Source organism: Narcine bancroftii, unplaced genomic scaffold (genome assembly GCF_036971445.1).
Source record: "Narcine bancroftii isolate sNarBan1 unplaced genomic scaffold, sNarBan1.hap1 Scaffold_552, whole genome shotgun sequence".
NCBI classification, from domain to species: Eukaryota; Metazoa; Chordata; class Chondrichthyes; order Torpediniformes; family Narcinidae; genus Narcine; species Narcine bancroftii.
The window spans coordinates 1-54,383 of NW_027212089.1; the positions used below are offsets into that span (position 1 = coordinate 1).

Here is a 54,383-nt window from a genome sequence, read left to right on the forward strand (position 1 = left end):
GCTTAAAAGATTAAACAAGTTGAATTTTGTACACAGATTAAAAGTGAAAATGAAAATTTATTCATGCAAAGCTTTCAAGGAAAAGTGGAATAAATTAACATATAATATTGCATTTAGCGAGAAGAGTCTTAAAAGATGCTATGCAGTGCTCTTCCGACAACAAACTTTGTTTGGAAAATTAATTTATTCTGCCAGATACCCTCCGTTTTATTTTATTTTAAGGCAGGAAAACAATCTATTTCTGGGGTTTTCACCTACCGTCGCTCCACAACCTTGGAGTCCTCCCTTGAAAGAATGTCTGATTTTAGAAGAGTGGCTTAAAATGTGTTACAACTCTCTTCAGGACTGTAAACTTGATGTTTTTATAATCATCAAGAATTATGACTAATAATGTCTGATTTACATCCAATTGCAATCTTTAATCGGATCTTTTATTTTTTTTTCCTTTTCTGAAGTTAAGGGTACAGATAATACAGCAACTTGCAAGTTAGGATTATCCACATATCATTCATATAAAAATTTTTCTGGATGGCTTTGATGCTCTTGAATTGACTAATGGAGTATTTGGCTCAGTGGCACAGCTTGAAAAAGAGCCTCCTCAAACCTGCAGCGATGCAGGTTTGATCCTGATATTTGGTGCTGTATAAAAGGACTTGGTACATGCAGGTTTTCTTCCAACACCCCAAAGACCTGCAGCCGGAAGGTAAATTGCCCTTAATGTGAGGAATACAATAGGGATGTGGGTGGAGAGGGGGGAGGGGTGGATGGTTGAAGTCTGTTAGGACTGCAGGAAGATAACAAGGAAATTGTTGGAAGGGATTGGGTTTCCTCTGTGAGCTGGCCAACTAGATGGGTTGAAATGGCCTGATTCTATGTCATTACAAAATTATAAAATGCAAGAGACAGTAAGGAAAGTTCATGTGGAATGATTTTATGGAACCTTACAAGGTAATAATGCAGAGGTGATAGGATGTGTCCTCCATTTAAGGATTGCTCTTGCTACTTCCATTTTACCCCATTTTCTCATGTTGTCCCATCTTCCAACTATAATCTTTCCAATAATTACTAATCTGGAGGGAGTTGAAGAGAATGTGGGGAAAATTTTAAAAAATGGATTTGTGTAAATCGGTCGACGATTGCTGGCATAGTCTAATGGAGCCAAAAGGGCCTGTTTTCATTTTTTTCTCTGACTCCATGTTCTTCTGTGGTAGCACATGCAGAGTACATTAAAAGGATGAGGGAGAGGTTTCTGAAACATATTGAAACTGTGAGAAACAGAAGTACCTTCACAGAAATCGCTCGAGACAAAAATTGAGAACAAAGAACATTTATTATACAACAATGCAAAGTTGGGTGCTTTCCCCTTACCCTGGGAATACACACATACACTGGGGCTCACCCAACTTTTATACAGTTTATTTCAGTACAGAAATACCCTCCCACTTACATTCTTCTGCCTCCTGGATGAGTTTGGCATTAGGCAATCCTGTCTGCCTACGTGCTGTTTCTGTGAACTTGGAGGACCAGGGAGTAAGTATCCTGTCGGTGTCCCATCATGTCATTGTCCTTATTCACACCTTCCCGACCCTCAGGGCTTACTAACTTATACTGCAGAACTTGCTAATTCTGTCTAAAAGGCTAGAAGACCCTTATCTTATTCAGACTAACTTTACTTCCTACATTCTATTATCTATCCTTATCTTATTCATACTGGCTTTATTCATTCCACATATAATCCATACTAGTTTTCTTCATCTTTCATATTAGTTTTACTCATCTCTCACAAAATCATCCCCCAGGCCTATTCACGCCATCTCTCCCTTGTGCTTTATGAACCAGATGTGTTCCAAAGGAGATTAGAATGGTCCAAATGGAAATTAAAGTGAGATTTATTTGTATTATTAGTTAAAAAAAAAACTGGATGTTCTATTCTGGTACTTTGAGAGGGGCATAAGTGTACAGTCACTCAGAAAAAAATAGAAGCCCAATGTTGCTGTCACAGCAGAGTTGAAGATTGACATCCAATGAAAAGGTAGCATATTGGTTAGTCCTGACAGTCAGATGGACCAGAGAATGCAATCTATCCTTGCCATCTATGTCATGACTTTGGTCCAGGAAAAACACAGCTACCTCAACAGATACACAACAATCATACACGAAGCTGAAGGGGCAAGCACATCTACCTGCAACAACACAGAATTCTCCAGCAAAATATATCAACTCGTTAGTCTATTTACAAAGTGTTTTGTCTTTCATTTGCATGCTACTACTTGAGTTGCAAGGTTCCGGTTACTGCAATGCTGCAAAATAAAAGCATATTAAAGTTTCCTGGATACTCAAAGAACAGAAAACAATCTGGATTCCTTTTAACTGAGCACATATACCAATATTTTGCTTGCAAACTTCTTTTCAGTGCTCTGAAAAATTTCTCCTTGGTTTTAATATTTTTAAAACATGCTGGAAAAATGCTGGGTGGCATGGCTTGTGTTGCAGTTAGCTCAACACTATTACAGTTCCTCTACCCAGGTTTGAATCCAGCGGTGTCTTTAAGGAGTTTGTATGCTCTGCATGGGTTTCCTCCGGGTGCTCCAGTTTCCTCCCACCTTTGAAAATGTACTGGGGTAATGGGGCAGCATGGGCTCACGGGACAGAAGGGACTGCTTCCATGCTGTATGTCTAAATTTAAATTTAAAATATTCAGCAAGCCTACCACCATTTGTGGAAAGAGAAACAGAGTTAGTTTTGGGTTGAGGACTCTTTGTCAGAACTGGAAAGGAGACAGAAGAAACTTGTTAAGTTGTAGGGAGGAGGTGGGGGAATGGTTCTGATAAAACTGGGTGACTACAGGGGATAAGCTGTAAATATGGTTATCTGGCAAAACAATCTATGGACTGAAACATTAACTCACCTTCTCTTCTCATAGGCGTGGCTTGACTTGTTGAACATTTCCAACATTATTTGATTTGATTTTAGATTTCTAGCATCTGCCATGTTTTTTTTCTTTATTTTCACCTCCTAGGGTTTACTCAGGTTGAAAGTAGAGACTCTATTAAAAGTGCTCAGATCCCAAACTAATAATTTGCATACATTTTTGACATCAAAATGCTGAATTACTCAATATACCAAATCAATTTTACTTTATTTTCTATTGTTTCTGACTTGAGGTCTCCAATTGGGAAGCTAACAACAGCAAGGACTCAGAAACATCCCATCAGACTTAGAAATGTGCAAAAGCAGACGATATCCTGAATTTCAATCTTGCACATCTTGCTCTGCATCCCAACAAATAGTAAAACACCTACCTATTGTTTCTTTGAGATTTCCAATTGTCATTAAGGCTTTGGACCTTAATGTGCAAATGATATGAAAATATTCTGTTTCATTATGGGACTGGACTGTTTCTTGAAAAATAATATGCACATTTTGAAAGGACATTTTCTATCCTGTTCATGCAATAATACATGAATGTTTAGGCTTCTAAATGATGTATACCACTCACAGTCAATACCAGACTACAAAACCAATGACCATGGCAATTTTACTCCCAGGTTCTTTGGTTCTCATCGTGACAGGTGTTTTTTTTTTCCTACGGGCTACAACCCCCACCCTAAAATGCACACAGTGTACTATTCAGTATAAATAATATTCTGTGGTTTTGTTAGAGCTTCTGTTATGCTGGGCCATGGAATACCTAGTGAAGGAAAGAGATTGACATTGTTTGTGCCAAATTTATTATGCTAGGTTGGTCTTAGCTTTTGATCAGATTAACATCTTGGCCGGTAGAAATTCCACAAAACTTTTACATTTCAACAAATTTATCCAGGCTTACTAATGTTGGATTAAAAATTATAATCAGCTAAATTCATCTGCGTAATAATTTTTCTTTTCTGAAGAATTTCAGTCAGCACTTGAGCTATTTGGTTAGTCTCTTGGGCCAGTTATATTTAAATTATTATTTTTAATAAAGTTTTGAAAAATAATTCTTTGAATATACACCATAATTACCAAGAGATTTCACCTGCTATAAACACCCAATTTTATTATATTTCCTTTAAATAAAACTGAGTGCAGAGTAGATGAGAGGAAGAAGCACACCAACGTTTGAGTGCTCCACGATTGGTTGAAGAACGTGGTCGGGCTAATTCTGTCAGCTTTCAAATATATTTACTGAAAAGTAAATGTTTAATTGTTTCATAAAAAGTTAAATTTCCTCTAAACCTTTTATTTATACCATTATGTTTAACTAATACATTGTTTGAAAACAATAAAGCTCTAAATATTGTTCTTAACTTGTAATTATTTGTAAAATAATTTCAACACTTTTCAATTAAACTGAACAGTGTTTGTACAATTTGCATCTTTATATAAATATATAATAAAATTTTCAACATTTTTAGTGTGCTAGCTATTAAACACTGAACGCAGTAGATTTGGCAACTGGAAGCAGGTTCAACTATATTGCTTTGGAAGTTAAATCTTGGAAATAAATCTCTAAATCTCTAAAACAAAAAAAAATTGGTATTTATTTTACATGCAAAAAAATTACCAAATGCCTGATCTCAATAATAGTGCATAGACACTACAAAATGAAGATAAAGATTGCAAAAGAAAAGTTTTTTACTCATTAAAAAAGAGCAAGCCAGGGCTTATCAGTTCAATATCACACTAAAACCTGGTTAAAAGGTAGCTTGGTAACAAGTCTTCTTGCATGTTGAAGAATATATGACAAGTCTAAGTGAGGTCCTTTGAAATAATAATATTATGCAAACACAAGCACTGTACATTTAAATATTGGAAGATGTATTCTACCTGACATTTTAATTTCTAGAGTAATACCCAAGTTAATAACTAAAAGTAATTTAAATTATGGATTGCAATAACAATAACAATAGTTAATGTGCTCATGAATGCGATGAATAGTCAATTGCATAAAGCTCTGAATCCACATAGGAATAGAAATAGGCTATTCAGCCCATCAAGACTGCCCTGCCATGTAATCACGAGCTGATCCATTTTCCAATTCAGCCTCACTGCTCGGCCTTCTCTCCATAACATCTGATGCACTGGCTAATCAAGAACCTATCAATCTCTGCCTTATCGACCCAGCCTCCACAACCACCTGTGGCAAAATATTCCAAAGATTTACTACCCTCTGGCTGAAAGAAATTCCTCCACATGTCTGTTCTAAGTGGACGCCCTTCAACCCTGAAGTTGTGCCATCTTGTCCAAGACGCTGAAATCATGGGAATCAACCTTTCTATATCTACATTCAAAATGTAGAATAAAAATAAATGGGTAGGCTATTTTTTAAATGGGGAGAAATTTGAAAATACCAGATGCAAAGGTACCTGGGGATTACTCATCTCATTCTCCTAAATTCCAACAAGTACAGACCAAGAGCCGTCATATGCTCCTCACATAACCCTTTCATTTGCGGAATCATCCTTGTGAACTTCCTCTGAAGCCTCCCAATGTCAGCACATCTTTTTAAAAGAGGAGCCCAAAACTCCAAGTGAGGTCTCACCAGTGCTTTACAAAACCTCAACATCATATCCCTGCTCTTATATTTTATTCCTCTTGAAATAAATGCCAGCATTGCACTTGCCTTTTTCACCATTAACTCACCATGCAAGTTTACCTTCAGGCTATTCCTGCACAAGGACTCCCCAGGTACCTTTGCATCTGGTATTTTCAAATTTCTCCCCATTTAAAAAATAGCCTACCCATTTATTTTTATTCTACCCAAGTGCAAGACCGTACACTGTCTGACCTTGTATTTCATTTGTGAATCATCCATGGAAGTGTTGAAAAGAGTAACTTTAATGTGATATTGGCTCCCGTGTTGTAATAACTGAAGATATGAAACATAAATATAAAATGAAAATTGTAGGGGAAAGGTAAGCACAATGCTATAACTGAGCCAGTGACCCAGGTTGGAATTCAAAGTTGTCTGTAACGAGTTTGCACATTCTCTCCATGACTTGCGCGCCTTTTCTCCGCATGATCTAGTTTGTTTCCACACTCCAATACATATGGGGTTGGTAGGTTAATTTGGTGCAATTGTGCCGCACGGGTTTCATATGGCACAAGGGGGTTCTAAAGAACTGTATCATTAAAATGAAAACCTTTGAACGGTTTCATCCTTGTAGATGGCTTAATGTGATGTTATAGGAGTTTGGAAATGAATCATCAGGTTCTAGCTCTGTTCATGGGATGGTATAGAGAGAAAAAAAAACACCTAAAACATGTCAAAAAGCTTGTCAAGTTCATCATAGCATTCATTCTACACAGCTTCTGCTCACAAGTAAATAGTGTGCATGAACAAAATTTCTTACACTTAGCATCAATGCGCTGTCCACTTCCCAATAGACAATCCTTGAGATCCGCCCCCTTTTCAATTACAGCTCTGCTACAAATAACACTGCCCTGTATGCAGCATCTGAAAAATACAACAAATGACCATCATTTTCATTTACGTACAAGTCTGCATTAAATTACAATCAAATATAGTGTGGTTTCCATATAATTAAATCATTGAGAAAAGTGCTGAGCATTAAGTTTATTGCTTCATCACAAACCTCAGTTTGGATTTGGTCTCTATTAGGCAAGGGTTGGGTTCAAACCCACTTAATACGAATGAAACCAGCTTTCAACCCAAGACAATGATAGTCGCACAAATACACACCAATATTTGCCAAAAGCCATCTCTTAACACAGTGGTGAAAGACATCAGTTTCGAGGGTCTGAATTCCCCCTAAAAAAAATGTTTCAATATGCAGCAACATTTTTGTCATTTATGATGTGCCCCATTCCAAATACCTGTATGTAGTTCTCCAGAGCTTTGAATTCATGCCCCTTTCAATGTTGAAAGGAACTAATTGTAACAACCAAAACTATATTTAATCATTTGCTGTTGTCTTTGTGCTTGGATCTCTCTACACTATTGGAACATCACATTTTTTCACTAACTACAACTGTGAGTATTTATTTATCTATCCTTTTATTTTTATTATCTCTTTTGCTGTCTCATGGAGTATGGTAATTTTCTGCCTCATGGAGTAGTATGGTAATTTAATTGTGGTATGGTAATTTAATTTTCTGCCTCATGGAGTAGTATGGTAATTTAATTGTGGTATGGTAATTTAATTTCTGTCTCATGGAGTAGTATGGTAATTTTCTGTCTCATGGAGTAGTATGATAATTTTCTGTCTCATGGAGTAGTATGGTAATTTTCTGTCTCATGGAGTAGTATAGTACTTTTCTGTCTCATGGAGTAGTATGGTAATTTTCTGTCTCATGGAGTAGTATGGTACTTTTCTGTCTCATGGAGTAGTATGGTAATTTTCTGTCTCATGGAGTAGTATGGTACTTTTCTGTCTCATGGAGTAGTATAGTACTTTTCTGTCTCGGAGTAGTATGGTAATTTTCTGTCTCATGGAGTAGTATGGTACTTTTCTGTCTCATGGAGTAGTATGGTAATTTTCTGTCTCATGGAGTACTATGGTAATTTTCTGTCTCATGGAGTAGTATGGTACTTTTCTGTCTCATGGAGTAGTATGGTAATTTAATTATGGTAATTTAATTTTCTGTCTCATGGAGTAGTATGGTATATTTCTGTCTCATGGAGTAGTATGGTAATTTAATTGTGGTATGGAAATTTAATTATGGTAATTTAATTTTCTGTCTCATGGAGTAGTATGGTAATTTAATTATGGTAATTTAATTTTCTGTCTCATGGAGTAGTATGGTAATTTTCTGTCTCATGGAGTAGTATGGTACTTTTCTGTCTCATGGAGTAGTATGGTAATTTAATTATGGTAATTTAATTTTCTGTCTCATGGAGTAGTATGGTATATTTCTGTCTCATGGAGTAGTATGGTAATTTAATTGTGGTATGGAAATTTAATTATGGTAATTTAATTTTCTGTCTCATGGAGTAGTATGGTAATTTAATTATGGTAATTTAATTTTCTGTCTCATGGAGTAGTATGGTACTTTTCTGTCTCATGGAGTAGTATGATATATTTCTGTCTCATGGAGTAGTATGGTAATTTTCTGTCTCATGGAGTAGTATGGTAATTTAATTATGGTAATTTAATTTTCTGTCTCATGGAGTAGTATGGTAATTTTCTGTCTCGTGGAGTAGTATGGTATATTTCTGTCTCATGGAGTAGTATGGTAATTTAATTGTGGTATGGTAATTTAATTATGGTAATTTAATTTTCTGTCTCATGGAGTAGTATGGTATATTTCTGTCTCATGGAGTAGTATGGTATATTTCTGTCTCATGGAGTAGTATGGTAATTTAATTGTGGTATGGTAATTTAATTATGGTAATTTAATTTTCTGTCTCATGGAGTAGTATGGTGATTTTCTGTCTCATGGAGTAGTATGATAATTTAATTGTGGTATGGTAAATTAATTATGGCAATTTAATTTACTTGCTGCAGCAAGTAATAATTTTGGTACATCGTTACATTGTATTTATCTGTAAGACAATAAGCTCCCATATCATATAAAACTTCAACCCACTTTTGAATTCTGAGAGTTTTTTTCCAGATATTTTCCAAAAGATAGATTATCCATAATGTATGGTTGTTGTGTCGAATAAAGACCTTGTACAATCATTTACTTAGAATTCTAAAAACAAGCCAGAAATGTAAATAGAGGTATACAATCCTTTATCCGGACATCTAAAATCCAGAAAGCTCCAACAAACGGCATTTTTTTTTCATGGTGCTGGTACAGTGGAGGGGGAGAGAGAGAGGGGAGGGGGAGAGACAGCAGCGAGTGAGACTCGCTGCAGACTAGTTCAAAATTGGCTGAAGGGGTACCAGGTATCGGAACCAGGATGTGAGGGCATGCTTAAGATGCTGAAAGGTTCTTGACCATGTTGGAGGTTCGGATCTGGAGCTCAGGTTGCAAATGGTTTAACTGGCTGTGTGTGGCTATGGAGGCTGCGGAAGCACTGGTGGGGGGGGGGGGGGAATCTATGGACACTCAATGACTCTGGGGGGGATTCTCTTTCTCTGACTGTAAGAGGGGCTTCAGATAATTTCTGCTGATGGCAAATCTGTCTGCCTTACAAGTGGGCAAAAGCAATTTCGTGTAATATGACACTGTTTTATTACAATGACACTAAATTGAACCTTGAATCTTTCCTGATGGTAGCAGCGAGAACAGAGGGTGTGTTGGGTGGTATGATTGCTGCTGCTCTGCGACAGCAAAGGCAAGGTGAAAATGAATCAAGGCAGCATTTGACTGAATATGGCATCAAAGAGCCCTGTTCTCATGGATGCTGCAAGACCTACTGAGTTCCTCCAGCATTTCTGTGTTTCTGGGGGCATAAAGGGTTTGATCACTATTCACCCCAATATTCCTTCCTTCCACCATTGGTGCACAGTGGCTACTCATACAGCACCTCCCAAACCTGCAATCTCTACCTCAAAGGACAAGTACAATAGGTATGTGGGAACACCAGAAATTTCAGCTCCCTTCCAAAATGCACATGATCTCAATTTGGAAATTTATTTACTGCCCTTCTTTATTGTAATGTTTATATTCTGGAACTCCTTACCCAAATGCACTGTCCCGTATGTTTACTAGAAAAACAGTAGCAGGTTAAGAAAGCAACTCACCACCAACTTCTCAAGCACAATTAAAGATGGGAAATAAATGCTGGCCTTAGCAGTGGCACTCAAATCTCAATAAACAGCTGAATATAATGAATATGGAAACAAGAATCATTTAGTTCCAGAAATCAAGCCAGGACTCCAAAACTAGATGTACTTCCTTAAAACATAGGAGCAGAATTGGACCCATTGGGTTTGCTCTGCCATTCAAATCATGGCTGATGTTTTCTTCTCCCTTTTCTACCATTGTTCCCCTCCCTCTTCTAATTGTTGCAAAATAATTTGGCAAAGACAATTCATCAAACATTCCCTGTTTATAAAAAATAAACAGTGTAAATCCAATCCAAACAATTATCACCTGTATTTTAAATTTTTTTTATTTTTCACACTATGAACCATACTGACCAAAATACACACAAACATTTCCCTCTTGAATATACACAGAGTCATTTTCTCCCCTTTTCCCCCCTCCCTTCCCTCCCTCCTTCACCACCCCCCTCCACACCCACTCAATGTTCAACATATGATACATCACCTGTTGATGAAGATATTTATCAAAAGTGTTATTAAATGACACCAGTAACTTGTTTATTTTTGTGTGGTCACGGTTTCAGCAAATATTATCATCTCTTGAGTGTGCATTAGAATATTGGTTCACGTATGGATATAACAACTTAAATTCCAGAAATGATACAAATTGTCCTCACCTTCGATACAGTGTCCGATAAAATTTTAAAATGCAGCCCTCAGCAACTGAAGACCTACTGTCTTCAGTAATTGGAACAGAGGAAGATTATAGTTATAGGATACTAAATGCTTCAGCATCTGGTCACAATTGCAGGCATTCATGGTATGATCAGCAGAATGGCAGATTTTTCAACACATCATACATGTCATGTAGTTGAAACCACTCTCCAAGAGAGAAGTAGCTGTAGTTGTGTTTCTCGATGTAAAGAAGGTTAAGAGGTGAACAAGATCATTACAGAATTTGATAGGATAGATTGAGGAAAGTTGGTTCCATTATTAGGTTGTTCATAATCAAACAGGAAATATTTAAAGCTTTGGACAAAGACCCTGGAATGACAAAAATGTTTATTTTTTTAAGAGCAGAGGCCAATTAGATCTGGACTCCAATGACCGATACGATTTCCACCATAGCTACAATCAGGGCTTTTAAGAGGGGAACTGGATAGAAAATAAATATGCAGGGTTTATTGGTTAAGAATGGGGAAATGAAAGGGAATGGCCGGCTTGCAGCTGACAGAGGGTTTTTTTGGGTCCTGTCCTATATTGTAACAGTTACATAATTTCATACATAGTCACAGTTCTTGCTCTTTCCTTTTAACCATCAAAATGGTACAATTTCCAACCGAGGCAAACAAGAGAGACTCCAGATGCTGGAAAACATACAAAATGCTGGATGAAATCAGCAGTTTGGGCAGAATCCATGGAAGGCAACATAAAGCAGGGATTGCAGAGTGGGAGATCTATTGCCTTCTAAGGATGCTGCCTGACCCACTGAGTTCCTCCAGCATTCTGTGTGTTTCTTTAATTTCAAATCCCATTTGGTTTAGTTTGCTATGCCTCTACTTATTCTCCCAAGGAACATCATTGGTAAGAAGTTTCATCTTCCATTTATTAGTAAGCAAATTGGACACCTATTTTTCTTTTAGAACTTTGTCATTTGTATAAAAATGAAGTAGTAAACAACGCCGCAGTGCAGCAGATGGGCAAGTTTTGCATTCATAGATTAAAGTCTTTATTATTTCCTTTTAGTGTTGAGACCATTGGTTCTCAACCTTTTTCTTTCCACTCACATTCTACTTTAAGTAATTCCTATGCCATCGGTGCTCTGTGATTAGTAAGGGATTGCTTAAGGTGGTATGTGAGTAGGAAGGTTGAGAATCACTGCTCTAGACCCAATTGTTACTGAAATATTTTGCTTTAGAAAAATTGCCATGGGCCCATTTCCTTTGGAGTTATGAAACCATGCACATAACAATTCAATTAGGTATGATTAAAACAGTGCTTTTCAAACTTTTTCTTTCCACTCACATACCACCTTAAGCAATCCCTTACTAAGCACAGAGCACCTATGGCATAGGGAATACTTAAAGTGGTACGTGAGTGGAAAGAAAAAGATTGAGAACCACTGGTCTTGACAAATCATTAAATAGAAAAGGTTGAACAGAGGAGCATTGAGATATGTCCAATAGTGTACAAAGAGAGGATATACCACAAGGCAGAGAATAGTGATGTTAAAAGAATAATCATACTCAACATTAAATGAAAATTCTTAAAAATTGCATATGCTGGAAAAGTCAGTGATTTGGTTCTGGTGGATAGTATGATGGCACAGCTCCAGGACCGAGGTTCAATCATCACCTCAGGTGCTCTATATATGGAGTTTCCACGCTCTTCCTATTACTATATAGGTTTCCTTTTGGTGAGCCGATTTTTTCTCACATCCTAATGAACTGCTGGTAGGTTGTTTCTTGGAAATCACCCCTCATTGGCAAACAGAACAAAAGCTGAAGTTAATGTATATGAGAGAGAATAGGCTTCAGGACTACAGTAGAAGAGGACGAGGAAGAAACAGACTGATTACTTTTTGTGGAGCTGATGCAGGAACAATCGGCTAATATGAAAATGATTTTTTTTGTGTAGAATTTCAATTTCAATATAGATTAGAATAGTTAAAGAATAGTTAAATTAACTTGTCAAAATACATGCAATTTTTTATAGCAATTAATGTTGGTTTGCAACCGAATGCTCCTTGAACACTTGTTCAATAATGACATAGTTTGACAGAATTCAATAATGCTCATGGTGTGACCAAGTTCAGTGGTGTGCCTGAAAGGAGTCATAAAACAATTTCTTCTATGCTAGATTTGACATGGCCAACTCCACTGAAAAAGGTAAAAACTGCAGAGTAAAATTCATCATGGGTAGATGTTCAAAGAAATTGCACAGAACAGCTTACTGCCTTCGGAATGAGAGTTTTACTTACAAAAATTAAACACATACCTGGAGAAACAAGGAACAAATAAAACTAAAAGAAACTGAACAAAATACAAAAGTGGTAGATATCCAATCGAATAGAAACAAAGAAACAAGATTGAAACAATGCACAGTTAGAACTAAAAATAAGAAAAGGGATGGAAAAGAGGCTTGTAAAAACAACTAAAAAAGTTAGATCAGGTAAAATAGGGTGACCAAAAATCAGATGGGTCTCTTAAAAGCTCACAGTATTAATAATATAATACAAAATAAAGCAATTGAGGAGCCTGGAAATGAACAGAGTGAAGACACCCCAGAGAAACAAATATTATGTCAGAAAAGAAAATAGTTGAAATTAATCTGAGAAACAATGGTAATGAAAAATTAATGACCAATGAGTGGTAAATTCCTAGGTTCAGAGTGTTTCTGAACCAAATTCTTAAAACAGATAATTGCAGAGGACCTACCCCTGATTTTTTGATTCACTAACACCACTCCATCATTTTGCAAATTTTCTACTCATCAACTCCAAGCTTCAGAAATAAACCTTAAACCTTGGTTTGTTTTATTTTAAAATGGCATTAAACTTCCTGCTAGCTTCCTGTAAACAACTCCCTCACAAAATGATGAGCAAGAATATCTGTATATACAGATCTGTCATTATTTATCCTATCTCAGTCACAGGCAGACTGATCAGCTCCTTGCTACAATGGCTATAGGGTTTAAGAGTTTATTTTGGCAGTATTGCTTATTGGAAGACTCAGCCATTTAGGTGCCAGCTTCTGATGTGAGATCATAATGATTGAGCTCTGAATAGTGGACCACCAAGCAAGTTAAATAGGGGAAAAAAAACTCTAATTACTACTAGTATATGCTCCCTTGCCTTTTGTGTAAACAAACAATTCTAGCAGAACCAAGGATCAACACATTGCATGCCTGGCTCCTTCACATGGTGAAGGTTTATTATCTATATTGTTTATCTTTATGGTTCTTGGTGAAGAGCAAAGAAAACAAATATCAAATTTTCAACTTTTAAGAACAAAAGTCCTTAAAGAATGTTCTTGAATATTTAAAATGCATGTAGCTTTTTTTAACTTGTGATTTTTGATTTAGAAAATGGTCAAGTGACTGCACATACCTAAAATAGGTGATTCAGGATAAATCAAAATAATTTTAAAAATATGAGATGTTGGATCATTCCTGAAAGTGAATTAAAAGGAAACTTCAAAATACTGCTTCCCCATCTAAGTTAAGAAGGCCCATGGTTCAACTTTAGGTTAACAACAGTTCACTTGCAGCTGCGGCACTTTAGTTGCGTTCAACTCTCCTAAGTCAGGATGAAAAGTGCACAACATGCTTCTTATTTGTGATCTCTATCCGTTTGATGTCCAATGGAGTTTTGAGCGAGACATTAAGAAGTCCCTGATGCAATGGTCTTATGGCTGACTCGTCATTGCAGCACTCAAAGTTTTACCTCATTTTAAGAGCTATTTGAATGAGTTCTGAAGGATGCAAAGGTACAGAACTTCAGCAAAGGAAAAGATAAAATACCAATTTTTAAAAGCTTCACCATGAAAATAAGCTGTAAATTCCAGCTTCAACTTTGCAGCCCATTAGAAAATGGTTTCAAAGTGAAACACGCAAGTCTGCGGATGCTGTGATTGAAGTCAAAAGACAGAAATGCTGGAGGAACCTAGCCAGGTAAAGATATATTACTAATGGTTTGGGCCTTCTTTTCTTTGGCTTGGCTTCGCGAACGAAGATTTATGGAGGGGGTAAAAGTCCACGTCAGCTGCAGGCTCGTTTGTGGCTGACAAGTCCGATGGACAGGCAGACACGGTTGCAGCGGCTGCAGGGGAAAATTGGTTGGTTGGGGTTGGGTGTTGGGTTTTTCCTCCTTTGCCTTTTGTCAGTGAGGTGGGCTCTGCGCTCTTCTTCAAAGGAGGTTGCTGCCCGCCAAACTGTGAGGCGCCAAGATGCACAGTTTGAGGCGATATCAGCCCACTGGCGGTGGTCAATGTGGCAGTTTTGGGCCTGACCTCTTAAGGTATGAGTGAAAAAAAGTTAAATTTTGGCAAGATATTTTTCACACACTATCAGTGATTCTCAAGGTTAAATTGGAACCTTGACCTTTAATTGCTCTGCTGGGATTATCTGATGATGATGATGTTTTATTGACTTCATCTCAGAGCCAAATTTTATCTTTTACTTCATTAATCGCCAGACGTGCAATATTGATCAAATTGAAAGATAGCACTCCATCGACACACATAAAATGGTTAGATATCATGTCATGATTCAGGTATTAAAACTTCGAATACTAATTTTTTTCAAAGACATGGGGCCCTTTTATGGATTATTATTACTATAATCTAAAGTTTTAAGATTGTTCTAAACTTCAATGTTGTGTTGTCGGTTTCTGAGTTGTCATCACTCGAAACCTACGTGCTAGGTTTTTTTTCTAACCTTGTCAAATGGAAGGGGTTTTGATTATAGGTTTTTGTTCTCTTTTTTGGTTGATTACTATATTATAATATAACTGTACAGTTTAAGGGTTTTGCTAAAATTAAATTTATTATCTCCTTTCTTTATTATGGCTGTGCTTTGGAATGCATTTGTATGCAATTCATACAGACGGCTGCTCTTCATCGACTACAGCTCAGCCTTCAATACCATTATTCCCTCAGTGCTGGTCAAGAAGTTACAAACTCTAGGCCTCTGTACCACCCCCCCCCACTGCCCCCTCTGCAACTGGATCCTTGACTTTTTCATTGGAAGGCCACAGTCAGTACAAATTGGAAACGTCTCCTCCTCACTGATGATCAACACAGGCGCACCCCAAGAATGCATGCTTAGCCCACTGCTCTACTCATTATAAATCCACCGACTGTGCGACCAGGCATAATTCCAATGCCATCTACAAGTTTGCCAATGACACCACAGTTGTCGGCAGAATCACAAACAGCAATGAGGAAGCGACCAGGAGGGAGATAGATCAGCTCGTTGAGTGGTGCAACGACAACAACCTTGCGCTCAACTTCAGCAAAACCAAGATGATTGTGGACTTCAAGAGGAAGTCAGGGGAACACGACTCAGTCCTAGTCCTCATAGAGGACTCAGTAGTGGAGAGGGTCAAGAACTTCAAATTTCTGGGTGTCAACATCTCCGAGGATCTGTCCTGGAGTCTCCATGTCACAAAGAAGGCTTGCCAGCAACTATGCTTTGTGAAGTGTCTGAGGAGATTCAGCATGTCACCGAAGACTCTCCTAAACCTCAACAGGTATACTGTGGAGAGCATTCTGGCTGGTTGCATCATTGCCTGGTATGGAGGCATCAACTCTCAGGACAAGAATAAACTCCAGAGGGTTGTTAACTTGGCCTGCAACATCACAGGCACCAGACTTCACTCCATCAAGGATATCTACATGAGGCAGTGTGTTAAAAAAAGCAGCCTCTATCTCAAAGACCCCCATTCCCTCTTCACTCTGCTACCATTGGGGAAAAGGTACAGGAGCCTAAAGTCGAGCACTCAGCGGCACAAGGACAGTTTCTTCCCTGCTGCCATCAGATTCCTGAATAGTCGATGAACCAGAGACACTGCCTTACTTTTCGTCCACTATTATTGTTGTTATATCATGTTGCAAGATGGTTATAATATGTATGTTTACACTATGGACGCTGCCGCAAAATATTGAATTTTATGACATGCTCATGACAATAAATCTTGATTCTGATTATGCTTGCAGGGTTTTTTTCATCTCCTTTTTTTATGTGGCACATTCCATAATTGTACCGTTCAATTTATTGTTATTGAAATTAATAAAAATATTTTTTTAAAAAAAGACAAGCAAGTTTAGAACATCCATGCAATGATTACTGAAATTCCTTCATGACTCTGAATCTGGCTCCTGGTCCCCTTTAAAATTTTGCCAATTTATCATTAAAAATTAGTCCAGATTTTAACCTCTCAGCGACATTTGTAGTCTCGGTATCTGATGGCCAATGAGAAAATGAGAACGATGAGAATGAGACAACAAAGGAATAACGATTGAGAGGCGGTAAATGATGATGGTGAAAAGAAGGAATGAGATGGAGAAAGAGAGAAAGGTAACAGTGAAAAGTGAAAGAGAATATGTTTAGCCTCTCTTGGTAAGATAAATACACAGTTATGGGAGAGAGATAGGGAAAAATTAAGATTGTTGTGGAGTAGGTTTATTACTGCGCAGCACAACGTCATGGCTGAAGGGCTGTAATGTTCTATGTTCTAATTAGAATATTAATTATGTACTCTGGCAATAAATCTGAACTTTGAACTCAAATTACTTCTTAGTTTCCTACAAGTGTAGAATCTAAAAGGTGATTCTTTATTTTCGTTTTCATATGGTTTGATTTTTTTTCACATTTTAGTGAAAAGACTCACCAATCAAGTAGCCAATTTATGAAAATGGCATTCTCATTGAGAATCATTTAGAAAAGGGAAATCTTGCTAGAAATACTTGATTTTTTACTCATACGATTGAACATTTAATAATGTTTGTGTGCATTACCAATCTAGTAGACAAAACAAATCAAGTTAGCCTATTTCATAATAAATAATAAAGAAGTTAATAATGTTTCAGGATTTGGGCACCACTGGCAAAGACCTGACCCTCAAAAAGGTGCCAGGGAACCACACCTTCCATTGCTGATGTCCTTCTCATGAAGTGACTCCAAAAATATTGCAGTGTGGTAATCCAGGATTTAGAACCAACATTGAAGATCATGGGTAGAGGATCAAAGAAATTGCACAGAACAGCTTACTGCCTTCGGAATGAGAGTTTTGCTTACAAAAATTAAACACATACCTGGAGAAACAAGGAACAAATAAAACTAAAAGAAACTGAACAAAATACAAAAGTTTTGAAGTAGTGGAGGAGAACTTGCAGTTGGTGGTTTTTCTATGCACTGCAAGCCAATGTCCCCTTGGCAGTGGAGATCATGGGTTTGCAGGTGATAGTAGAGAAACCCATGTGAAATTCTACAATGTATTTTATTGGTGGTCAACACTGCAACCATTGTGCACCAGTGGTTGAGTAAATTAATGTAAATCAATCAAGCAGGTGGCTTTGTCCAGGCTCACGCCAAACCTCCTGAATGTTGCTGGAGCGAGACATGGGCAAATGGAGAGTATCCTGGTGTACTTCACAGATGTGGAAATAAATGGTCCAGTTTGTCTGAAGGTGAATCAATTGCCACAGCTTCTGATCTGTTCTTGTCGTCGCGGAATTTATGATAATCCCAGTAGGTTAAAGGAGTGAGACTCAGTGATGGTAATGCAATTAAATGTTTTGGGTAGGAAGTTAGATTCTCTTTTGTCAGAGAATGACAAGTTATGGAACTTTTGTGGTGCAAATGCTTACCCACCTATCCTGAATGCTGCTTCGATTTTGCTGAATGCAAGGACAGGCTGCTTCATTTACTCAGGAATTGCATATTGAATTGATCATGCTACCCCATCCCCCACCTCCCACTTCACATGATGAAATAAAGGCAAGTGAAATTGGTGAGGCATTCCTGCAGCAATCGCTTGGAGCTGGGATCACTGACCTCCAAAAATCACATCTTTGTGCGAGCCAGGACTCCGACTGGTGGAATTATTTTCCCTTGATGTCCACATGACTTTTAAAAAAAAAACGTTTTAATCAGTCAAATGCTATTATGACATCAACAGAAATTATTCTTACGTCTGCCCTGTAAATTAATTATTTAGTCCACATTTGATTGGTCCTGAGCTGAGTGGTCCAAAACTTGAACTGAACACCAGTCAGCAGTTTATAGGTGAATGTGCCATTTAATAGCTTTACTGATAACTGAGATTAGATTGAATGGATGAGAATTAAATGGATTTGATTTGTTCTTCTTTATATTCTTTCTTTGGCTTGGCTTCGCGGACGAAGATTTATGGAGGGGGTAAAAAGTCCAAGTCAGCTGCAGGCTCGTTTGTGGCTGACAAGTCCGATGCGGGACAGGCAGACACGGTTGCAGCGGTTGCAGGGGAAAATTGGTTGGTTGGGGTTGGGTGTTGGGTTTTTCCTCCTTTGCCTTTTGTCAGTGAGGTGGGCTCTGCGGTCTTCTTCAAAGGAGGTTGCTGCCCGCCAAACTGTGAGGCGCCAAGATGCACGATTTGAGGCGTTATCAGCCCACTGGCGGTGGTCAATGTGGCAGGCACCAAGAGATTTCTTTAGGCAGTCCTTGTACCTTTTCTTTGGTGCACCTCTGTCACGGTGACCAGTGGGGAGCTCGCCATATAACATGATCTTGGGAAGGCGATGGTTCTCCATTCTGGAGAAGTGCTCCGAGTCATGGGTCCTCTACCGGCACCACCTACGGCTCCTAGAACGCTTCCACCAGCGTTGTCTCCGCTCCATCCTCAACATCCATTGGAGCGCTTTCATCCCTAACGTCGAAGTACTCGAGATGGCAGAGGTTGACAGCATCGAGTCTTCTTTATATGAACAGGACATAACTGGGTAGTTTTCCACATGTGTGTATATTGCCAGTGTTGTAACAAGTCTGAAAGACCTTGGCTAATTCTGGAGTGCAGGGTTTCAGCACTACAGCAGAGGTTCTAAGTTCCAGGTATCCAGCCCGTGTAACCAATAGAATCAGTTGCATAATGTGAATCAAATTGACTGCAGGTTGCTTTTGTGAGATTGAGGTTCTCAAAAGGAAGCGAAGATGGATCAACGACTCAGAAATTTGGCTGAACAGGGTTGCAAAAGCTTCAACCTTGCTTCTAAAACTCCTGACGGGACCTGTAACCAATTAGGATGGGAATGTTCAAAGAGCCTCCTCTTCAGTTCTGTTCATAACTAATGATGGCAGGACTACAGAGTTTTAATACAATTTGTTGGTCTTGAGATAACCTGGCTCGGTCAATTGCATGATGCTTTTGCTACTTAGCACACATATGATTTTATATTGCAGTTACAACAGGTCAGCACCATCAATTTTAGGTGACTCTGATGCTGTTTCCGACATACCTTTCTGCACGTCAATGAACCGGGGTTAATCTCCTCGTTGATGTAATAATTGAGTATGGGATGAAGTTAGACTAGGTTGGTGCACATTTTCAGCTGCTATGGTCCACAGAATTCATGGAGGCCAATTTTGGAGCTACTTAGCTTACTCTAAGTTGTCCCATTCGATGTATTTGTAATGCCACAAGATATTCTTCTAGTGAAGCAGGGATTTTGTCTCTGAAAGGGATGTGCTTTGTTACTTCTACCAATGCCACTACTGACAGAAGCTGGACATATGAGAGATCTGGAGCAACACACAATGTGCTGGAGGAGCTCAGAAAGTAGAGCAATGTCAATGGGAGGAAAACCAAGAATTGTCAACATTGTGGACTGGAAAACTTCACTGGGTTCTAGCCCGCAACGTTGACAAACTTTTATTCTCCCATTGATGTGGCTTGACTTGCTGCATTCCTCCAGTACATTGCCACAATTAACAAAGCTACTTTAATGAACCAATTTTGTTACAGTGAAATTACATTAAACAAGAAAAATAAGTTGTTGAAATGAAATATATGCTTACAAACTCGAAAGCTGATGAAAACCATAGTTTTTTTAAAAACGTCTGCTAATTACAACCATATATAATGTTGTATGTTTTTTCTGATCTTTTATATGAAAATAACGTGAATTGATTACAGACCTGAACATTTTTTTTTAAAACATGTTAGTTCAAAGCTACCACATACCTCCATGATCAAACACAGCCACCATGGAGATTACTTTGAATACCATCAAGCAGACTTCTAGGGCTCTGAAAGTTGTACATTCAGAGCTTATTGATGCTCCTAAACAGTAATTATGAATGTGGGTGGGCTAGGGCAAAAGATGCAAGCATGAAACTGAACTTCAGTGTATTACAGGAAACCTCTGTGTAATTTTGGCACTCGCTGCACACAGTTCTGTTTGAAAAACAAATACTAACAACATCAATCGTCTGAACAATGAACGCTGGCTGAGAAAACAATAAAAAAATAGTCGTCTATATTATAGGGTTACACCCGGATAAAGATCAGGATAAGTATTCCAAATATGAGGTCCTTTTCTGCAGATATATCTAAAATGTTTACCTTCCCTATAATAAATAAAATTAAAATTTGGGATTCCTTCCTTTAAATTACTTTGTTGGAGATACAAGTGAAGCTGATTTCTTTGTTCATCCCAGATTGCACTGATATAACACTTTATGTTTACTTCTTAAACACTGCAGTCTGAAGAGTAAAAATGCTCCAAAGAAGCTAATAGATCAGGCTTCCAGAATTTTGAGTCAGTGACAACCAAGATTTGCCAAATATACATTCTAGTCAGGTTTGCAGGCTTCTTGAAGGGGTTGTATTCTCATGTACTCCCAAAGTTGTCTTTCTCAGTTCTGGGGTAACCAGGTTGGGAGTTGCCATGGTGTCCATGCACCATCCCTGCATCTACTTCATCAAGCCACTTAAGAATTCTTCTAAACTCCAGAGAAAATAGGCAAAGTCTGTTTTTTTTTCCCCAAAGGACATATCCCCTCTCCCCTGCCGAAGAGAAGTCTGGGAGAGGACACTACAGGGTAGGAGACCACAGCAGCAGACAACCAAGGCACTCGACAGCCAAAAGCTTCATACCATACTATACTGCTGGATGCTGGAGACTGGCTCATGAGAACCAGATATAGGAATCGCAATTCATGAAAGTACTGATGGTGAACAGGGCTCCAGGATGCTGATAATTGCATTGCGGGTTCAGAATCTGGGGCTGAGAAAACTGGATGTCAGGCTCACTGCTGGAATGGACGAGAGGTTACGGGAATGCAAGAGGTAACGGCATCGATGGTGGCGGTATCTATGGACACACGATATCACTTAGGGCCCTATCTTTTGCTTCTCCATTTCCTCTTGATTGAGCACTAGACGAGTGGCACTTTTGTGTGCCCTCACAGGACAAAGGAAAAACAAATTTTGTGTATTTTGTGTAAAGGATTCTTGAAGCATAAATATACCTTAGTAATATACTGTGTCGGGGTAGTAAACTGGAGTACAGAATAAAGGAACTGTAGTGGCTGCGTAGTGGGCCGAGCGGGTGCACAGTGTAGCAACGTGAACTGTCACCGGCGCGGTTCTGCGGGCGTGCAGAACCATAATGCGGACGTCTGCCTACTCACCTAATGGAGGGATACTGAGTGCCGAGGTACTGGAACGTTGAGCTGTTGAGTCTCCTGCCGGAAGGCGCAGGACACTTACAAAGCTAAATTTAAACCTGCCGGTCCCGTGGATTGGCAGTAATCTCATAGTGTCGTTCCACCTTGTCCTGTGCAGCCCGGGACACACAGTATATAAAATAAGCCCGTAAACCCTGAATAAATCAGTCTTGAATTGACTACTCTGACGTGTGTGTTTGTATTTCTTTAGTAGCTCTACCATAGTAGCCATTATAGAATTATATTTTATTCATCAACTTTTACATTTTAAATCTCTCTTCCAGTTCTCTTCCAAAATACTATTGACTTAGGTCAAATATCTTCTTCCAAAAAGCAAATATCTGATAAAAGATGCAAACTGATTGCTACAGTGTGAATTAGGATCATCAACATACAGGAACAAGAGACAGAAAAGCAAGTGTATTTTTCCACCTCCATTAGATGGCAGAGGTTGACAGCATCGAGTCCACGCTGCTGAAGATCCAGCTGCGCTGGGTGGGTCACGTCTCCAGAAGGGAGGACCATCGCCTTCCCAAGATCGTGTTATATGGCGAGCTCTCCACTGGCCACCGTGACAGAGGTGCACCAAAGAAAAGGTACAAGGACTGCCTAAAGAAATCTCTTGGTGCCTGCCACATTGACCACCGCCAGTGGGCTGATATCGCCTCAAACCGTGCATCTTGGCGCCTCACAGTTTGGCGGGCAGCAACCTCCTTTGAAGAAGACCGCAGAGCCCACCTCACTGACAAAAGGCAAAGGAGGAAAAACCCAATACCCAACTCCAACCCACCAATTTTCCCCTGCAACCGCTGCAACCTTGTCTGCCTGTCCCGCATCGGACTTGTCAGCCACAAACGAGCCTGCAGCTGACGTGGACATTTACCCCCTCCATAAATCTTCGTCCGCGAAGCCAAGCCAAAGAGAGAAGATTGAACAGGGCAAGGATTCAACATCCTCATTACTGGTGGCTGCATTACAACAAAGCTATTTACATGGTGTTTATCCATCAGATAGCAATGGCAATTGAAATAGAATAAATCATGTGAATAATTTCTTCCAACCAAAATTTTGTGAAGTACTGTAACTATGACAGCAAACTTAAGAGTGCAGCATTCTAACATTTTCCTTATGTTTTAGTATTCTCACTTACCCCTCTTCAATAATGACATAATCCATGATCACTGAATTAGTAATTTTAACTTTCTCTTTGATTGTGCATGAGGCCCCAATGATTGACCGCTTGATAGAGGACTTCTCTGCAACTTCTGTGAAACTGCCGATCATGCAGTCAGCTCCAACCTGTGTGGGGGTAAAAAAAACATTAAAGTGAAAATGTATGTACATAATCCTGGGTAAGATAAAATAAATACTCAAGTGTTGACTGATTATTTTCATGGTCTTGCGTGCAGCTCAACTTTTAAGTTTATTCACATGAAACATAGAAGCAAACTGGCCAATTTAAGCCCATTTATAATTGTTATTGAAAATCTAGGCCTTAGTATAAACAAATTTGTACAAAAGCTGTAGTAGACAGATAAAACATGGAACAAATCTTAGCAAGTGGCAATAAAGAGTTGTTTTAAATGTGACTTTGTAAAACAGAAAGAGAGTGAGTGAGGAAAAGAGTAAAAGTAGAGGAGAAAGAGGGTAAGAGATTGAGAGATTGTGGAGAAGAGAGATAGTGGGAGAACGAGAGAGAGAGCGAGGGAGAGGGAGAGAGAGCGAGGGAGAGGGAGAGAGAGCGAGGGAGAGGGAGAGAGAGCGAGGGAGAGGGAGAGAGAGCGAGGGAGAGGGAGAGAGAGCGAGGGAGAGGGAGAGAGAGCGAGGGAGAGGGAGAGAGAGCGAGGGAGAGGGAGAGAGAGCGAGGGAGAGGGAGAGAGAGCGAGGGAGAGGGAGAGAGAGCGAGGGAGAGGGAGAGACACCGAGGGAGAGGGAGAGAGAGTGAGGGAGAGGGAGAGAGAGCGAGGGAGAGGGAGAGAGAGCGAGGGAGAGGGAGAGAGAGCGAGGGAGAGGGAGAGAGAGCGAGGGAGAGGGAGAGAGAGCGAGGGAGAGGGAGAGAGAGCGAGGGAGAGGGAGAGAGAGCGAGGGAGAGGGAGAGAGAGCGAGGGAGAGGGAGAGAGAGCGAGGGAGAGAGAGCGAGAGCGAGGGAGAGGGAGAGAGAGCGAGGGAGAGGGAGAGAGAGCGAGGGAGAGAGACACCGAGGGAGAGAGAGAAAGGCGGAGGGAAAGAGAGAGAGACGGAGGAAGAACGAGAGACGGAGGAAGAACGAGAGAGACGGAGGAAGAACGAGAGAGACGGAGGAAGAACGAGAGAGACGGAGGAAGAACGAGAGAGACGGAGGGAGAACGAGAGAGACGGAGGGAGAACGAGAGAGACGGAGGGAGAACGAGAGAGACGGAGGGAGAACGAGAGAGACGGAGGGAGAACGAGAGAGACGGAGGGAGAACGAGAGAGACGGAGGGAGAACGAGAGAGACGGAGGGAGAACGAGAGAGACGGAGGGAGAACGAGAGAGACGGAGGGAGAACGAGAGAGACGGAGGGAGAACGAGAGAGACGGAGGGAGAACGAGAGAGACGGAGGGAGAACGAGAGAGACGGAGGGAGAACGAGAGAGACGGAGGGAGAACGAGAGAGACGGAGGGAGAACGAGAGAGACGGAGGGAGAACGAGAGAGACGGAGGGAGAACGAGAGAGACGGAGGGAGAACGAGAGAGACGGAGGGAGAACGAGAGAGACGGAGGGAGAACGAGAGAGACGGAGGGAGAACGAGAGAGACGGAGGGAGAACGAGAGAGACGGAGGGAGAACGAGAGAGACGGAGGGAGAACGAGAGAGACGGAGGGAGAACGAGAGAGACGGAGGGAGAACGAGAGAGATTGAGGGGAAGAGACAGAGATTGAGGGGAAGAGACAGAGATTGAGGGGAAGAGACAGAGATTGAGGGGAAGAGACAGAGATTGAGGGGAAGAGACAGAGATTGAGGGGAAGAGACAGAGATTGAGGGGAAGAGACAGAGATTGAGGGGGAGAGACAGAGATTGAGGGGGAGAGAGAGATTGAGGGGGAGAGAGAGATTGAGGGGAGAGAGAGATTGAGGGGAGAGAGAGATTGAGGGGAGAGAGAGATTGAGGGGAGAGAGAGATTGAGGGGAGAGAGAGATTGAGGGGAGAGAGAGATTGAGGGGAGAGAGAGATTGAGGGGAGAGAGAGATTGAGGGGAGAGAGAGATTGAGGGGAGAGAGAGATTGAGGGGAGAGAGAGATTGAGGGGAGAGAGAGATTGAGGGGAGAGAGAGATTGAGGGGAGAGAGAGATTGAGGGGAGAGAGAGATTGAGGGGAGAGAGAGATTGAGGGGAGAGAGAGATTGAGGGGAGAGAGAGATTGAGGGGAGAGAGAGATTGAGGGGAGAGAGAGAGAGAAGAGAGAGAGAGAGAGAGACTGGGGGGGGAGAAGGCAAGAGATTGAGAGAGAAAGAGAGATGTAAAACACCAACATGAACACCACAGAACCACAGAACAATTACTGCACAGAGAAAGGCTACTTGGCCCCTCTAGTCTTTTCTAGTCCCACTGACCTACACTCAGTCCATAGCCTTCTATACCTCTCCCATTCAGGTACCTGTCCCAAATTTCTTTTAAATCAATCCCATACTCACCACTTCAGCTGGAAGCTCATTATCCCCACTCTGAGTGAAGTAGCTCCCCTTCGTGATCCCCCTACACATTTTCCCTTTTACCCTTAACCCATGTCCTTTTGTTTGAATCTACATTTACTCTGTCTATCCCCTCTCATAATTTTAAACACCTTCTATCAAATCACTCCTCATTCTTCTACATTCCAGGCAATAAAGTCGTAACCTGTTTAACCTTTTCCTGTACTCAGTTCCTGAAGTCTGGTAACATCCTAGTAAATCTTCTCTGCATTCTCTCCATCTTATTGATATCCTTCCTGTATTTAAGTGGCCAAAACTGCACACAAATACTCCAAATATGGCTTCAGCAATATCTTAAACAACTTTCTCATAACCTCCCAACTCCTTTTCTCAATACTTTGACTTATTAAAGCTAATATGCTAAAAGCTCTACAACCCTATCCACACGTGACACCACTTTCAGGGTATTATGTACCTGTATTCCCAGATCCCTCAGTTCTACCACATTCCTCAAAGCTCTACCATTTTCTGTGTATGTTCTTTCTTGGTTTGTCCTTCCAAATTGCAACACCTCACACTTGTCTGCATTAAGTTCCATCTGCCATCTTTCAAACCACTTTACCAGCTGGACCAAATCCCTTTGCAAGCTTTGAAAACCTTCGCTATCCACAACACCTCCAATCTTAGTGTTATCTGCAAACTTGCTGATCCAATTAACCATATTATCATCCAGATCATTGATATAGATGACCAACAACAATGGTCCCAGTACCGATCCCTAGTGCACACCCACTGGTCACAGGCCTCCAGACTGAGAAGAAATCATGCACCTCTACTCTGGCTTCACCTATCCAGTTCACCATAAATACAGAGCGAATAAACCTTCCTGACTAACCTCCCATGCGTGACCCTGTCAAAAACCTTACTAAAATCCACGTAGACAACATCCACAGCCTTTCCTTTGTCAACTTTCCTGGTAATCTCCTCGAAAAGTTCTATTAGGTTGGTTAAACATGACCTACCATTCACAAAGCTATGTTGACTATCCCTAATCAGTCCCTGACTATCCAAATAATTGTATATCCAATTTCTTAGAACACCTTCAATAATTTACCTACTACTCACATCAGGTTCACCAGCCTATAACTTCCAGGGTTACTTTTGGAGCCTTTTATAAACAGAACAATGTGAGCTACCCTCCAAACCTCGGGCACCACACCTGTGGCTAAGGGCATTTTAAATATTTCTGCCAGATCCCCTGTAATTTCTATACTAGTCTCCCTCAAGGTCCGAGGGAATATCTTGTCAGGCCCTGGGGATTTATCTACCTTTATTGCTTTAAGACAGCAAGCTCTTCCTTTTCTTTAATCTGTATAGGTTCCATGACCTCACTGCTCATTTTCCTTACTTCCCATGACTCGGTGTCTGTTTCCTGAGTGAATACTAAGGAAAAAGAAATTAACATCTGCCCTATTTATTTTGACTCCATACAAAGCCAACAACTCTGATCTTCAAGGGAACCAATTTTATCCTTTACTATCCTTTTGCTCTTAATATAACTGTAGAAACCCTTAGGATTTTCCTTCACATTGTCTGCCAAGTAACATGTCTTTTTTTAGCCTTACTGATTTATTTTTTGAGATTTTCTTGCATTTTTTAAACTCCTCAAGTACCTCATTTTCTCCATGCTGCCTAAACTATTATACACCTCTCTTTTTTTTCTGAACCAAAACCCCAATATTCCTTGAAAATCAAGGTTCTTTATACTTTCTAACCTTGCCTTTGATCTTGACAGGTACACGAAACTTTGGCCAACTTAAGCCCATTTATAATTGACGTTGAAAATTCAGGTCTGAATACAGGTGCCTAACCTTTATCCTGCCATTGTTAGGAATCTTCCATATTTCGGAATTATTTTGACTTGCATCCCTTTAAGCCCGCCACCCAAGTTGCACTGCTGTGTCGTCGTTTCCTCCCCCCTCCCCCGAGTCTCAGTGCCGTCTCTCCCCCACTTCGCCCACCCGAGTTGTGCTGCCATCTCTCCCCCACCTTGCCCGACTGAGTTGTGCTGCCGTCTCTCCCCCAACCTTGCCCGCACGAGTTGCAGTCTCTCCCTCCCCCCCCCACCCAGTCGCCCGGCCTCCTTCTCCATTTCCCTGCGTTGATACAGTAGTTTCAGCTGCGGCGACGGCCATTGAGCCACCGCCAGGCCAACTGAAAGCGCCACGACACTAGACGGGTATCCCAGTATAAGCAATTAGGAGGCGCTTATAAATTAGTGGAACGTGCCGGGATACACAGGAGTTGAGCGAGGGTCGCGGCGGGTCATGTTTGATGCCAAATTCTGTCTTTGATGAGCAGACGCCATCTACTGAAAAAAGTGCCGGCTTTTGGAGGTTGCGGGCTTTTGGAATTCTGGATAAATGGTTAGACACCTGTATACACAAATTTGTACAAAACTTTGCAAATGGCAACAGTTAAGAGTTTTTTTAAAAGTGACTTTGTATGACAGAGAGAGAGAGTGAATGAGAAAAATAATGAGAGTGGGGAAGAAAGAGAAACAGCAAAAGCTTGAGTGAGAAAGAGAGGAGGGTAAGAAATTGAAAGAGAAAGAGAGGGAAAGAAATTGAGAGAGAAAAAGAGAAAGAGAGATGTAAAACACCAAGAGAAATAATGAAACTTCAGAAATTTAACCAACTAGTTAATTGAAATCTTGTTAAAATACTGATGATTATGCATGGCTCTTTTGTAAACATATAAAAATGTCGATTAAATTATTAGATGACTAATCTTGAAAAGCAAAAACAATGCAAAATATTTTTGCACATTTCTTTCAAATTCTATCAAATATTGAAAATATGATGAAATACTAAATTAAACAAATTTAAATGAACAAATGGAGGGGCTGCCTTACATTGAGCTTTACCCATAATTACAACCTACTGTATTCTGATGCATCATCTACTGCTTAACTCTGTGTGTGGGCTCATGAGTTACTTCTGCAATGTTTGTTTTGTCCAGCTGAGCAATGCTTCTGGTGTTAAAGATACACAAAGACCACCCAGGGTTTTGAAAAGCAGCCCATCCTTTCTATCTTATGTGGGATTGATAATAACTAGAACAGGAAGTTCCTGTTATTCATCTGGATCCAAGTATTTTCCACACTTCTTTACCCAGAAATTCCAACCATATAATCATACGTACAAACAAAATACAAAAAAGGTCACTAACAGAAAATAATTAGAAGGGAAATACTTTATAGATTAGTCACATTGTCACACAGCCCAGATAAAATTTTAATTTGATGAATAAGATAATGGTTCTAATTCCATAATCAAGTTTGCAGATGATCAGAGGGGATGATACGATGGCCTATAGGGACGAGGTCCAGCAGCTGGCCGCGTGATGTGCCGACAACAACTTGGCACTTAACACTCAGAAGACCAAGGATATAATTGTGGGCTTCAGGTGAGCTGGAAGCCACACTCGTGCCCCTATTTACATCAATCTCCATTGTGGTGGAACATGCATCAAGCTCCAAATTCCTTGGTGTGCACATTTCTGATGATCTCACCTGGTCCCTGAACTCTTCCATCCTGATCAAAAAGGCACAACAGAGCTTTTATTTCCTGCGGTCCATGAATAAAGAAAGTACACCCTTGTCCCAGGATATTGATGGATTTTTACCACTGTACCATTGAGAGCATACTCAGTGTGGTATGGTAATCGTCTCGTATAAGACCGTAAAGGACTTCAGCGGGTGGTGAAAACTGCCCAGTAGATTATCAGCACCCAATTGCCCACCACTGAGAACTTTTACGAGGAACACTGTCTGGGCTGGGCAAAGAGTATCATCAACGAAGCATCTCACCCTAACTATGGACTTTTACTCTTCTGCCATCCGGTAGGTGCTATAGGAGTCTTCGCTCGCAAACCAGCAGCAGGCTCAAGAGCTTTATTTTCCTGAGGCTGTGACCCTGCTGAACCTTAAATCACAGCGCTGAGTTGTACTGCACTCACAGTGAACTGTCAGTACTTTTATAATTGCTTGCTTGCTGAATCTGCTTGTTTTTATTTGCATGTTGTTATTTGTACATGGCACTATTTTTTTTAAACTTGTGGTTGGATGGTGATTGTATTTCATTGGCTTTATTCTTTACTTGGCACAATGTTGAATCTAATCTAATATTTGGTTTACCATGTCCATGCTGACTATCAAGTTTTCATCTTTGCTAATTCCCAATACCACCCCTTGGTCTATAGCCTTTTATGTGTTGATTAGTCAAATACTGATCTAGATATCTGCTAAACATGGGGAAAATCTCTGCACTTACCACCTCCTCAGGAATGAGCAATCCAGAATCCAACCACCCTCTGGATGAAAACATTCTTCCTCGGACCTCCAACCCCTTACCCAAATCCCTGTCCTCTAATTGAAGTAAGTTCTGCTATGGAGAAAAGTTTCTAACTATTTAACCTATATCGCTTATAACTTTGTGACTTCAGTCAGGTCCCCATGCCAAACGGTTCAAGGAAAACAAATCCAGCTCCTCATAACTGAAATTCTCCATCCAGGTAACACCATGCACACTCTTCAGTAGTTACATCCTTCTTCTAGTGTGATGACCAAAACGGAACACAATACTCCAACTGTGGCTTAACCATTGCTTCATAAAGTTGTACCATAACCTTCCTGCTCTTAAACTATTTGCCTTGCTATTGAAGGCAAGCAAGCTCAATGCTTCCTTAACCACCTGTACTTCCAGATTTAGGGATACTTTGACATGTACACTGAGGTCGCACTAATACTCATTTCTCCCTAGATCCCTGCATACATTGCATAAGTCCTAGCCTTATTTGTCCTCCTAATTCATCACCTCACACTTATTAGGATTAAATTCCACCTGCCATTGCTCTCTGCATTTTCACAATTCATCAACAATGTCAGGTGAGAGAGGAAAGCAAATCAGTAATCTTGGAAAACTTCAAACATCTATCCTTGTTTTCCAGCTTGTCTCTTATTTCTATCTGAATGGACAGAATTCTCCTTGTTGTTTTGACATAAATTTGGAAGCATCTTCAAGATTTTTTATCCGTTAATTGGAAGCAACTATCCAAATTCCTGAAATCCTGCGCTGAATGATTACTGACATACTTCATTTACTTTTTCAGATCAGGGTAACAATTCTGTGTTAAAAACACAAATAACCATACTTCTCAGAATCTAACAATGGAGAGATTTTTTTTCTGTCGACTGCATTTAGTTTGAAATCATTTAGTTTGAAATCACTAGTTCGCTGACCCTTGATTTATGGTACACGCTACTCACCATATATGTATCAGTAATTTGTGCCCAAGGGTGGATCAGTGTTTCTTCTTGGGATAAAGCAGATAAGAACTTTGGAGCCTGGAGATAAAAACAAGACTATTTACTGCCACATCTGGATGGGAATAAAAATAAATGCATAAATTTTTCCAGAGAATGAACAAATTATAATGAAAGTTGTGTTTTGTTCCAAACACATATATGCATACAGCACACAACAAATTAAAAATTGAAAGAAAAATTTGAGAGTGAGAGAGAGGGAGGTGGGGAGGGGGGTATAAGAGGGGGGAATGAGAGAGGGGGGGTGCATGACAGAGGGGGGTGAATGGGGGGTGAAGGAGGGGGGGGGGGTAAAAGATTTATATCAAAACAGCTGTGGAAGAGTGTCCCCACCAAATCATTCAGGGTTTTCCCTGACCAGAAGCCCTGTATGAACAATGAAATCTAGAACCTGCTGAGAACCAGATAACAGACACTTAGGTCTGGTGATCCAGAACACTACACAAGGAGCAAGTACGACCAACGAAAAGTAATCTCCCCAGCAAAATGGAGATTCCGGATAAGAACAGAAACAATGAAGGATGCCCAACAGCTATGGTAAGGCCAAAATTACATGAGATCTGCTACAAGATCAAATCAGGTACAGTAGGAGACAGCAAAGCTTCACTCCCACATTAACTCAATATCTTCTATGCTTGATTTGACCACCAGAACAAGGTCTCCCCGTGATCCTGGATCTTCTTCTACCTGATCTTCTTCTGCTGACAGTAACCAAAAATGACTGAATCCAAGGAAAGCAACCGGCCAGATGAAGTACCTGGCCAAGTATTGAAAACCTGTGCTGACCAACTTGGTATCTATTCACGGAAACCAATGTTTCATACAGGCATAAATCGTACCAGTGTCCAAGAAAAGTGCAGTAACCTGCCAAAACGATCACCGACCAGTGGCATTCACATCCAGTGATGAAGTGCTTTGAGAGGCTGGTGATGAGGCCTATCAACTCCTGTCTGAGCGATGACAAGGATCCATTCCAATTTGCCTACCACACCAACATGTCTACATGCGGATGCCACCTCATTGACTCTGCACAAAGTCCTGGAACACCTTAACAGCAAAGATGCACACATCAGAATGCTCTTTAACGACCATGGTTCACTATTCAACATCATCATCCCTTCAAAACTGATCAGCAAACTACAAGATCTGGGCCTCAATGCCCCACTGTGTAAATGGATCCTAGCTTTTCTCACCTCCAGACCACAATCAGCGTGGATTGGCAAGAACATATAACTCCAGAGTCTCTATCAGTACCAGAACACCACAGGGCTGCATTCTTAAGCCATCTGCTCTACTCACTTTAGACCTATGACTGTGCGGCTCAGTTGGACAATGATGCCATCTACAAATTTGCTGATGACATTGTGGTAGTCAGTTGTATAAAACGGGGCAATGAGTCAGTATGCAGGAAGGAGGGACATTGAAAACTTGACTGAATGGTGTATGAACAACAAACTCACACTCAATGTGAGTAAAACACGAAAGTCTGCAGACGCTGTGATTGTAGTAAAACAATGTCGGCAGCAGAACAAATACTAGAGAGGGGCATTAGTGTGTTGGTGGGGCACGGTGCAAAGCTCAAACTCACTCAGTGGGGGGGAGGGTGGTGTGGTGCCGTTATGCTGTCAAGCACCATTAGCCACTAGTGATGCTTGTCACACACTAGGATGCTGGAGGGATGAGGGCTGGGTCTGACAGCGAGTGATGGCCATGACCATATGGTTGGGGGGAGGGAGCAGGGGGAAAAAGGGGACAGCACCTCATTTTTTTTTTGAGGGGGGGAATGCCTGCGGATGCCCCCCTTGGTGCCAACCCTGCAGTAAAAACACATACCAAAATGTTGGAGGATCTCAGCATGACTTTTCAGCATCCACAGGAGACAAAGATAATATTGCTAACGTTTCAAGCCTGAGCCCTTCTTCAAGGAATAAGTAGAATGAATCAGAAGCAGGAAATCTCAGAATTTAGACAATGCTGGCTGGGAGAGGAATTCAGACCAACAAAAGGTGTCAATTGGATATTTGTTGGTCTGAATTCCTCTCCCAGCCAGCATTGTCTGAATTCTGAGATTTCCTGCTTCTGATTCATTCTGCTTATTCCGTGAAGTAGGGCTTAGGCCCAAAACGTCGGCAATATATCTTTGTCTCCCATTGATGCTGAATATACCACCTGTGTTCCTCCAACATTTCGATGTGTTTATACTCACACTCAACATCACCAAGACCAAAGAGCTAATTGTGGATTTTAGAAAGGGAAAACCAGGGGAGTATGATCCAGTGATCATTGGGGGATCAGAAGGGGAAAGGGTGAACAAATTTAAATTCCTGGGAGTCGCTATCTCAGAGGTGCATTCCTGGATCAAACATCCTAATGTCATTGTGAAGAAAGCACACAAGCCCTTGTACTTCCTCAGGAGTTTATGAAGGGTTGGTACAACATTGGAAACCTTGGCAAACTATCACAGACATGCAGTGCAATGTGTAATACCTTTGAGCAGAAAGCCCTGGTTAAGGAAATGGCCACATCCCAGTACTCTCCCCACCATTCAGAACATTTCCATGGGACACTGCCACCAGAGAGCAGAAGGATCCACAACACTCAGGACATGCTCTGTTCTCGCTACTGCCATCAGGAAGGAGGTATAGGCGCCACAAGACTCATACTATCAGGTTCAGGAACAATTGCCACCCCTCCACCATCAGACTCTGAAAAAACAAACTCAATCAAGTTCAAGTTAATTTATCATCTGATTGCCGAACCCTACAAAACAGCGCTCTCTGGTCCTCGATGCAAAATATGCAACACACAACCAGACATAATACACATACAGACATGTCAGACAAGTGATAAATGTGCAGAACAAGTAGACATATATAAAAATAAATAAGTATTGCTCAGTAAGTCATAGAGTCTCAGATGGTTAGTGTGAGCAGTTCCCTTGGTCGTTCAGCGTTCTCACTGCCAATGGGAAGAACCTGTTTCTCAGCCTGGTGGAGCTGGCTCTGATACTCCTGTATCACTTTCCTTGATTCCCCTGTACCTCTTTCCCTGATACTCCTGTATCTCTTTCCCTGATTCCCCTGTATCTCTTTCCCTGATTCCCCTGTATCTCTTTCCCTGATTTCCCTGTATCTCTTTCCCTGATTCCCCTGTATCTCTTTCCCTGATTCCCCTGTATCTCTTTCCCTGATTCTCCTGTATCTCTTTCCCTGATACCCCTGTATCTCTTTCCCTGATACTCCTATATCTCTTTCCCTGATACTCCTGTATCTTTTTCCAGACGGGAGCAGCTGAATGCTGCTGTATACAGGGTGGTAGGGGTCCACCATACCATTTTGCAAACTCTCTTCAGACAACAATCCTGGTTGATGACGTTGATTGGTGGTGGGGGGGGGGGGGTGGTAGAGAATGAGGATGGAGATCCTAGAGCTCCTCTCTGCCACTCTTATAGTCCTATCAATTGACTTATGATTCAATTCGCTACAGAAACCGTACCACACTGTGATGCAACTGGCCAGGATGCTCTCGACAAAGTTCCTGTAGAAAGTTAACATGATGGTGATCAGTAGCTTTGCCCATGCCCACTTCATTCTTCTCAGGACATGTGCATTCAGAATAGGTCACCTGTTAAGTTGACTCTGAGGAACTTGGTGCTCTCTACTCTGTCCACTACCAAGTTATTGATGTGTAGTGGAGGGCGGTTGTTCGTGGTCCTCCTGAAGTATACAATCATCTGCTCCACCTTGTCCACGTTGAGACTCAGGTTATTCTTGCACCATATCGCGAGAATCTCCACCTCTTCTCTGTAGTGTGACTCATCATTTTGGCTGTAATGTCATCTGCTAACTTGAGCTGCATCTGTCGTAGCAGTCGTGGGTCAGTAGCGTGAACAGGAGTGGGCCGAGCACACAGCCCTGAGGTGCTCCAGTACTCAGCTTGACATTGTTCAACATTCTGCTGCTGACCTGGACAGACTGTGGTCTTTCCATTAGGAAGTCCAGAATTCAGAAAGAGGCATTGAGTCCCAGTGAGGACAGCTTCTCTAATCAGAGACTCATTTAAGGACTCTTACTTTGCACATTATTTATTACTAAATTTTTTTTCCTGCATTGTAGAGTCAGTCTTTTTACATTTTCAATGTAGTAGGCCCCTGTGGAGCAGCGCCTAGCTCTGATCCCCAGTCTCCCAGCTCCAACATTGCGGCCATTTTTTTTTATTTGTGTCATCTGCAAAGTTACTGATCATGTCTCCCCTGTGCACATCCAAATCACTTACGTATATAATATAAACAGCAAAGACCTTAGCACAAATCACTATTGGACACCCCAAGTCACGGGTATCTAAATTACAAAGACAACCCTCTACCATCAACCTCTGAGGCCTATTGTAAAGCCAATTTTGGAACCAATTTGCTAACTTGCCCTATATCCAATGGGTCTGAACCATTTGGGCCCATCTCCCATGCGAGACCTTGACAAAGTCCATTTAAACTATATCTACTGAACTGTTACCGTTAATACATTGTCACCTCCTCAATGTATCACATTGGTCTGTCAAGATCTGCCCTCACCAATTTGATTAGCTCCTGCCTTTCCAAATGATCATTAATCTTGTCCCTCAGATATTGTTTCTAATAACTTCTCAACCACTGATCTTTTGAAACACTTCCAATATCCTTAGCCGGTTGTGTGTTAAAGGAGGGCTAAATTCCCTCTTATGACAATATTTTTAATTTAGTTTAGATATACAGCACGTTAATGGCCCTATTCGGTCCATAAGTCCATGCCGCGCAATTTACACCCAACTAACCTACACCCCCAGTACATTTTGAACCATAGGAGGAACCCGAAGGCCCCGGAGAAAATCCATGCAGACGCAGGGAGAACGTACAATCTCCTTATAGACAGTGCGGGATTTGAACCCCAATCACTGGCACTGTAACGCCATTGTACAAACCTTAATTAATTTATACATTCATTTGAAATATGAATCCATATTGGTACACCTAGTTTCAAACACAAAATCAATTAAGATTGTTGATTAAACTGGTAAACCTTCAAAGTGAATCCTGTTCTCTTATTGCTATATTTAGTTAAGCTTACTATTTGACTTGCTGAGTTTCTGCAAAATTGTGTTTTTACTCCTTTCTCTGCTGGCAATTTTTCATCAAAAGCAAAAGTAGAAACTATGTTAAGCAAGATACACTTCTTACCTGTCGATTGGCTTCAATATAGGAAGGTAATGAGTTCACGCGGTAACACATTCCTCCTTCCATAATATGTACATAGCAGCGAAGTTTAGTTCCATGATATGGATCACACATATCTCCATGATGATCATTCCAAAATGACTTTTCTCTGGCTAAATTCAGAAGATCATCCTCTTTGACATAACTGAATATATCTTTAATAATAAACAAACAGATCTGTAAGTGTGACAGGTATCAAACAGAATTACTCCAGTGAAGTAAATATAGAATTAGATAGCATGTACAGTAGGCAACACAAAAACAGACTAATCAAAACAGAAAATTCTGTAAAAACACAGCAGATCAGTAATCATCTGTGGAAAGGAGAATTAACATTTCAAGTCTTGGACCTGACCCTTCAGCAGAATTAAAACAAGTTAGTCCAGGTCTCAGAGAAGGTGGGGAGGGCAGTAGGTGGAAGAAAGGGTATTTTTCTTATGGCCACTTTATTAATCTCATCCTCTGATATCACGGCCACCTGATTAAATACCAAAGTAATTATTAAATTTCTCCACCACCATGTTTTTGCTGGATAAATCGTACTATTCCCAGTCCAATTTTCTTTTTTTTTTAAATGTTTGCACAGAATATTTCTCTATGTTTCCTCTATTTAATTTTACACTTTTTGTTTGTATCCACAAATATTCATCAACTTCTCTTCAACTCCTTCCCTTTGATATTACATGCTCTCATCATTATTGATCTCTTTCACATTCAACCTTTTTCACTTCTTCATTCATCTATAATGCTTAGTTTGGACCATTGTTATGTTTAAAAGAGAGAATTTATTTTGTATAAACCTCTCCTGGAATCTCTGAAGGGGGTTCTCACAATGCACACAATCTTTAAAATGAAAATAATCCCTTGCAGTGTTGTTATCTCATCTTATTTTCAGAAACAAAAATTTAAATAAATTGCAAAACCTGTTACTATTTACATTTTGATGCATGTTTAGAAATACAATTCAGTTCTGTCCCTTGAGGAATGTCTACAAAACTCACCCTTAGGTTTTGGGGTTATCTTCAGATCTTCATTGACATCATCTTTAGAAAGTTGAGCAGTATTAGGAGAAGCAAACTGCTTTCGCACTAGATATGGAATCAATTCACCTCGGATTGAAGTGAAAGACCTTTGAAGAAAAAAAAAACATTTGCATTAGAAATGAATAAAAGTGATCTTCAAGGTTAGTGTGTTTTCTCATGGTATACTGGCCTACTTCAATTACACACAAGAAATTATAAGATAGGTAAGGAAAGTAAAACACCAAAGTGTGCAGACACCATGGTTGAAGTAAAAACACAATGCTGGAGAAACTCAGCAGGTCAAACAATGTACTTTAGATAAAAATACATAGCTGACACTTTGGGTTTGAGCCCCTCAAACCTTGAGCCCTTCTCCAACATCCAGATTCTGGACATAGAATCCAAAAACCTTCATGAGATGATGGGTGAGATGAAAGAAGGAATTGAGCTGCGCACAAGAATCCCAATACAGAGGACAATCCAGAACAAGCCTATAATATTTAACCTGAAGGTGAAGTTGGATACTAGATCACAAAGCAACGTCCTTCCACTCAGACTCTACCGCCAGTTGTTCCCAGAGAACATTATAAAAGGGTATCCATTGGAAACAGCAAATGTCACACATTAACGGCCTATGGTGGACCCATGTTCAAGCAGCTAGGGAGAGCTAAGATCAATGGCTGCCAAGAGGGAAAGAAAATCCTCTGTGCACTCTATGTGGTAGATGCAGACGGACCAGCAATTCTAGGTCTGGATAGCTGCCAGGAGTTGCAATTAATCTTTATCAATTATGAGATCAAAATGAAGAAGATAGCCAAAAGAATCAACGGAGACACTATTGGAGAACTGACCTCCAGTAACAAACAAGGCTGAGTTCATGAGCATGTACCCGGAATGATTCAGTTGGATGCTTTGAAGGCATTGAATATCACATCGCCATAGATCCAAGCTGCAAACCAGTCATCCAGGCTCCAAGGAAAGTCCCACGAGAGCTTCAGAAGAAGCTGGAGCAAGAAATAAAGGACATGGAAAGGATGAAAGTTGTAGCCAACGTGATTCAGCTGACTGACTGGGTAAATTCAATAGTGGTCAAAGAAAAATCAAATGGCCGCTTGAGAATATGTCTGGACCATAAAGACTTAAATCAAGCAATAAAAAGGGGTCACTATCCAACACCTTTAAGGGCTGACATGAAGTCCCAGTAGAACTTCTAAATGGCAGGAAATATAAAACAATTCTTCCAAGCAAAATACACCCTCCAGAAGAAGACAGGCTGACACGCAAGAAGAAGGACACCAGCATTATAACAAGAATGCACAAACATTGCCAGAACGCTTCAGAGGGCAGCTGCACATGCATATTCAAGAGCCCATGTTGAAAACATGGACTCCAGCAAAGGTCATCAGAGAAGCTGAGATACCAAGATCATATGTTGTCGAGACAAACTCTGGCAATCAGCTGAGGAGGAACAGAATTCACATCCGACTGACACAAGATCTGATGAAGCAGAAAGCTTTAATACCAGCAAAGCCTGCAACACCAATATCAAGTGAAGAGACCACAACTATTAATACCGAAACATCAACACAGCAGTTGTCAGGTGAAGCACAACAAGCTACATCACCTACACATGTACTAGTAAACACAGAGCCCAAAGGTCACAGCCAAACCCACAAGATGGGGAAGGAACATACTGCCGGCAGTGTGATATCGAAAAGAACTATTTAAAAATAGTTGTGTAAATAAACTAGAGTACAAATTTGGTTACTTAAGTTACTCTGGAAAGAAAGTGATTTTTCTTTATCTTGAGAAGGAGGGATGTTATATAGTCAGGATAATGTGAACTATTTTGTAACCGTGTAAGAATATACCCTTTTCACTGTAGTAACAGTAGCGCACCACTCTGTGTGTGTGTGTGTGTGTGTGTGTGTGTGTGTGTGTGTGTGTGTGTGTGTGTGTGGTTTCCTGAGATGATGGAAGACATCAGTAAGTTAAGTCGCTTCTGTTATTTGAATCTAGCATCTCTAAGTTATTTAAGAAGCCTTCCACGTAACACAGAGACATAACAGTTATGTATCTTTATCTTTGCTATATAAAGTATGCTATTTGACCTGCTGAGTTTCTCCAGCATTGTGTTTTTACTGAATTATAACATAAGCTGATCCATGTAAAGCTTCCATACATAATATCCCGTCTTTGAGCTGTCCCATGTAAAGCAATGGGATAATGATTATAAGTAACAAATTTCTTTCAGTAAGAGCTAGTCCCAGCCATTTTCTCATAACTTGCAGTAATACTGCCTGAAATTCTTTCACCAGCATCTGCTCAGCAGTGGATTTGGAGTGCAGGATCAACCTGTTTCTTTTTTATTAAAGTTTAAATTTAGCAATACAGCACGGTAACAAGCCCTTTTGGCCCACGAGCCACTGCTGCCCAAATATACCAATTAACCTACAAACTCCATTCGATTTTGAAGGGTTGGAAGAAACCAGAATACCTGGAGGAAACCCACACAGGCGGGGAGAATGAACAAACTCCTTACATACAGCACTGGATTCAAACCCCATTCACTGGGACTGTAATAGCATTGTGCTGGCCTAACTAAGGCAATCACAACAGGCTTGAAGGTGAATGATTAGTACAACAGGCCTGAGGGTGCATGTGGCAACCTACTTCTAAATTTTCAAGTATTTATTTATCCTGAGAAATCCAAACACAAAATATAGTATTAATAACATACAAGAATACAAATTTTTTTTGCATCAGGAAATAGTCAAGTGTTATTGACCTAAAGGGATCATATCAAGATTAATGTGGACTGACATAGAGGAGCAAAACAATTCTTTTCTAGTATTCATGGACACACTCATCAGGAGCAAACAATTGGATTAAGACTGTCATAAATATTGAAAGCTCTTAGTAAAAGGTCATGTTGCACTTGTAAAGAAACAGAGTTAACATTTCAGATGAATAATGTTACAGCAAAACTAGGAAAATTAAGAAATCATTGCAGAGAATTGGGGGTAGACCAGCATAAAGGAAACATCTGTGAAGATAAAGGAAGGAAAAAAAAACAGATGTCAACGAAGGGAGAAGCAAGTTCCATGGGACAAGATCTGGATGAAATGACACATCTACCATTTCAGTCATGATGTGGAACTTGGGCTCTATGTAGATGGGAGAACAGGAGGCTGGAGGCTGGGGAGAGAAGATCTCTGGAGGAAAAAAAGTCAGTGGAACAAGGAAGTTCATTGGTCTGATGATCCAGTGGTGGAATTCCTATGCTATTTTAGGGCATCTTCCTCGAGGAAAGATACACAGGAGAGGTTTTAAAAGCTATAAAGTGGACTTAAAACAAGGAGGATTGTGATATTTGCAACCTCTATTGACAATTGTTGGGGAAAAACCAGAGAGATTTGAACATAATGGACAATGATTTGCATGTTGATTGAATACCAGAAATCGACACTATCTTTTTGCAGCCATGCTCTAAAAGTGGACAATAAAACTTATTTCTGGAGGTGAAGGGAGAGTGACAACCTTTGGCACAAAAACAGGATTTGACTCAGAATGACACTTCTGTGACTTGGCAAAGCGATATTAATGGGAATGTCGAGGAAAGTTTTCATTTGAGTGAAGTCATATGTTGCATGAAGGCCAAAGGTTGTGGTGTCAAAGTTCGAAAGATGTGGAAGTGTACGAAGCCCAACCTTCTCCATCCATTTTATCACTGATACCTTCCGTTTTATAGAGCCAAAAGTAGGAACGTTTTCTGTACAGCATTCAAATCTCTTTGTACCTTTTCAGGAAATGAAACAACAAACCTGCAGTCCTGGTGCAGGAGGAGAATGATTATCTTTATTTAACCTAAATTCTATCTTCCTCTACTCATAGTAATCTTTTACCCCATTGCTTATCAAGCATCTTATGAAAATAGTCAAGGAATCTCTTTCACTGTCCTTTCAGGAAGTAGTTTCCAAAGCCCATGAAATGTTGAGAAAAAAAATCTTTGTCTTGATTCTCTGAATTAAAAAAGGAAGCACTGTCTTCAAATCCAATGCGCCTTGGGATGCAAGATGTTTCAAGGTTTATAAACTCCAGTGGACTTGAATCTTGCCTTGCTTGTCCAACTTTCCTCTTAAGATAACCTGTCCATTGTTGGTCTCAGTTCAGTAATGTCTGAGCATGGTCTCACCAATGTCCTATGAATGATATCCTAACTTTTATATTCAAATCCTGCAAAGGGACCTGAATAACATTCAAACACAAGTTGAAGTGTGCTGGATAATATTCAAGTACTCTGCATTGATCAATTTCAAGATAGGGTCAAATTTCCTGCCCTGGCAAACAACAACACTGCTGAGTTTCCCAACCTGTGTGAATGTGAATATTCTCCTATCATTTAATTTATAATTACTAAACTAGCTGCTCTGTTGTTTCCATGTTCTTTCTCTGATAACATTAGTCGTCTGCCAGGTTTCTTCTATGCACTCCAATATAAAAATCCTGCTGGTCTCCTCTCCTTAGTTTCTTGTCTCTGTGTTGCAAAAGAATAAGGAGATTTGCACAATTTCCAGTGCTCCAAAGGAGACAAGCAAATTCAGTTTGGATTAGACATTAACTGGATGACTCCAAAACTTATGGCTCAGAGACAAGCAAATTAACACCAAATGCTCATTTCAATCTCTCACAGGAATAGATTTTCAATTCTTAGCACTTAATAGCATGAGTGCATATGTTAGTACATATGGGCATCTAACAATAATGTACAGTAGGAGACCAAAAATCCAGATTCCAGAAATCTAGACCACCTGAGAATTTGGACTTCTTGAAAACTCGCCTCAAAACTGGATCAAATCTAGACCATCTGAGAATCCAGACTTCTCAACCACTCTCTACTTTAACGTGCATTGCATAAAAGCCACAGATGTACAGCCTGAGAATCTGGAAAATCAGAACCAACCCAATCCCTGAGCAGACCTCATTTTATGACATTTACTGTATATGCTTCTCAAGACAATTTAGTCTACTTTGGACCATTATTATGAGGGAAGTAGAAGGATTCACAAAGCCTTCATACATGTTTTTTTTTTTAATATGTCCATGTAAATTTGTGCTTAATACATCGCCCTGCTAAATTTACATTAAAGTAACTTCCAGACTCAACTATTTCCTTGAGTGTCCCTTTGTCACAACTGCCGCTTGGGTTCTTTGGCATGCCCATTCAGCTCAGAAAAGCCTGGCAATATCAGACACTGTTCCAGATAGTCCAGCTGCCTGAAAGATGCATTTTAAGATATAAAATATTTCAAAGAGGGGTTTGAGTTTAGACCATGAATACCTATTGGCCATCTGCATACCGTATGTTAGGTTTTATTAAAGAGATATTTCATTCTGACTGCTTTTATTGTTACTAAAATCTTGAAATTTATATAAACATTTGTATAGTTACGTTTATTTCTGTACAATTTTACATTAACAGCGCAAAGAAAACTTGGAAAAATACCTTACTGGATATATTCAAAGAAACAGAACCCTTTTGTAGGCCTAAGTAAACTTGTTTGAGAAAATAGTATACATGTTTAAAAAAAAACTTTAATAAAAAAAAAAAATCACAATATTCTCTTGTGTTCTGTTTCAACTCTACAGTTCTGGTGGCTATATAATTTCATTTTTATTATGTTTATTTGGGAAAGGGTTCAGGCAGTCAAATATCCTTACAAACTCTTTGGAACTAGCAATATCTTCATTCCATAATCCTGAATGTACACAATAAAAGAGTTGCCACATGAATTTCTGGAGAAAGAAAGGACTGAAGGATATAGAATCAAGTAATTATGAAGATCACTCAAGAAGGGCAGACCCATTGATAAGAGCGAGCTTTGCTTGTTGTTCAAATTATTAAAGTACAAGCTCAGTGCAAACAATATGCAAGATACAAGGACAAGAGAAGGATATCACATAATACATAATTCTGCTGTAAACTGAAAATTTGTTACAATCCTTTCCTTTCAAGTGGCAAATCTAAAACTGACAGATGATTCTCCTAATGATATAGATTTCTACAAAATAATCTGGCCACATTTTACCCGATGATGGTTTTAATATTCATGGTTTCTTGGAGCAAAATTTCATGGAACCAAACCTGAACTCTCTATTTTAAATGTGCAATAAGATTAAGTAGTGATTTCATAGGGAAGAATCTCTTGGGAAACATTGGTCATGGCATAACTGAATTAATTTCACATTTACTTTTAAGAGTGAGAAACCCTAGGCTTAAACAAGTATTCTTGATCTTTAAAATGATGAGGATGTAATTGGTTAAGTGCTCTGGGCAAATAAATTAAAAAAAAAACATGAGCAGTAACACTTAGAGATATTTCATAAATATCAGTAAAAGTATACTCCAGGGAGAGAGAGAGACTGAGAGCGAGAAAGACAATGCCATTATAGACTTTATCAAATAAGCCATGAGAAAAAGAGATTCTTACTTTTTAAAATATTTTTTTTGATTTTGATTATAAAGCAGTAGAAACATAAAAGTATAAAAGGCAATTGTGGAGTGCTATGTAAATAATAGATTAAAATATTAAAAAAAGATACAGAATACATAAAAGACATCCACAATTCATAAACATATTAATATTTTTTATCCCGATTAAAGAAGAATTCAAACCCCTATCCTTATTTTATTAACTTTGTACGATAAACAGAGAGAAAAAAGGTCAATTATAATAAAGACTAAGAAAATGACTTATAAATGGCCCCCACAGCATTTGAAATCTTATATCTGAATTATTAATTGAATAACGAATCTTTTCTACGTTTAAACATGACATAATGTCTCTCAGCCATTGAGTATGAGTGGGCAGGATGGCATCCTTCCTTCTAAGTTATATCACATGTCTAGCCAAAAGAGAAGCAAAGGAAAGAGTTCGACATTTAATCAAAGTCAAAAGAACGTCATCTTTTCCCACTGTTACCAAAAAGAGCAACCAAAGGATTCAGTTCTAAATTTACGTGAAGAATTCAAGATAAAATATGGAAGTAATCTCTCCAGTATTTTTCGAGACTAGGGCAAGTCCATAACATATGAATTAAAGAAGCCTCTCCTCTCTTATATTTATCACAGCAAGAATTTATATCTGGATTAAAAACAAGATAATTTAGCTTTGGATATCTGTACAACTTTAAATTGTAGTAAAAAATGATGAGCACATAACTATGAGTTTTTGATGAATTAAAAAATTAAAATGATACTGAAAGGTTTAAATCCTGTTCCCAGGCATTTTTAATTTTAAATAATGAGACAGACTTAAACATAGTAACATCATAAATAATAGATATTAAACCTTTACGACAAGGCTGCAAACTAAAAAACACATCCACAAAGTTTATATCAGGAGTTCCAGAGAAATCAGAAATCTGAGATTGAAGAAAATGCCTAATTTGCAAATATCTAAAGAAATGAGTGTTGGGAAATTAAACTTCTCAGAGTTGTTTGAATGATAAAAAGCTGTTATCAATAAAAAGATCTTTTAAACATTGAATACCCCCTCTGAAAGGCAAAGTCATGTAAAGAAGGTTGATAAAATGCTTAGATAAAATAGGACTTGAAAGAGAAAAACTGTGAAATCCAAAATGTTTTCTAAACTGTACCCATATTCTTACAGAATGCTTAACAATAGGATTATCAATTAATTTAATTGAAAGAAAAGGAAGTGAAGATCCCAGAAGTGCTAAATTGGATTTTACTAAAGCAGGATTCAACTCAATAATAGATGGTTAACACAATTATAAAAATGTGACCAAAACATAAGATAACTTATATTGACAGCCCAATAATAAAATCTGAAATTAGGTAATGCCAAACCTCCATTTCTTTTAGATTTTTGCAGATGTACTTTATTTAAACGAGGGTGCTGACCCTTGCCCATATAAGACACTATAGTTGAATCAAGTGAATCAAAAAAGAATTTATGGATAAAAATTGGTATTGATTGAAAGAAGATATAAAAAGTTGGGTAAAATATTCATTTTAATGGAATTAATACAGCCAACCAAAGATATAACAAAGGTAACCATTATGTTAAAGACTGTCACTTGCTTTAACAAAGTAAGAACATTTTTCCTTAAAATGTTTATGATTCTTTATAACTGTAAAGTGAATTGATTTCTAATAATCTTAAAAGGAAAACTAGCATACAATAATGTAGGTGTGTTCAAAGGAAGTTCACTTTTAGATAAATTTAATCTATAACCTGAAAACTTACTAAATTGTGAAAGGAATGACATCATGGGAGGCGGGTTTAAGGAGGTATCAGGTCTTGAAATGAAAAGTAAAAGATCATTTGTGTAAAGATAAACTTTATGTTCAATTCCCTTCCTCCATATCCCTTTAATATCCTACATTCTTGAAACGCAATCACTAGTGGCTCAATAGTCAAATCAAAAAGTAATGGACTTAAAGGAGATCCTTGACAAATGCTTCGTTGAAGGTTAAAAGGTTGTGACTGTTATAAGTTAGTAAGAATTGAAGCAATAGGCCATGATTACAATAATTTAATCCATGTAATGAAAGTAGGACCAAAGTTATATTTTTTTAAGATTGTGAGCAAATATAACCATTCTACCTAATCAAACACCTTTTCTGCATCTAGTGAAAGAAAACATTCAGGAGCTTCACCAGAGGGCAAGTGCAGAATATTCAATGTGATGTATATTAAAAATGAGTAACGATTTTTAATAAAACCTATCTGATCTTTAGAAATAATTAATGGTAAAATATTCTCTATCCTATTGGCCAAAACCTTAGCAATAGTCTTAACATCAATATTCATTAAAGAAATTGGTCTATAGGAGGAGTATCTTTACCTTTTTTCACTATAAGCGATATACAGGCTTCACTAAATTAATCTGGTATCTTATGGTCGGATAACACCAAACCTCAGTGAGACGAGAGCAAATGAGAAAACAATTTGAAAAACTCCACTGGAAACCTGTCAGGTCCCGGAGACTTTCCAGATTGTCATGAGAAAATAGCAGCAACTATTTTCTTCTGTGAAATAGGCTCTTCTAATTATCCAAGGAGATCATGGGAATATTTAACCAATCTAGGAAATTCATCATCGAACTATTAATGAAAGAGTTTTTTTTTTCTGTTTGGAATATTTTATGAAACCAACAGAAATTATTTTCGAAAAAGTCAAACCACTGCAGTCACTGGAAATCTGAAATTAAAAAAAAAACCACAAAATGCTCCAAAATTCAGTAGATCAGGCAGCATCTGAGGAAAAAGTTTACACAACAGGTTCTGAGGAACAGTCTTCAACCCAAATTCTGAACTTTCTCTTTTTCTATAGATGTCACCTGACTTGTTTAGTCTTTGAGCAATTTTGATGTTTATTTAGAAACTATTTTCACTTCTTTTCATTTAGTTCTCCAAGTGCTATGTGGAAATTTGAATGTCACAAAATGGGAGGGACAAAGCTCAAAATTAATCAAAGGATTGCCTTGTCTAAAATACACTATATTTCACTATTGTAATTTAGCTTTAAAGAGGAATGCAAAAAACATTGAACACTGTACAGGAAAGTGGCCCAGAGGATGCTGTCCTGGTCTCCAACTTATGGGCAATGTCTGCACTGGCCCAGTAGTCACAAATAAGTTCATTATAATTAACAGTGAGTCAGCAGTAAGTGGGAATCACAGTTCAGCTCTCTCTATCCTTGCTGTCAAATGATGAGCAGGGACATTTGGAAACATGGGAATAAAATTAAATTTTTAAGAAATAAAACAATAAATAATATATTCAGAATAGTGGGCTGCATAGTTAGTGTAGCAGTTAGTGCAATGCTGTTATAGAGCCAGCGATTGGGACCGTGGTGACTGGACTTCCTCTGGATGCTCCAGTTTTATCCCACTGTTCAAAACGTACCAAGGTTGCAGGTCAATTGGCAGAATGGGGTCATAGGCTGTACGCCTAATTTTTTTTAAACACTATTCAACTAAATGGAGGTACACTAAATATTTGGCACAAAGCTGAGGGACCAGATATAAAGTGTTTTCAGGCCCTAGCCTCAGCAACATACAGAATGATCCAGACCTCATACTAAATTCAGGGATGGAGGGAAAGGTCAGCTGCACAAGGATTTGACCCTAAAGTATTCATAACTTCTGCACAGCATTTGAAGAGGAATTCATTTCAATAGGAATAGAATATAAGAGCAGGGATATGATGTCGAGGCTTTGTAAGGCAGCGGTAAGTCATCACTTGGAGTATTGTGAGCAGTTTTGGGCTGCTCGTTTAAGAAAGGATGCTCTGACATTGGAGAGAGTATAGAGGAGGTTCACAAGGATGATTCCAGGAATGGAAGGGTCATCATATGAAGAACATTTAACAGCTCTTGGATTTTATTCATTGGAATCTAGGAGATTGGTGGGGGGGGGGGGGGGGGGGGTCTTATTGAAATGATGAAAGGCATGGACAGAGTAGATAGAAAGGTTGTTTCTCATGGTGGGAGAGTCTAGGTCAAGATGACACAACTTCAGGATTGAAGGGCATCTGCCTAAACAGAAATGCAGAGGAATTTATTTAGCCAGAGGGTGGTAAATCTGTGGAATTTGTTGGTACAGGCAGTTGTGGAGACCATGTCATTGGGTGTATTTAAGACAGAGATTGATAGGTTCTTGATTAGTATGGGTATTAAAGGTTATTGAGAGAAGGCTGGGCAGTGGGGCTGTTGGAAAATTGAACAGCTTATGGTTAAATGGTGGGGAAGACTCAATGGGATGAACAGTCTATTTCTGCTCCTATTTCTTATGGTCTTGTCGTCTTAAGGTGGAACAAACTACCACTTGTATCACAGCAAAATATCTGTTCTCGACACACTTTTACATTAAAACACTGGCTACACTTCAGCTGTGAAGCACTTTGGAATTGCATGAGATAGTGAAACGCATGTTTTTCCTTTAGCTCTCATGAGGCCTCTGCCATCCAGCAAAATATATATTTTTTAACAGTCTTGGATTTATCTGCAGTAAAGGAATGCAATATTTTTCACATTTTGTGCCTGATATTTGCCTTGTAAAGGATTCAAAATTTTGGTTATAATTTGAAACTCTTTCCTGTTCCTGATCCTCATCAGTAAGAATTCATAGCTTGCTACTATTATTGAATGCTAGGGAAATTTCTAACAAGTTTTTCCAGAGGATTCAAGAGCTTCTTGATAAATAATGGTACAATTTCTTACTTGTTTTCCACAAGGAAATCCAGAACCCATTTCTTCAAGCAATATAGATGGGCATCCACAAGTGCTGTTTTTATGTGCACCCTTGGATGTCTGGAACAAAATAAAACAAATTAATCACTTTATTTTTTTAAACTTTTTTTGTACCTCATTGTTGCATGCTTCCACACCTAAAAATTAAATCTTTGATCTTGCTGCTGAGTATTCCTGAATCCCACATTCATTCTAATGAGCAGGATTATTTTACAGAAACCATTTAAACAGCAGTTTGCAGTTTGAATAATGCCATTGTAGTAGCATTTTAGTACAACACTGCAATAAATCATTGTTAATAGCTCCTATTAAAAAGGCACATTTTATCAACATGCAATATAGAAGAACCACTCAGTCATAGGATTTAGAATGAAGCTTCATCAAATATTTTATTCCACATCGCTTCACGTTATGGTCCCATACCCATGATATAAAGTGCTTGATAGATGCAAACATTTTGGATAAACTGTCAATTGCTGTTCTTCTCACTAATGATCATATTTACACGTTTTCTTTCCTTTCATCCTCAAATTGAGAAATTTTATCCGATGTTTATTATATTAGTAATCTATAACCGGGTTTTTAACATCATAAATATGCTGTAGCATTTGAAAGTGGCAACGTATGCCAACAGGACACTAAAGAAAGCATATAGCATGTTTGTCTCCATAGCTCAGGCCATAAAATATAAGAGTTGGGATGCTACGTTGCAACTCTGAAATACTAGCTAGGGCACAGTTACAGTTCTGGTCACTTTTTTTTTTTTTTTCTCTTTTTTCTTTGGCTTGGCTTCGCGGACGAAGATTTATGGAGGGGGTAAAAAGTCCACGTCAGCTGCAGGCTCGTTTGTGGCTGACCAGTCCGATGCGGGACAGGCAGACACGATTGCAGCGGTTGCAAGGGAAAATTGGTTGGTTGGGGTTGGGTGTTGGGTTTTTCCTCCTTTGCCTTTTGTCAGTGAGGTGGGCTCTGCGGTCTTCTTCAAAGGAGGCTGCTGCCCGCCAAACTGTGAGGCGCCAAGATGCACGGTTTGAGGCGTTATCAGCCCACTGGCGGTGGTCAATGTGGCAGGCACCAAGAGATTTCTTTAGGCAGTCCTTGTACCTTTTCTTTGGTGCACCTCTGTCACGGTGGCCAGTGGAGAGCTCGCCATATAATACGATCTTGGGAAGGCGATGGTCCTCCATTCTGGAGACGTGACCCATCCAGCGCAGCTGGATCTTCAGCAGCGTGGACTCGATGCTGTCGACCTCTGCCATCTCGAGTACCTCGACGTTAGGGGTGTGAGCGCTCCAATGGATGTTGAGGATGGAGCGGAGACAACGCTGGTGGAAGCGTTCTAGGAGCCGTAGGTGGTGCCGGTAGAGGACCCATGATTCGGAGCCGAACAGGAGTGTGGGTATGACAACGGCTCTGTATACGCTTATCTTTGTGAGGTTTTTCAGTTGGTTGTTTTTCCAGACTCTTTTGTGTAGTCTTCCAAAGGCGCTATTTGCCTTGGCGAGTCTGTTGTCTATCTCATTGTCGATCCTTGCATCTGATGAAATGGTGCAGCCGAGATAGGTAAACTGGTTGACCGTTTTGAGTTTTGTGTGCCCGATGGAGATGTGGGGGGGCTGGTAGTCATGGTGGGGAGCTGGCTGATGGAGGACCTCAGTTTTCTTCAGGCTGACTTCCAGGCCAAACATTTTGGCAGTTTCCGCAAAGCAGGACGTCAAGCGCTGAAGAGCTGGCTCTGAATGGGCAACTAAAGCGGCATCATCTGCAAAGAGTAGTTCACGGACAAGTTTCTCTTGTGTCTTGGTGTGAGCTTGCAGGCGCCTCAGATTGAAGAGACTGCCATCCGTGCGGTACCGGATGTAAACTACACAATAAGAAAAGGATGGCGCTAGAGAGACTGCAGAGGAGATTCACCTGAATCTAGCTTGGATTTAGTGGGGAGAGATTTGATGGGCTGTGTTTGTTTTCCTTGGAGCAAAATAGGCTGGTGACCTGTATACAAGATTATAAAGGGCATAGATAGAGAGGACTGTCAAATCTTTATCCCCATGGTATGGGTATCAAAAACCAGACAGGAGAAGTTTGTGTGAAAGGAAAGAGTTTTAAAGGAGATCTGAGAGATTAAATTTTTATAAAAAGACAGAAGGCGGTTAATAACTGGAATGCACTGCAAGACAAAAGTTACTCTATTAAAGAGGCATTTAGACAAGCACAAGAGGATATAATCCTAATGCATGTAAACAGTAGTTGGTGTAAATGGACAAAAATGGCCATGTAGACATGGCAAGTGGAAGATTGTATGATGACAACTCCAGGAACCAGGATGTTGAATCAATTACAATCTTTAACCACACTGTATAATGTAATTCATATTTTGGTTCTGCTAAAACGTTCACCTGGTTTTTATGCTTTTCCATGCAGCCAGATGTAGTGTACATTTTTAATTTCAGCGGCGATTTTATCTATTTTGGATTTGTATGTGCAAAACTGGAATTGAAATAGGTCACCATTTTGTATGTTTATTTAAACCTTTATATCAAAACAACTTTAAAAAAAAAATGATCAAAAGCTTTAATGAAAATGTGGCTTATGATGCTGTGCTTTGGAGATAAGTGATTGAGTGAATAATTTTGAAATGGGAAATTTCTGGACTTCATCCAAGCTGTCTGGGCCAGGGGCAAGGAAGAGAGCTAATTTAGTAGAGCGTAAAAAACTGGCACAAAAACCTTCTGGTGTCATTTGTCACAATGTGAGGATGTCAGTAAATATGTTTATGCTTGTAATCTTGAGGAATTTGTATTATACAGATGTAATATGAAGATGAGGTGTGGAAAATAAGTGAACATTTTAAATAACTAAAATTAAGCCTGAAAATGATTGTTAACCAAGGCATTCAAGGGCTTCGACCATCAATTTCAGTTTGAAAATAATTTTTGTTTTAATTTTTTTTTGGTAGAAGTAGTATTTATCTTGCCACTTTGATGAGTGTTTCTCGTGAAGATCAAAGATTATACAAATATTTTTACCAATGAAATTGAAAGCAAAATTCTGTTCAAACTCAGGTGAAGGGTGGAACCTTGAATAGCATGAGGAAAAAACATTTCACTTACTTGAGGAGTTCCTTTAAAGATGGCTTCATCTTATACATACTCTAATGAGCCAGGTGCCAGCGGTGTGGCAGGTTGGACTGGTGTGCCTTGCGGCTCCGCGCCTGAGTGCGCAGGCCTACTGCGTGGCTGCCGAACACACCGAGTGAGCCCTTGGTGAGTCCAGCGGACTGAGCAGATGAGACCAATGGAAGATCGAATGGTCAAGAAGGCAGTCTCTGCAAGCGTCGTGGGGGGCTGACAGTGGCGATCGTCCTGGTTCCAGCGGCCCCATGCCACCTGACCCAGCGCTGCTGCCCTCTGGGCTGGGATCTGCCTCCTGCTGGGCCTCCGCCACCAGTTGAGAGTGCCGGTGGTGCAGCGGGCTAAGTCAGTACATCTTGCAACTCTGGGCCCAAGGTGGGCTGCGAGTGCGCGGGCCTACTGCGCGGCTGCCGCGCACACAGAGTGAGCCATCGTTGAGATAGGGAATCTATCCCAACATGTGAAGGCAGACTCCCGCGGACTGAGTGGACGAAACCAATGGAAGGTACAAAGGTCAAGAAGGCGGTCTCTGCAAGCAACATGGAATGTGAAGAGCTCGACAAGACACAGAAGATCTCCTGGTCATCCACTGCACCTAGTCCCATCTCCAGCCATCTCGACTTTTGTCCTGCCACTGGATCCAGATGGGAATTGGGAAGAGAGAGTGAGGTTGACACTGCACAATTGTCCCTCACTTTAATCCAAATCAAGTGCTCGTCTTAATACCATCATCATCTTGTGATACGCTAATGAATAACATGTATACAATCAGGCATGTGGTAACCATACTTCACACAAACACTGTAGACCTCCAGCAAAATACAAGTTCTTTCATCTAATTATGCCAGCTGACCACTCAATTTTTATTGTTCTACTGTGGTGCAGATAGCTCCTACTATATTTGGCCAAAGTTAGTATTTCAAAATAACTAAAAGATGTATCAAAAACTAAACGATTATAAATGCTTAGATTTAATTTTCTTTTTCATTTCTTAAATGATAAGATAGGCTTAAAGGTCACAAGCCACAAATGAGCTTAATCAAGAATGACGTCCATGAGATAAATGAGTTTAAAATCACAAAAAAAATGAACATTCTGCTTGTTGAACGATGTGGGTCGAGCAGCACCAATGGGAGAAAAAGAACTGGCAATGCTTTGGGTCAGAAACCTTCATCAAGGCTGAGATTCAGCTGGTCTTGATGAAGGGCTCTGGCCTCAAACATTGACCGTTCTTTTTCTTCCACTGACGCTGCTTGACCAGCTGAGTTCCTTCAGCAGATTGTTTATTGCTCCAAATTCCAAAATCTCCTGCGTTTCCAGTTTAAAATCACAGGTACTGCATTTAAAAAAAAATAACATTAGTTATGAAAGTGACTGACGGAAACTGAAATTACATACACAAATGAGAAAGTCAAAGAGGCAGAGTTAATTGAAGCCAGCGAACAAATGTGCCAACCATCTAATTTTCATTCGTTTGGCGCTGCAATTTGGCATAAGTGAGGAAATTGAAAAAGATCAGCAGCTGGATTTTATGCTGCTTGTGCAAAGAAATGTCTGAACTGGGAAGTGTAAGTCAGAATAATAACTTCAATTTCAAATTAGGAATTGGAAATCAAATGAGGAAAAACATCAGGTTGAGGAAGAAAAAAAACATTTAATTTTTATATCTCCAGCAATATTGGGGATCTGGTTCAGAAGAAGAGAGAGGCATACAGCAGGCATAGGCAACATGGTGCCCATTGATATCTTTTCTGTAGTTAGGTTACAAAAATGCAAGAGAAACGTCAAGTAAGAAAGCAGGAAGACTAAAAGAAGACGAGGTTGCTTTCGCAGACAAGGTGAAAATTCTAAGGGTTTCCACGGGAATATAAAGAACAAAAAGATAGTAAGGGACAAAATTGGTCCCCTTGAAGAACAGAGGGGTCAGCTTTGAATGGAGCCAAAAGATTATAAATGTTTCTTTTTCCCCCAATCGGTATTCACTGAGGAAACAGGCACAGTCATGGGAAGTAATGAAAAGAAGCAGTGACATCGTGGAATTTATACAGATTAAAGAAAAGGAAGTGCTTGCTGTCTTAAAGCAAATAAAAATTAATAAATCCCCAGGGCCTGACAAGATCTTCCCTCAGCTAGTGTAGAAATTGAAAGGGCGCTGGAGATTTTAACTGGAGGATTGGAGGGGAGCTCATGCTGTTCCATGGTTTAAAAAAGGCTCTAAAATTAACTGGAAATTATAGGCTGGTGAGCCTGACGTCAGCTGTAGATAAATTACTGGAAACTGATTAGGGATAGTCAACATGGTTTTGTGTGTAGTAGGCCGTGTTTAACCATATAACTTTTCAAGAAGGTTACCAGAAAGTTGACGAAAGAAAGGCTGTGTATGTTATCTACATGGACTTTAGTAAGGCCTTTGACAAGTCCCACATGGGAGGCTATTCTGGAAGATTCAGACACTATGTATTCATGGTGAGGTAGTGAACTGGATTTGACAATGACTGGGTGGGAGTAGCCAGAGAGTATTGGTGAATAATTGGTTCTCAGACTGGAGGGCTGCAATTGGTGGTGTGCCTCAGCGATTAGTATCAGGGCTGTGACAATTGTTGCTTATCATCTGTGATCAATGATCTGGATAATAATGTGGTAAACTGGAGCAGCAAGTTGGCAGATGACACTGAGATTGGAGGTGTGGACAGTGAAGAAGGTTTTCAAACCTTGAAGATGGATCTGGACCAGCTGGAAAAATGAGCTGAAAAATGGCAGATGGAATTTAATGCAGACAGGTGTGAGATGTTGCATTTTG

At 39.8% G+C, this 54,383-nt stretch overlaps 1 protein-coding gene across 1 annotated transcript; it reads right to left on the reverse strand.

Moving 5' to 3' along the window:
- Nucleotides 1-5,961: 5,961 nt before the first annotated feature.
- On the reverse strand, nt 5,962-48,512 carry LOC138750988 (translation initiation factor eIF2B subunit gamma-like; the record flags this gene model as incomplete). Its single annotated transcript, XM_069913081.1, has 6 exons — nt 5,962-6,439; nt 23,017-23,165; nt 30,844-30,921; nt 36,113-36,303; nt 37,150-37,277; nt 48,423-48,512. Coding segments are annotated over 6 exons (886 nt in total), but the record flags the coding sequence as incomplete, so codon positions are not given.
- Between the last annotated feature and the right edge of the window lie 5,871 nt (nt 48,513-54,383).